This window comes from Mustela putorius, unplaced genomic scaffold, assembly GCF_011764305.1.
Source record: "Mustela putorius furo isolate JIRA1106 unplaced genomic scaffold, ASM1176430v1.1 tig00000135_pilon_pilon_pilon, whole genome shotgun sequence".
Lineage (NCBI taxonomy): Eukaryota > Metazoa > Chordata > Mammalia > Carnivora > Mustelidae > Mustela > Mustela putorius.
Window position 1 is genome coordinate 943,017 of NW_025421292.1, and position 71,899 is coordinate 1,014,915.

The 71,899-nt window shown below is 38.7% G+C and overlaps 3 protein-coding genes and 1 pseudogene across 4 annotated transcripts; 1 reads left to right on the forward strand and 3 right to left on the reverse strand.

The window, feature by feature from the left end:
* Positions 1 to 1,330: 1,330 nt before the first annotated feature.
* On the reverse strand, positions 1,331 to 10,504 carry LOC101670652 (butyrophilin-like protein 1). The gene is made up of 9 exons (XM_045074655.1): positions 10,386 to 10,504; positions 7,559 to 7,909; positions 6,483 to 6,764; positions 6,141 to 6,341; positions 5,598 to 5,618; positions 5,484 to 5,510; positions 5,272 to 5,298; positions 3,274 to 3,300; positions 1,331 to 2,613 (listed from the first exon to the last, which is right to left on the reverse strand). The coding sequence occupies exons 1-9, from the start codon at positions 10,465 to 10,467 to the stop codon at positions 2,090 to 2,092; spliced, it is 1,542 nt and encodes a 513-aa protein (XP_044930590.1). The 5' UTR covers positions 10,468 to 10,504; the 3' UTR covers positions 1,331 to 2,089.
* A 5,659-nt stretch (positions 10,505 to 16,163) lies between these two features.
* Positions 16,164 to 31,146, forward strand: LOC101670957 (butyrophilin subfamily 3 member A2-like). Of its 2 annotated transcripts, XM_045074657.1 has the most exons (10): positions 16,166 to 16,346; positions 17,032 to 17,160; positions 17,721 to 18,068; positions 26,603 to 26,884; positions 27,002 to 27,169; positions 27,490 to 27,510; positions 27,606 to 27,632; positions 28,439 to 28,465; positions 28,676 to 28,702; positions 30,152 to 31,146. In XM_045074657.1, exons 2-10 carry the CDS (start codon positions 17,082 to 17,084, stop codon positions 30,805 to 30,807), a joined length of 1,635 nt encoding a protein of 544 aa, XP_044930592.1. In that variant the 5' UTR covers positions 16,166 to 16,346; positions 17,032 to 17,081; the 3' UTR covers positions 30,808 to 31,146. The 2 variants fall into 2 exon arrangements, with proteins under 2 accessions (XP_044930591.1, XP_044930592.1); XM_045074656.1 differs by having other exon boundaries at positions 16,164 to 16,346; positions 26,603 to 27,169.
* Positions 31,147 to 33,406: 2,260 nt separating this feature from the next.
* LOC123390653 lies at positions 33,407 to 34,901 on the reverse strand (annotated as a pseudogene).
* A 3,768-nt stretch (positions 34,902 to 38,669) lies between these two features.
* Positions 38,670 to 56,096, reverse strand: LOC123390636 (butyrophilin-like protein 2). The gene is made up of 9 exons (XM_045074659.1): positions 56,018 to 56,096; positions 53,981 to 54,328; positions 52,105 to 52,386; positions 50,709 to 50,729; positions 42,887 to 43,234; positions 41,587 to 41,868; positions 40,830 to 40,925; positions 40,139 to 40,240; positions 38,670 to 39,746 (listed from the first exon to the last, which is right to left on the reverse strand). Exons 1-9 carry the CDS (start codon positions 56,094 to 56,096, stop codon positions 39,649 to 39,651), a joined length of 1,656 nt encoding a protein of 551 aa, XP_044930594.1. The 3' UTR covers positions 38,670 to 39,648.
* Between the last annotated feature and the right edge of the window lie 15,803 nt (positions 56,097 to 71,899).

Sequence of the window (71,899 nt, forward strand, 5' to 3'; positions counted from 1 at the left end):
TTTTATCTAACACGTTTTCATTTCCATGTAAAGAAGTTGAATTTGTGTCTTTCTTTTAAAAGTCTAGTGAACTTGGGGCACCTGAGTGGCTCAGTGGGTTAAAGCCTCTGCCTTCAGCTCAGGGGATGGTCCTGGGGTCCTAGGATCGAGTCCCACATCGGGCCCTCTACTCAGCAGGGAGCCTGCTTCCTCCACTCTCTCTGCCTGCCTCTCTGCTACTTGTGATCTGTCTCTCTGTCAAATAATGAAATAAAATCTTTAATAAAAAAAAAAGTCTAGTGAACTTTAGGAATATCTGGAATATAGTTACAACTTTTGCTTTAATACCTTTGTGTGTTAAATCTAACACCTATATCAGTTCCATGTTAATTTCAAGGTATTGATTTTTTGTTTATTATGAGTTGGATTTTCCTGCTTATTTCCAAGCCTGGTAATTTTTTTTTTTATATCACCTTTTTTTTTTTTAAGATTTTATTTATTTATTTGACAGACAAAGATCACAAGTAGACAGAAAGGCAGGCAGAGGGAGGATTAGAAGCAGACTCCCTGCTGAGCAGAGAGCCCCATGTGGAGCTCCATCCCAGGATCCTGAGATCATGACCTGAGCCGAAGGCAGAGGTTTTAACCCACTCAGCCACCCAGGCGCCCCAGCCTGGTATTTTTTATTAGATGTCAGACACTGTTCATTTTATCTGGTTGAGCTACACTCTGGCATGAAGTTAGAAACTTGTAAATAATTTGATCTTGCTTTTAAGATTTGCTCATCAATATTGGATCAGTTTTTAGCCTAGGTCTCATTATTCCCTGCCGTTGGGGAAAGATTCTTCTGGGTATTCTATCCTGTATCCACAGAATTTACCAGGTTTTTCAGTCTAGCTCATAGGAACATACTCTCTTCTTATTCCTGCTTAAACACTAAGTACTGTCTTCTGTTATCATCTCATTTGAATATAACAGATAGGTTTGATTAGATGCAGAAGAAGGGCCTTTCCTTACCTCTGCTGGTAGATATAATTCCCCAAAATATAAAATAGTCACTTCCCTTATTAATATCTTAAGCAAAGAAATAAAATGTCTCTCTCTTTTTTTAATTAGTTAAATACCTCAAAATGCTCTTACCTTTTGGTTTTCCCAGACCTTATCATGTTAACATCATCACATTTGTTAGAATTGGATTCTGACTGATACTTCTTTTTTAATTTCCTCAAATTATACTTGCATTTAAGATATAGATTAGCATGTATTAAATTATAATTTATTTATTTTAAAACATTTATTTATTTCTCAGAGAGACAGAGAGAAAGAAAGAGCACAAGCTGGGGGAGCAGCAGATAGAAGAAGCAGGCTCCCTGCTGAGTAAGGAGCTATGTAGGTCAGGATCCCAGGACCCTGGAGTCATGATCTGAGTCAAAGACAGACATTTAGCCAACTGAGCCACCCACGTGTCCCTCAACCTACAATTTAACTTTTCTTCCTCAACATTAGAAAATAGCACTATTTTGTTGCTTTTATTTAGCGTTACTATGAGAGAGGTGAAGAGGTTTATCTAATTTTTATTCCTCTGAATACTGCTTTAGCAGTGCCACTCAAAAGTGCTGGTCACTGAACTATATTACAGTTGGTTGGTGAACTATATTAACTGTTTCTTACAGGTTCTTTATGAGACGAATACAGAACTAGAGTATTATAAACATTTTAGAGCAAAGTGACAGAGTAATTTTAAGCATATTGAATCTAACAAGCTTATTACAGCTTGTAATTCTATCCATTTGTTTTTTGTTTGTTTGTTTGTTTGTTTTTGTTTTTGTTTTTGTTTTTACTTCATTTTCCCAGTAATTTTTCCTGGAAAATTATCAGTCTGTGGTATATTAGATATAAAACAAGAAACAGCATTTATAACAATAACAATTACAAACAAACAATTTTGTCTCTGCAATTAATAAACAGTGCTGGTCATGGGACCTCATGGAGCCTCAAGTCAAGAGGCCTCATAATCAGTGAACTTGAGGTCACACATCAGAACTGGCATTTTGGGGTTTATAGAGAATAGGCTATTGTCTTCACTGTGTAAGTTCTTCCACTAAGTCACTTAATATTGCTCATGTGGGGAGTGCTCCATGGATTTAGTGTTGAAGTAAGGATAGAGTGATCCAGTGAAGCTTTCCTGGGTAAAGGAGAAGATGTGGGTACCTTGAATCATGTCATAGAAAGAAATGTCTTTGTCTTCATAATCCAAAAAAATCACAATCTTTTGTGGATACTTTTCTATCTTGAGAACTTCTTTCAGGAAAATGCCTTGAGGGCCACAGATGAGAGCCCTGCATTTACATCCTTTCTTTTCTAAGACTCTGAATTTCTTTTTTTGTAGATCTGTGGATAATCCACTCTTGCCTATGAGCTTCTCATAAATGCCTAGGGTCCACTCATCAGTGTCCTTAATATCCACTTCCCAGTAATGTCTTCCTGAGGTGAAGCCTTGCTGATTTAGTGTGATAAGGTTGCAGTCCCATCTCTTATCACTAAGAGATAGATCCTGTGTTTCCTCTCTGAAGTTCTCTTTGCTCTCTAGGTCACAATTATTCCGATGGATTTCTTGATTTATCATCACATTGGCTGTGGGGAAAGAAAAAGGAAGGGAAGGGCCAACATTACATATTTTAGAAGGCTGTTGTGCAGGTGAAACCTTAGAGAAACAGAATCAAATAGTGAAAGAACACTTGTCCTCTGGATGTGTGTGTGTGCTGGGGAAGATGGAGCTATGAGGTGCTCTCACCGTGGGTTCAATGTTACTTATCTCACCTATGCTATTATCAGTGTCTTGGCAGAATGCAGGAGTGAGCTGTGACTTGCAGTGTTTACTTGACAATAGTGTTCTTTCTTAATTATATACAAATTAGAACTATGTTCTTTAATTAGTAATGGGCTCCATGTCAGCTGACCTCTTTACAAAGAGCAGCTAAGTTACTCTCATGATTTTGAGTACTTTTTACTCAGTTGGGGATTTCCTTCATAACCAAGTGTACCTCCCTTCCCCCAACCATAGGTGAGAAACCATGCCAATATATGGAGGTGTAAATACAACCAGAGTACCTAATCCTAGCATAATTCTCAGTCCAGGCCAAAATTAATGATCTTCATGTACTTCCCTCTCTTTACCAGAGTAGTGGTTCTTCTGTCTTTTCAAGTAGGAGATGATGTTAGGAGGGAAAAATGGGGTATCAAAGGGCAGGTTGGAAAGGGGTCCAAAGATTAAAAAAAAAAAAAGCCACTCACCAGGCTGGAACTTTTCCTTCCTCCAGTCTGAAAAAGAGCAATACAAACTGAGACTATGATGGAAACACAACCACAGAATGAAGAGGAGGGTCACACTTCCTTTCCTGGCGCGTTGCTGTTTCTTCTCAGCTCTCTTGAAACTACAAGACAGAGGGTGTACTTCCTCTGTGCTGCCTCAGATTAGAAATGATCCCCTCATTTGGCCCAGTGCTGAGGAAGTAAGTCTGGAGAACTCCTGGAGCATGATCTAGTGTTCTAGGCACCTATGCTTTTAAGACCTTTGTGGCACTCCTCATTGAGGATGAAAGCTATAAAGTGTCCTTTTATTTTACTTTATTATTTTATTTCAGGGGTTTTCCAGGCTATGGCCACTTAAGAGTAGAGTTTAAGCTTTGGACCAAGGCTTTTAAACTGACCTTTTTAAATGTTAATACTTGTAATCACATTTTTAGTATTTTCCTCCAGAGATAGACTCTTCATGAGGAATAGAACTACATCTGCCTCTGCCTTGGGCCACTTCTCTTATGGCAGGTCTTGTGATTGGATATACTTTTAGTGTCTTGGGGCACTAGGCAGATAAGAACTTATCCATAATTCGTGATGGTCTCTCACTTAGCTGCCCACTTCTAAGAAGGGTAGGACTCTATATATAGAATTGATGAATACATGAGTCAAGAGGGACTTCTGCAATCTCTTCATCTTATAGATAAGAAGGCTGAGTTCAAGAAAGCAAAAATGACTGAATTCCTCAGCTGTCATTGATAGAAGTGGAACAAGAACTTGTATGTCCTCATCCTTACTACACTTTGCTCTCTCCTCTAGAATCATGGGAACATTTTAAAGCAGCTCCTGAAGGAAAATCTTAGTAGAGGGGCACCTGCCTTTGGATCATATCATGATCTCAGGGTCTTGGGATTGAACTCTATGTAGGGAATCCCTGGTTAGTGGGATGTCTGCTTCTTCTCTCCCTCCTCCTTGCTCATCCTCTTTCTTTCTCTCTCTCTTTCTTTCACAAATAAATAAATAAAATCTTTGAAAAGAAGAGAAAATAACGAAAAGAGAAGAAGAGAAAGAAAGGAAAGAAAAAATAGAAAAGAAGGAAAAGAAAAAAAGTAAAGAAAAGAAAAAAGAAAACTCTTAGTAGAAACTGTTTATCTGACTTTAACCCTTGGGAGGAGCACCTTGACCCTGTCGTATCAAAATACTTATCAGTCTGTGTGTAGTTGCCTGGTTCTTAGCTTACTTCCTCCAGTGGATTTCAGGGTCAGAGACCATGGATTATGCCACCAACATCTAGCACAATATCAGGCATATAAAAATTGTACAACTACATATTTAAGGAAGTACGCAGCATGCTTTTGAGGTCTAACTCTGTATTACACATGCACTTACACAGTCTTAAACATATGTAGTACATGGACACAGATATTAGAAGATATAAAAGAGCCAGCTCCCTCTACCACCAGATAAACAAATTTTTACAATGATATTAAAGTATTTTGAAAGTCTGTTTTTCAAGCTTTTCAAACATAAACCTTGTTCCTGTGTATTGAACTTTATTTTGATTTTTTCATATAGGTAAAATAAATAAAATAATAATTAATATCTTCTTCTTTTGAACTTTATTCACTGTATGGAAATGCTGCTATCCTATAGGGTGTCCTTTATTCCTCCTAAATCCCACCAAAATTACTCTGATTTCTGTCTCTTCATTCTCTATAGTGGATGGGTTAAAAATTCGTGTTGAGTCCTACTCTAGCCACGTGGAATTCACCAGTCAATAGTTATTTTTTCTTTATACTTAGCTGACAAACAATTGAATATTTGACCTTCCAAATACAAAAAAAGCTGTAGATCGATACCAAATAAATCTTCACAACTTTCAGGTGTGTGTGTGTGTGTGTGTGTGTGTGTGTGTATGTATGTGTTTATGTCTCTACTTATTATACTTGGAATATTAGAGGCACATGGCAAGACCTAATCCAGAAAGTTACTTACCAGGATAAAGCCAGGCCTTCTTCCAATCTAAAACAGAAAAAATCCAGTTTATACAAGGCAAGATATCCAGAGCCTCACATTCTTCTCCCCGTCCCTTGTTTTTTTTTTCACAAGTCATTATTAAATCTTTCAGTCTTAACCTCTGAAAAGAGGAAGCTGAGAAAGTGTTGGACATCAAAACAATGAGGGGTATGGGAAACCCAGTCTCTTACCTCTAAGGTATAGTGCCTTTCGCTGTTCTGAAAGAAACAACATTCAGTGAGAGACCTACAACAGATGTGGAAAGGGGAGCAAATTCTACACAGGGCATAAGAAGTAAGACTCACCAAGCTCTGCCTTGAGGTTCTCTGAAGGAAGAGATATAAAATCCATCAAATTGGGTTTTAGCTGCTCTTGATTTCATGGAGTAGCTGAATGGATTCAATGTGGCCCACCATTAGGAGTCCCATAATTAAGTAGGTGGGAAGGACTAGCAAACATACATGTGGACTCTAAATGATAAGTGCTAGGAAAAGTTACATGGGAAATGTTATAGGGTCACTGAGGAAGAAGTGCCCATGCTTTGTGGGAATTCAAGCTTCCTTAGGTGTTTCAGAAGCTAATTCTGGAAGGAAGAATAGGAGGAGAAGATGGGGAAAGACATTTGCACAAGGAGAAACAACACCACAGTTTGGGTACAGACCACTGCCCACAACTCTCCAAGTTTCCCCCATGGTTTCTTCTTTTCCATAAGACTCCAGCTTTATGGAATTCTGGTACTCCATGTTTTCCTTGAGGTCCCCTTTGACAACTTTTATTTCCCTACCCACCTTATACAACCTGCACCCCCAGCTTCTCCATGAACCCTATTTGCCCTGGGGTCACAATACCTTTGGCCTTAAGTGCTCTTTCCTTTTCATTTTCCATCTGATATCTTTCACGAGATTCTCTTTGCTTTTTCTTTACTTCTCTTTCTTTGGCTTGATGTTTTTTCCAGCCAGTGTAGCTGATCCCAAGGAGAAAGAGCATCAGCACAGGGACTGTCCCAGCCAGGGCTGCCTTCCATGGGTCCATTCTGGGGAAGAAAGGCTCTGACACAGGCAAGTGAAGACATAGTAAGGACTAGCCTGGAGGCCATCCTGCCTTTTCTCCAAGGCTCCCTCAGCTCTCCTTCCTTCCTCCCTACCCTTACCACACACCCAACTCTGCTTTGGGTTTTGTGCCTCACTCACCAGGGAGGAAGATTGCAGATGCTTTCTCCTGTCCAGAGAGGGGATTCTGGATGGAACAGGTCACATTGCCCAGAGAGCTATCTGTGACCACAAGAGATGCTTCCACACAGAAGAGCCCATCTTCATCCTGGGTCTGAAACTCAGAGAGGGACTGTAGATTCACTCCCATCATGTCACTCCACTGCACCCTGGGTTTTGGGAACCAGCCATCTGCAGAGCACAACACTCGGATCCCACCATCCTCAGGTCCCATCATACGAACAAGAGGTGCAGAGCCCAACCCTAAAGAGAGAAGGCATGTTTTTTTTTTTTGTTTGTTTGTTTATTTATTTTTAATTTATTTTCAACATAACAGTATTCATTCTTTTTGCACCACACCCAGTGTTCCGTGCAATCCGTGCCCTCTATAATACCCACCACCTGGTACCCTGACCTCCCACCCCCCCGCCCCTTGAAAACCCTCAGATTGTTCTTCAGAGTCCATAGTGAGAGAAGGCATGTTTAAGGCCTGGAATCCTTTGGGGCTCAGGAGTCCCTGAGGCTGAAGGCCAAAATGCCCTCACTAGACTGATAAGTAAACTGAAGCTCAGAGGTCAATAAACCTCTCACAGTGAATGTTAGGGCAACCTGTGATTCGGTTTTGAAATCAGCTTGATGCCTTTGCACTATACTGAGACTAAGAGAGCTTGGAGTCATAGCAAGGAGAGAGAAAAAAGGGTACAACTGAAGTTAGAAAAAGGAGTTTAAGCCTTTAAGTTTAAGCCTTGTCTTTCTCTACTGAATGGATGAAAATGAATATCTGAGAATGTCAGTACCTGTCTGAATTAATACAGTCAATTAATTTTCTGGGGCCTTTTAGGATACAAAAATATATTCAGAAATATTGCCTTTTTTGATGTTTAAAAGTGAATAGAGCATATAGTCTTAGCATCACTGTATGCTTTAAGAAATTGACATTCTGCAAGGTAAATTAGCATATCAATATATGGAAGATCATAAGAAATGCCAGGTTAGGAAACCAGACATCCTTTTTCTCTTTGCTTCACACCAGGACACTTTGTGCCAGGTAAACATACCTATAACATGCAGCTCCACAATAGCCTCTTGGGAGCTCTGACCATCCATAAAATGACACCAGTACTGGCCATGATCAGAGGCACGAACATGTTGGATCAGCAGGGCCACACGTCCTTTGTTGATGGAGTCCCTCATGAACTCTGTCCTGCCACGGTATTCCAGCATTTGTTCCCCACCTTGTTCCTGTCCATTCTGGTACACAAACACAGCGGGGGAGAGTTGGTTTCGGTACCACCGAATGTGCATGTGGGCAGCACTCTGCTCAGGGGACAGCTGGCAGGGCAAAGTGGCATCTGCCCCTAGTAGAACCATGATGGGCTCAGCCGGTCCCTTCACCAAAAACCTGGACACTGCATGAAAACCAAAGACAGATTGGGGAAATGAGTGAGGGCGGATGAAACAAAAGACCCATCTGCATTTCTTTCTTATTTGCATTGTTTTATATGTCTTAAAATATATATCTCATAATAACTTCTTCAACTATATTCTCCAGAGGTAACAACTACTGATAGTTTGGCATTTGAAAGGACCGTTTTCTATGCATTTATTAATACTATTTATGTGTAAGTTATGTAAAACCTACAAAAACTAAATAAGAGATTTATTTAGAATTAAATGAGGCAAAGTAACTTATTTTTTTTTTAATATTTTATTTATTTATTTATTTATTTGACAGAGAGAAACCACAAGTAGATGGAGAGGCAGGCAGAGAGAGACAGAGGGAAGCAGGCTCCCCACTGAGCAGAGAGCGCGATGCGGGACTCGATCCCACCACCCGGAGATCATGACCTGAGCTGAAGGCAGCGGCTCAACCCACCGAGCCACCCAGGCGCCCCGAGACAAAGTAACTTATTAAGCAATTATCTCTTCTTTTGGCAGGAGAGGAGCAAAGTTACTTCTCTCCACACTCATCCCTTTCTCTCCCAACACACTACTCCTAAAAGAATAAGTAGCCATTTCTTTTTTTTTTTTTTTTTAAGATTTTATTTATTTATTTGACAGAGAGATCACAAGTAGGCAGAGAGGCAGGCAGAGAGAGAGAGAGAGAGAGGAGGAAGCAGGCTCCCTGCTGAGCAGAGAGCCCGACGTGGGACTCGATCCCAGGACCTTGAGATCATGACCTGAGCCGAAGGCAGCGGCTTAACCCACTGAGCCACCCAGGCGCCCCTAAGTAGCCATTTCTGATTAAAGATTTAGGTTCCTCTGTGTTGAGGGGTGAGGAAAAGGATTATCAGTGTTTTATATCAAAGTGAAATGTAGAATTTATAAGGTTAGGTCGCTTTTTAATTTTTTAAAAATAACTCCGAATGCTTAGAATCATAAGGAATAGTTTTTCATAAAAACTATTTTCTTGAGAGGATTTAGAAGCCAGTGGTTCCAGGGCTTAAGAACAGGGCAGTCTTTATCAGAGAAGATGGTTGGATTCCTGGGTCAGAGAAGGAGGAGGCTGCAAGCCAAAAATGGGGACTTGGCTTAGCTTTGCTAATCTCCTTTGTCAAGTCACTTAAAACATCTGTTTGCAACTTACTTTAGTATAGAAATCAATAACTAAAAGGTGACTGATGCCCCCGTGCAAAACTTGCACCGGCAGAGGCCAAAGATATTGTGGCTCTTTTGAATGGTCAGAGAATAAGGGCCCACAAATGTAGTGACCCTGGAGTGGGAAGAATTCAAAAAAAGCATGGCTGTGAAGGGGCCCAGGAGTGTTGCATACAAATGGCAAGGCCACGTGGGCTTAAAGGAAAATTTCCATGGCCAGACTGTCCCAGAGAATGTGGACCAGGCAGTCTTGGGCAAGGAGCATGACACTGGCCATTAGGCTGGATGAAGGCTGTGGTGTCCCTTCTTTTCTATTTCTGTGTAAAACCCAGAGTACTCAACAGATACGTGTTCTTAGTTAACTGATACATGGCTACTGGCTATACATGTTCTATGAGTCATTTAATTTAGGAAAGGGTATTTGACATTGCTTATATCTACAATGCTGTATAAAAGTTACTCTATTTCACATAAATGGAATCACTACATATCAATTTCCATTTTAGTACATATAATTTAGCTCTATTGTTTTTGACATTGCCTATACCATTGTGTTTAAGCTTTTCCTGTATCAGGGTAATATTTATATTGCTTCCAATTTATTATTACTATAAACAGTCCCACAATAAACATTTAGTACATTATACATATACACATGAGAGAGCTTTTCTTTATGATAAATTCTTGTGGAATTTCTGAGTCAACATGTGTAGAAATCAAACATTTTAGTACTCCCTGCCTAACTGACATCAAATTAAAGAGATTTTAATGAAAAATGTCATTATTATAATCTCATAGCTGGTTTCTCTCCAAACCTTGAGTCTGAAAACTTTATCCTGAGAGCCTTTTCTATTTTATGAAAGAAGGACTCAAGTGCCAGAGAGGGGGGAAAATGATTTGTCAAAGAACATAACCAGGGATTCCAAATTTGTTGTACTCATACTTAGGTTTTCTTGGCAATGTGAACATTATAAAGTATATTTTTACTGATACTGCTTCACTGAAATTAAGCAGGCTAAAATCACCCATAGTCAATAAAGATTTAGCTAAACATTACAGCTATAGTTTTATAAAATCTACCCAAAGCAGTAGGGGTGTGTATCAGTCACATTCTTAGCCAGAAAATTCCAGTATTCTGTTGGCACAAACACAGCTACAGTTTCCCCCAATATAACTGTCTTTGAGAGGAACTACAAGACAATTGATGAATGATCAAGTTTTTTCATCATCTGAGAAGAGCCGTTAAAAACAAGTGAATATATAAAGAGAAGGAGAGAGAACACTGACCTGCTGAGCACCATGTAGACACCTGGAGAAGGAGGAGAAGGAGGAAGAAACCAGCAGGAGAATAGTCTGTAGAAACCACCATCTTCAGAGCAGAAAGTGAAAGCACGAAATGTTCACTCTGACAAGGAAGTAGTCTGTAAGAGAAGGTGGTGAGAAAGACACCAGAGTGAAAACTTTGGGGGCGGGGGGGAGCCTCGTTCAAAGATTTACTTTTATATACAGTTTTTTGGCTGTGCTTCTTCACAGACTGCTACCAACTCCAACCCTCCCCCAATGGATTTTCCCTCTCTCTCTTCTTTCTGAAAACCATTTTCCCTGTAGAAAACCCTAAACCACTCTCTTGTGTCCTGTGGGCTTTCTTGAAATTGAAATCGAAAAGGAATTCCTTTTGAGAAGGAAGACAGACACAAAATTAGACACTCCTATTGGCCAATCTAACTTCTTCTTTCTTGCCTTCGTTCATTGATTCATTCATACATTTACTTATTTATTTTTACTATAAACACTCTTGTGGCTTAACTCCAGCAACTCCAGCTTAACTCCAGCAAGAGAAGAGAGTTTTCTCACTGTGTGACCCAGAGCTCAAACCCTTTTGTTTTTAGGACCCACAACTTCCACAGACACACCTCCACATCACCACACATTTCTCTCTCACCATCCAGATAGGGCCAGGAGGCTTCCTGGACCTCCTTATTTCCTCAGTTAAACTACAAGTCCCAGCTCCAGAAACATGGGTACCTGGTTGTTCTTGTGGTCAGAATCCAAAGGTGTGACTGCAGGAGCTGGGAATATAGGTTTCTAACCCATCCCTGGACTGTAAAAATATTCTTAGGAGGGGGGACAAACAGGGCTACCAAAAGACATCGACATGTGAATGCTTCTTCTAGAATGGGTCCAGTAAGAAAGTCACAGGTGGCCTGCAACTCTTGCAGTTACTGTGAAAGTGGAGGTAATAAAAGTCATCCTAGCGGACTTTGGGCTGGGTGCAGCTCTGGAAATATAGGAACCAGAGTGCACTTTGGTCAAAAATGCTTAGTGTAGCTTCTTCCTCCTACCTGCAAAGGGCTGAAATCACATTATTCAGAGAGGGAGAATCCTATTCTTGTGTGATATTCAAGGATGTTGGTCATCCCAATGTTTAACTTACAAAGTTAAATGATTTAGGGAAGAACAGAAGAACAAGAGATACAAGAGCTTTCTCCTACCACGCCCTAATTGGCTTTGGAAACTGTGCAGGAGAAAACAAGAGGTCAGAAATGGAGGGTTCTGTGCTATGAGAAGATTAGGGCTGTCTTTCCAAAATCTTAGGGCTCCTAAAAGTAAAATGGGAATAATAACACAACTGTATAGTCTTAAACATAGAATGTGCTCAAAAGGGATTTCTTTCCACTTCAGATTTTTTCCAAGTCCAAGACCTGTTTTTGCACGTTACACGAGGTTTACAGATAATTAAGGACACAAATAGCAATTGCATAAATATTAGCATATAAGTCACTAATAGTCTGGTCAAAGGGATACTAAAATCTTAAATAAATATTCTCTAGAAACAATGAGGTACATTTGACTTTTTAGAAATCATATTTATGAAAATATAATTTGCATACAATTGAATGTATGGTTTTGAAATGTACATTTCAATGAAGTTTACAAATGTTTATACTCATGTAACCACCACCTCCCTCAAAATATAGACCATGTCTGTTTGCCTCTTGAAAATTTCCCTCATCTTCATTTTCAGTCAACTCATTCCAGGAAAAACAAACAGTATTCTGACATAAATCACAATAGCTTAATCTTGCCTATTCTAAAACTTCAAAAACAGTAAAAATAAATTGTACAGTATGTGCACTTCTGTGTTTGGTTTCTTTGGATAAACAAAATGCTTTTTGAGATTCAACTGTGTTCTATTTGTCAGTAAATTTAAAATTTTTCATTGCTGCATAATATGACATTGTTTGAAAACAGTACATTCTGCAGTTCTCTTCATGGCTGCCTCCCCACCTTACTCATACCCTGCTGGCCCACTCAAGCCCTCTCCTGCCATGCTGGGCAGCCCTCACCACTGAGGCTCTTTTGTCTCACTTGGGCTCCGACATCCACCTAATAGTTTAGTCTGAAGTATTTGGGAATGAGAGTGGAACACTGAAAATAGTAATGTAAGTGTTAAAGTTACTATTTGGGGCGCCTGGGTGGCTCAGTGGGTTGGGCCGCTGCTTTCGGCTCAGGTCATGATCTCAGAGTCCTGGGATCGAGTCCCACATCAGGCTCCCTGCTCAGCAGGGAGCCTGCTTCCCTCTCTCTCTCTCTCTGCCTGCCTCTCCATCTACTTGTGATTTCTCTCTGTCAAATAAATAAATAAAATCTTTAAAAAAAAAAAAAGAAATTATAAAAAAAAAATAAATAAAGTTACTATTTGCCTCTTGTTTACTTTGAATTTTGTGAATATGCTTGTGTGTATATTCTATTCTAAAGTATAAAAAGATTAACATACATTCCAAAAGAGCTAGAAAAATAAATGTGAAAAATTCACATTAATATCTTAGATATTTTTCCCAATAATAGAGAATTGTTTGGGGAAAGTCAGTTAATCTGTGGAGAATATTTTAAGGGAATTACATCATAAAAGCATTCGTGTGTTTAAGGAGAAAAGTGAAGGGAGAGGGAAAAGGAGCTCTTTGATATTATTGACTTCAAAAAGCAGTTTTAAAATAGCATAAACAGTATTGTCTTATTTGCTTAAAATATGACAGGTTAAACTCTAAAATCTGAGTGATACAAATGCTGATTCTATTTTTTTTTATTTTTTTTTATTTTGCTTATCTCAAATTCTCAGATTTCTCTCACATGAAAATGTAAATAATATGAATATGAAGATTTTTTTAATGCAAATGTGAAGCACAATAAGAAGGATTCATTTGTAGGAAATTCAGGACTAAAGAAATAATTCACATTCTTGGGAGTGGAAAACTAACTTAAAATAATAACCAACTAGAAGGGTCAGATACCAGAGTAGACACCTCTACAGGTCAAAATATTGGTCTAGAGCGCTGGGTATTGCATCAAAGTGTTGAATCACAAAACTGTACACCTGAAGCTCCTACTGCACTGTATGTTAACTAAGTGAACTGTAAATAAAACTTAAAAAAATACATTGGGCTAGAAAAATGGGGTTACTGGATGCTTCCAGAATATGATACTTTAAATCAAAGAGATAACACTTAAGAAACATAAGTTTAATTAAGCATACTAGATCCAGAGCTTCAACAGTCATTTAACAGGTTTTCTGAACTGGGAAGCAGATTAGGGGCCAGAATCAGAAAAAGGACACTTCAGAAAGCATTAAATTAATGAAGAAAAAATTCCATTTACATATAAAATTTTTTAAAGTTTTAGAACTACATACAAACAAACAAAAAAGCCCAAAGTCTACAGTCCAGAAAACCCATTATGTAGAAAAGAAGAAGAATCAGCTTCCATCATACATCTGTCACTTTGGATTCAATACTACAAATATAGCCTTTACATTCCTGAGTAGAAATTAGAATAATCTGGGTACCCTCGGTGGCTCAGTGGGTTAAAGCCTCTGCCTTCGGCTCAGATCATGATCCCAGGGTCCTGGAATCAAGCCCTGCATCCAGCTATCTGCTCAGCAGAGAGCTTGCTTCCCTCTCCTTCTCTCTGCCTGTCTCTCTGCCTACTTGTGATCTCTCTCTGTCAAATAAATAAATAAAATCTTAAAAAAAAAAAAGAAATTAAAAAGAAAAAAGAAATTTTAAAAAAAGAAATCTAAATGATAAAATGAACATCTAAATGTAAGGACAAAAGGAAAAAATTTCTGGACCAAGAATCAGAAATTTCTGCCTCACAAAACTTGTCTTACGTAAAGAGTGAAGGTTGCAAGTTTTGAACACAGGGGCTTGGAGCAGGGAGAAGGTTCAGAGATACATTCCAAGTTCTGTTTATTCCACTTTGGGTAGACACTATTATTTAAGTTGGAGTAAGGGGAAGGGTCGGTTTGGTACATGTTGTCTGTTGAAGTTAGCTACCTAGGAATGGAGGAGCCATATGCTGTCTTTATCTGTGTTTCTCTTTTTCTGCTAGCCTCTCCCAATAGAGTAGGTGCCTCAAGGGAGACTGTGGTTTTCCTGCGGCAGTGACTTATTTCATAAACTTAAATTCAAGTATTATTCACATGCATGTCAAATCCCTGACTGCTTAGAAAATGTAAATCCAAATCTCTACTGAGATTAAATACTTGAACAAGTTTCAAAAAGAATACTTAAATAAGCAGATATTTTGGAGTTTGTTTATATAAGAACACCTGGGAAAGATCTGACACTCCCAGCGCAGTGGGGAAAGGGACTCCATAAGTGTCACACCGGGTCATTTCTAATAACTCATCTTAACTCCCTGCAGTGGATTTATATTAATAAAAAATAAAGAGAAATTAGTGGATCTCACAAAGTCATAAAGATTTGGTATAGCATAATCTATATAACTTAAAACCTCTATAACTTCATTTATATGTTCTATAACAGTTCTGTTCTCTTCTGACTATAACTACAAATTTCTTTTTTTGAGTTCCCAACTGATTTTGCTCTTTTAAAATCCAGCTGTATGTTATTAGCACCATGCAATACTTGAAAGTCCATGTTGTTAATGAATGTATCTATTTGAAAAGATATTTTTGTTTCTTTGAATGATTTCTCCCTGAATGTTTTTATTTTAAAATAATGGTGCAATATCTACAATTGTGTTAGAATATGTCTGGTTTGTAATAATTTACTTCTTATTTTGTTATGTATCTTATAAACCATATATAGATGTTCAATCTTAGATACAGAATTTCAAAAATGTAGATTCAAGTTTTAAAAATTTTTCCAATCTCTAGTTCAGAATTTCTTTCTGTGATTCTAAGCAAGAAACAATTGTTCTAGAATTCATGGAACTTGAAGGATCTTCAAAACTAAAATGAGTTAGGTAGGTAAGGGACAGAAATCTCATCCTTATCACTTCCATTATTTATAGCATTGAAGGAAGATCAAAGTCTCAGAGAATAATTTGGGGAATTTTACACTGTTTTTCTTTTATCTTGGTTAAGATGGATAAAATCTAGATATCAGTGGAGAAAATTTATGTCTGCAAGAAGATTCAGAGAGTGTGACTGTGCCCATGTCTTCTCAGTTTCCTGCCTAATGGAATGAGGGGTCCAACAGGAAGATGAAAATTCATCATCAGAGCAGATATATTGTGGTGAGTGAGCAAGACATTAAAATAAAAATATATAATATTTTAATAATAATAATATAATAAAAATTGCTAACAAGCTATACTTAAATTATAAGTTATTGACACTCTTCTAAGTGCTTTAAATACATTCGTCTACTCTTCACCCCAAACTTAAAATAGATACTATTATTGAACACACTGTCACATGAGGAAACTGAGGCATGTGGAGGTTGTATAACTCATTCAAAATGATAAACTGTAAATAGCCTCATCAGTTCGTCAAGTTCTAATACCTATGCTACTAACCTAGACAATATACTTCTTAGAAAGAAAGAAATCACTTGCTTTTGAACTCCTCTATACTTTTTAAGTATGTCCTCATTAGAATGACTTATTATAAGTGACAGGTCAAAGTTTGTTTTCTTTACCTTATTTTACTTTCGGTTTTGAGTGTGTCAGGGTGGCCAAAGGGAAGTGTACTGCTGAGGGATTCCATGCAGGGGCCATCTTTTTCTCAGTTGTCTGAACTCCCATAAAAAAAACCTGGCCCCATGATTTGTAAAGTCTGATATCTTCTTGGCATTTTGGAGAAACTCTCCTAGGAGAGACCTATGGTCAGCCAAGAACAGGTGACTGAGAGGAATGGCAGAGAGTATTTATTCCTGGTGCCTGTGGCCATGAGTCTGAGAAGTTTCCAGATGCCTTCATCTCTGTAAGAAGAACATAAAAAATGTGAGTGTTGTATTTTGTGGGTGATGGGCAAGAGAGAGAGAACTGAGAGCATTTGGGCGAGGATCCTAGGGGTTGGCAGAGGACAGGCCAAGTTACAAATGCTCCTCCATCATATAGGAATGTGGGGAGGGGGACGGGGTGGAATTCACTGAGGCCAAATTAATGTTTGTGCTAAACCCATCTCTTTCTGTGGTTGCTCATTGCCTCCTCTGTGTCTCTTTGTCCACCGGACAAGATGTTCTTGAGTTAGAAAAGAGATTAGAGATATTGTGGACAGATTTTTCACTGCAGAACATGGTTGTTAAGATGAAGACTGTTGGGGTGCCTGGGTGGCTCAGTGGGTTAAGCCTCTGCCTTTGGCTTGGGTCATGATCTCAGGGTACTGGGATCAAGCCCCACATCGGGCTCTCTGCTCAGTGGGGAGCCTTCTTCCCCCCCTCTCTCTGCCTGCTTGTGATCTCTCTCTCTGTCAAATAAATTAAATAATCTTTAAAAAAAAAAAAAAGACAAAGACTGTTTCCTTGGGGAAGAGAAACAAAAGTTCTTTTTTGTGAGTGTTAAAGTCTTCTCTGATGTTCTCTGAGAGACATACTACAGTTGTTTGAGAGTTTCTGGAGGTAATTTCTTAGAATCACTGTGAACTGCCTTAGTTACCTTATGGATTCCACTTTTGTCCTTAATTCAGTTACTTTCAGGACCTTACTGTGTGTCAAACTGTTGTCTGCTCTGAGAAAGATGGTGGGTTCCCTGGACTTCTCTGCACTAAGAGACCTCTTCTCTATCCTACTTCTCCAGGTGTCCATGTGGGGCTCAGGTAACAATATTTTTTTTTATTTTATATGCTTAGATTGTTTTATTATCTGAACAGAAGGATTAAATTACTCCATCACTACTCAATATATACCTGGATTAATTCTAAATCCTTTATTTCAATATAGTGATTTATCTGCCCATACATGAGGGCAATCAAATCATTATATGAATGAGAGAGAAGAATCAGGTGGAATTATTTCACTAATTATTTTTTCTAATTCATTCAGACCTCTCCTTCATGAAGAATTCATTTTCTGATGGCCAAGACCTAATTAAAAACTCTGGTTTCATGATTTCCCAGCACTCTTCCCTCCTTCTTCATAGAATTTATCACCATTGCAATTTTAAAAATCATTTGTTTAATAAGAGATTAGCCTGTTGACTGGGTAGAGATGCCCTTTGTCTTGTTCACTGCCATCTTCAGCCTGAATATATGCTGCAGAGAACTGATATGTGAATAGCAGAATGTCTATGGGATTCTACTAGGCCAGTAATGATGCTGTGTTCCAAAATGCCCCGGAAGGTCATTGATATTCTTTTCATGGTGGCTCTATTCCACAGATTCATTCTTGGTCATTGGCCCATCAGAGCCAATTGTTGCCATGCTGGGTACAGACACAGTTCTGCCCTGCCGTGTGTCCCCGGCCATGAATGTGGAGAGCATGGAGCTGAGGTGGTTCCGCTCCCAGTTCTCAGAGGCTGTGTATGTGTATAAGGATGGAATGGAGCAGGCGGGAGAACAGCTGGTAGATTTCAAAGGGAGAGCAGAGTTGGTGAAAGATTACATCACCGAGGGAAGAGTCGCTGTGAGAATCTATGGTCTCCGGATCTCAGACAATGGAATATACAAGTGTTTTTTTCAAAAAGGCAGTGACTATGAAGAAGCCACTTTGGAGCTGAAGGTGATCGGTGAGTAATTATCTGAGACTACAGATCACTCTACGGGAATCTAAGTGTTCCGCATTTGATTTTGGTTGGGGCGAGGGGGGCATGACGAACAGAACACAGACAAAAAGGCAGATATTCTTGGAGCTGGTCAACATCCTATGTTGGTTAAATGGATTTAACCTGAAGTTTTCTTAATCTTTTCATACATATAATGTGCTGTACTTTAAAATTTAATGACTTCCATAAATATCTACTATACATTTATTTCCCTGGTATGTATATTTTCACACATTTTGAAGGAAGGCATCATGACTACCAAAATGTACCATTACTGGCAGAGACCAGAAACCCAGCTGGCTGTTATGATGGACAGAGGTTCAGCTGGGAATGTCAGTGGCTGAGTCTTGAATGCAGTGTGGAGGAAGTGACTGTGGGGATTGTGACAGGGTGGACTGGTATTGCAGAGAATTAAACTTGTCATCACAGGATTGAGGCCAGAAATTAATCAATGTGCAGTGACTAAGTGAAGCAGGAGTAGCTTTTGAGGAATAAAAAGAGAGAGCTTAGTGTGAAAAGCTGAGATGGACTGAGGTTGGTCCACCGGATATTGAATTGACCACTGTAAATTGTATCATCATCAGTGCTGTTTCATTTTTAATTATAATAAAATTATAACTCATTGTATCAAACTCAAATAATTCAGAACAATATAAAATACAAAAATACAAATTGATAATCCTTCCTTTCCCTCCAATGTTCCTTTTTCTCCTCCTAAGTAACTGTTAATACCAGATTGTTCTATGTTCTTTATCTCTTTTTTATATATTTATATAAAGATATCAATAATTATATATAATAATAAAATAAAATACATAATATAATTTGTAATTATAATAACTTATATTTATATAGCAGAACTTAATCTCTGTTCCTAAACTAATCTTTAAGATGTTTACATTAACTCTTTGGGATGCCTGGGTGGCTCAGTTGGTTAAGCAGCTGCCTTCGGCTCAGGTCATGATCCCAGCGTCCTGGGATCGAGTCCCACATCGGGCTCCTTGCTCAGCGGGGAGCCTGCTTCTCCCTCTGCCTCTGCCTGCCATTCTGTCTGCCTGTGCTTGCTCTCCCTCTCTCTCTCTCTCTGATAAATAAATAAAATCTTTAAAAAAAAAAAGATGTTTACATTAACTCTTTTAAAAACAATATTGAAACTTTGAGCCCTTTGTCTTAGTTCTTACTGGAGCTTCTGTCCCTCTTTCCCTCGAGTAGTAATTACACAAAGGTCCTATGTGGCCCAAAGCATTCAGAGGAGAGTTCCAGTCTTGGGCCCTCCCTTGTTAGTGCTAGGATACTCATCATCTCAGGTTTTGTTACATCTCTCCCCTTGACTCCAGTTATTAAATCACAGATATTATTAAAGACCTTAAAAAATAAAGATTTTATTTATTTACTTAGAAAGAGAGGGCGGAGGGAAAAAGAGAATCTCAAGCAGACTCTCTGCTGAGGACAGAGCTCCATGCAGAACTCCTCATGGAGCTTGATCTCATGAACTGAGACCATGACCTAAGCTGAATCAAGAATTATATGCTTAACTGCCAGAGCCATTCAAGTGATCCTATTAAAGACTTTTGATGCAACACTATAAGAAGCATCTAAAGATCTCTCTTTGTTAGGTTTTGGGAAACGTCCCAATCACTCTATCAAGGTTTCCTTCATTGACATTGTTTTTCCCACCTTTATTACACAATTGCTCTCACTAATTTGTGTACTCAACAATGTAGCTAAAGAGTCTTATTCATGCAGTCCTACTTTAAGCCATATATTTCTGAAGCTGAAATATTACAATCAGAATCAGAGAGGGGAAAGTTTAGAGGAAAACTCAAGCAATAGTTAATTCAGCACAGCTAACAACACATTAAAATGTCAAGTAATTTTCTGCTCCATATACACAAATATATATATATTATATATATATGTCAAGTAATTTTCTGCTCCATATACACAAATATATATATAATATATATATATATATAATCTGCCATATATACTGTATACACATACACTTAGCCATTCCCTACCCCTATCCCCTCTGATAACCATCAGTTTGTTCCCCATAATTAAAACACTATTTCTCTCTCTCTCTCCTTTTTTTCCTACTTTGCTTCTTTGTTTTGTTTCATAAATTCCACATGTGAGTAAAATCATATGGTATTTTTCTTTCTCTCACTTATTTTGCTTAGCAATATACTCTCTAGGTCCACCCATGTCATTGTAAGTGGCAAGATTTCATTGTTTTTTTTTTTTTATGGCTGAATTATATTCCATTATATATATACCACTTCTTTACCCACGTATCAGTTGATGGATACTTGGGCTTCTTCAATAATTTGGTCTGCTATCATGGGGGCCTTGACTGGCTTACAGGTGCCCACGTGGTGAAGAGGGGCAGAATCCCAGGAGGGACAATATGGTCTGAGGATTCCCTAGGTCACAGGAAGAATGGATGGCACCAAGATCAAGATGCTGTGCTGTTCCCAGGCATAAGATCTGGGAATCCAGCGGAGAGCAGCAAATCCTGGTGCCAGATTTCTGCTATAAACTGCAAATCACCAGGCTGTTGTCTGACCACTTTCCTGGGATAGGCTGGCAAGCTTAGTGAAAACCTTCCCTAGAGAAACTACATTTGTCCCCATCTGACAGTCTCTGAAATTTAGAGTTTGCAAACTCTGAGGCACACCTGAGATAAGAAGGCTCAAACACAGGCAGGTGAGTCCAGGGTTCAGAGGGAAACTGAGGACACAAATAAGGTGATTGATTGTTCTTCTCTGAAGGTTCACTGAAAAGTAGGGGTCCAAACTTTCAGCTCTGAGGCTAGAGAGCAGGTTACAGCCATTTTTCTTTGCCCAACAGTGCTGAAAGACTTCAGGGGGCAAAATAGCACCACTAATTGGAGGCTGGAGCTGTGTACACCAAGCCCTACCTTCTTCCACCCTGAAGACACATTTCTACTAAAACAAGTTATTCTGAGACTCAACGCAGTTGGTCCATCCCCCAGAAGACCAGCACAAATAACTAGTCACACCAAGTTTATTGATCACAGACTGCTACAAAGTTTCAGCTCTAGGGGAAATAAGATCTAATTTCTGTTTCACTTTCATTCTTTGAAATTATTTTTATCACTTATTTTCTTACATTTTCCAATTTATTTTTTATTTTTTAAATTTTAATATATATATAGTTTACACTTATCTAATTTAATGTATTCTACATTATTATTATTATTATTATTATTTATTTATTTTGGAATCTAGATTCTTTTAGCAAGTAGACCAAAATACACCCAGGATCTAATTTTGTTTTTATTTGGTTTTCTTGTTTTTTATTTTTGTTTTTCTTGTTGTTGGTGGTGTGTGTGTGTGTGTGTGTTTTCTTTCTCTTTGATTTTTGTTTTTTGTTGTTGGTGTTCTTTTCTCTTTCTTCTTTTCTTTTCTGAACAAAATGATGAGAGAGAGGACTTCATCCCAAAAGAAAGAACATGTGGCAGAACTCCCAACCAGGGATTTAATTAATACAGATATAAGTAAGGTGTCTGAACTAGAATTTAAAACAATTATAAGGATACCAGCTGGGCTCAAAAAAACCATAGAAGAAACTATGTAAACAATACATCTGATAAATGGTTAGTATCCAAAATCTACAAAGAACTTATCAAACTCAACCCTCAAAAAACAGGGATCCAGTTAAGAAATGGGCAGAAGACATAGACACTTTTCCAAAGAAGACATCCAGAGGGCCAACAGACACATTGAAGGATGCTCAACATCACCCATTATCGGGGATATATAAAACAAAACCACAATGAGATACCATTTTAAACCTGTCAGGAGAGCTAACATTAACAACACAAGAAACAACAGGTGTTGGTGAGGATATGGAGAAAGGGGAGAGAGGATCTGAAGCAGGCTCCACTTCCAGTGCAGGGTTTGATCTCATGATCCTCAAGATCATGACCAGAGCCAAAATCAAGAGTTGGACACTTACCTCACTGAGCCACCCAGGCGCCCCTGCTCTAATCTTCATTATTGCCCTCCTTTTACTGTCTTTAGGCTTCAGTTGTTGTTCTTTTATCTAGTTCCTTAATGTGCATGGTTAGGTTGTTTATTTTAGATTTTTCTTGCTTCTCGAGGTAGGCCAGTATTGGTATACACTTACCTCTTAGTACAGCTTTTGCTGCAACCCACAGGTTTTAAACCACTGTGTTTCCATTTTCATTTGTTTCCATGTGTGTTTTTATTCTTTGATTTGATTTCTTGGTTGAACCATTCATTGGCTAGTAGCATGTTGTTTAACCTCCATGGATGTGTGTGTGTGTGTGTGTGTGTGTGTGTGTGTGTGTGAGAGAGAGAGAGAGAGAGAGAGATTTACTTCATGTTTCATAGCATTGTGATCAGAAAAATCGCCTTGAGGCCTGATCTGTGACCTAATATGTGATCTATTCTGAAGAATGTTCCATATGCACTTAAAAAGAATGTTTATTCTGTTGTTTTAGAATAGAATATTCTGAATATATCTGTAAAGTCCATCTGGATGTATATCGATCAAAGCCATTGTTTCCTTGCTGATTTTCTGTTTAAATGATCTGTCCCCTACTATTATTATATTATTATCAATTAGTTCCTTCATGTTGGTTATTGTCTTATATATTTGAGTGCTCCCATTTTGGGAGCATAGATATTTACAATTGTTAGACCTTCTGATTGGATTTTCCCTTTTAATATGATATAGTGCTCTTCTTTATCTCTTGTTATAGTCTTTATTTTAAAGTCTGGTTTGTCCCATGTAAATATTGCTACTCAGGCTTTCTTTTAACATCCAACTGCATGTTAAATGTGTCTCCATTCTGTCATTTTCACTTTATGGGATTGAAAGAACTAATGAAATTCAGCCATTCTTGTTTTCTAAGCTGATAGCTTTGGAGAAATGTTCTCCTTGTGTGTTGTCCTGTGTGCTCCCCCCTCTCCCTTGCCATTCTCCATAACTATGGCTCCCTTCCTATCATAGCACCCATAATCCCTTTCTCCCCTAAACCACATCTCCCACCTCCTACATTTTTCTATGTGGCTCTTCTCTCCCTTTAGTTATGGAGTTTGTTCCATACATCCTCAGGTCAATTTGGGGGACATTTAGGGTGATTTGATAGTTATATAGTGTGTTCATGGGATGAGGTGAGCCTATGGTCCTCCTGTTCCTCTGCTATCTTCTTTCCAATGGAAGTTTGTACCTCTTAATCTCCTTTACTTATTTCTTCCATCCCACACTCCCTTCCCCTCTGACAACTGCCAGTTTATTTCCTGTATTTATGAATTTGTTTTCGGTGTTTTGTTTGTTTGTTCATTTGTTTTGTTTTTAGATTTTACATATAAGTGAAATCATGTGATCATGATTTCTTGGTTATGATCATGATTATAGAAATTCAGAAGTATTACATATTCTGATCTGCCAACATTATCTATGTCTTTTTAGTTTTTTAGTGCTCTTAGATGTACACCTTTATACCAACATCAAAAAAATATTTCACCTTCCTTCCTCCTAATATCTTTTCTGTAAAATATATTGAAATATAACATACACAGAGAATTTGCTACCGATTTTAAATGCCACATAATGAATATTCACAAAGTGAATACACCTGAGAAATCAGCACTCAAATCAAGAAACAGAGCTTAATTAAAATCCAGGAAAATCCATTTTTTTTCTTTTTCAGTTATGATTTTCTCAGGAGTAATCACTATTACGATTTCTAATCTCACAGATTACTTTTTGTATGTTTATGAATTTCACATATGTGGATGGACTCTTTTGTCTGTTTTTATTTTGCTCGCTTTTTGTTTTTTGAGATTTTTCTATGTGGTTAAATGCATATGGCTGTAGTTCATTCCTATCTCTGATTTATTGCCTTGCTTTTTACATTTATATTTTTAATCTATATGAGTATTATTTTGGTATTAGAGTTTATAGAACGCTTAAAATATTTGTTCCTAATTCTATCACTTATTTCTATACTATTAGCAAATGATATAGAAAATCTGTACCAATTTACAAATGCCTATTTTCCATAAACTCATAACACCAGGGCAAATTATAAATACTTTGTGCTTATAATGACAATATCATAGTGTTTCTATTTCTAAACCTTATTCTCTGCCCAAATTTCTTAATTGTAATGTTTTTATTCATTTTTGCACGTGTTAGGCCTATCTTAAATTAATATTTCTTATTTTATTTTTCCAACAAGATATCTGTAGACTTACTTTATCCATCTTCTTTATGTATCACTTTAATAAGAAGAGTCCAAATCCTTTAGGTCTTGAAGGAAAGAGTGACAAACTCTTCTGAGCCTTGTTACTGTGATCCCACTCTATATCTCCTTTTTTTTCCTTTTTTTCAGTGTTTCAAGATTCATTGTTTATGCACCATACTCAGTGCTCCATGCAATATGTGCCCTCCTTAATACCCACCACTCTAGTATCTTCTAAGTAGAAAGCAAAGTTTTTCAGTTCCAAAACTAACCTCATATAAATCGTGTCGTTTTTTTTCAGTACCTTTTTAATATCTGTTCATTGGCTGATGTACATAAATCCAATCTTTAGAAGCACTTGATTGATTATATATCTACACTTATCTTCTGTTAGTTAAACTTTGCCTACCTAGTACAGCTGTTTCTATGCTCAGGAATGGGCATCCCTTTCTGTTCTCCTTTCTCTCTCTCTCTCTCTTTTTGAAGAATTATTTATTCATTTGTGAGAGAGAGAGAGACCACAAACACAGGCAGCAGTAGGCAGAGGAAAAATCAGGATCCCCATTGAGCAGAGTCTAATGTGGGACTTGATCCCAGGACCCTGGGATTATGATCTGAGTGAAGGCTGACACTGATTGAGCCACCCAGGTGTCCTGTTCCTCTTTCTTAACATAGGTATAGTTTTTGCTTATTTCAGCTTAGAGCTTCATTGGTTATATTCTTCTAGGAGACACAAGATCTATTTTTGTCTGTTAGTATTTTCTTCTTAGGCCTTGACTGTTGCATTTTGCTCATGACCAGTTTCTTTTTTTCCTCTTTGATGTCTTTTGTTTTCTATTTCCTCTTAACTTCTTTTTTTTTTTAAGCTTTTTATTTTAATTCAAGTGTAGTTAACATACATTGTTATATTAGTTTCAGGTGTACAATATTGTGATTCAATAATTCAGTGTGCATCATGGTAATCTTCATCTATTTCACCCCCTCCACCCCACCCCCCAACACACACAACCTCTGGTAACTATCAGTTTGTGCTCTATAGTTGAGTCTGTTTTGCTTATGACCAGTTTTACTCACTTCTATTAATTTCCTTTGTTCAGGACAGTTGACAGCTCCCTCAAACAATTCTGAAAATTGTCTTTCAGATTGCTTTCTGTTTTTTAGAAGTGTGGCCCTCCCAGGCAGGTCAGGATTTGGTAATAAAAATTATTAGCTGCATTATTTTTATCCAAAAAAGACAAGATCTCTGAGGTTTCTACTATATTTCCTATATCTGAGGAATCAGAGTAGGACTGAGCTAGGTGTAAGAGGATCCATACCATGAATATTAAATTTTAAAAGGATAAAATAATATATAGCCTTAGAAGCCAGGATAGCCATTATTCTCAAAGAGAAAATGGATTTTTCTAACATTCTGGTAATGTATTGTTTTAATATAAGTGACATGGATCCCCTAGTGGGCCCATGTGAAAAGTTAAAGAGGAGAGGTGGTAGAGAGAAAAGAAATAAATGAGAGTGGAAAAGTTAAAAAAAGTAAAAATAGATCAACTCCTTCATGGAATAAGGCAACCTTCATCTTTTAGATATTCTTCACTCAGGGGAAGAAAGAAAATTTGGAAACATTACAAAATGATATTGTTTAAAGAAGTCACTACAGAAGACTCAGTTTAATCAAAGATAGCCTTCCTTAAGACTTCAATAAGTGAAACAGATAGATATAGGATAGATATAGAAGTATTGGTGTTTTTCTTTTTCTTTTCTTTTCTTTTTAAGATTTTACTTATTTATGTGACAGACAGAGATCACAAGTAGGCAGAGAAGCATGTAGAGAGAGAGGAGGAAGCAGGATCCCTGCTGAGCAAAGAGCCCGATGAGGGGCTGGATCCCAGAATCCCGGGATCATGATCTGAGCCGAAGGCAGAGGCTTTAACCCACTGAGCCACCCAGGCAGCCCTGGTGTTTTTCTGAAAGAACTTAACATTTGTAAAATTTACTCTGCTCTTTTCCTTCTATGGCCAATTGCAAATATCCCTGGGTAGAGCAGATGTGGTGGGCATCAGTAGTCCTAGTATCAGCTTCAAATTTCTTGAGATTTAGCTACAATTACCCATTTTTTCATGAAGGAAGAAAAGAAACCCTACCCTCTCTTCCCACCAAGAATGATGGTGCTTCGTCCATGTCCCCACATTGATGTTATTGTGTAAAATTAAGGACTCTGGATCAAAGGTGTCTAGGTCTCAAATTACTTTCTTCTCTCCAGGCCTGGGTTCTGGTCCTCGTGTTTTTATGGTAGGTCCAGAAGATAAAGGAATAAGGCTGACATGCACAAGCAAGGGGTGGTTTCCCCAACCTGAGGTACAATGGACAGATGCAACAGGAGAGAAGATACCATCTCTTTCTGAGGATGAGAACCAAGACGATGATGGGTTGTTTCAAATAGAGGCATCTCTCATTGTGAAAGACAGTTCAAAGACAGAAGTGTCCTGTTCCATGAAGAACCCCTTCTTTGGACAAGAGCAGGTGGAAACCATTTCTATTCCAGGTCAGTGTTGCTCATTTGGGGGACAGGATAGTTGTGAGGAGGGGATATTTAGGAATTGGGATGGGATAGGATTGCTTGGTAATGTTCTTAATCAGGTTTTGGGGATTTCTGTATCAGAATCTTTCTTCCCTAGGACCTCTCCTTGGAAGGGAGCATTTGCTGGGACTTTCCTCTTACTTGGGATTTTCCTCAGTGCTGTTGTGTTTTTGGCCTGGAAAGAACGACAGGAGAAGAAAAGAGTACAGGAAGTTCAAAAGGAAAAAGAGAAAGAAAGTGAAGCCAAAGGTAAAACTGTGAATCAGGCTGGGTGGAATCTATGAACTTATGGGCTTCTAGCTGAGCATATGGATGGAATCTGTTGGAACAAACAGACATGAGTGCATTTAGTTAGAACCTCACAACCTCCAGTAAGACATGGAGAAAAATATAATAGAGTACAATGGAGAGAGAAAATTCACTGGTATTAACATGGAGTTAGAAGAATTGGTTATAGTAATTCTCAGGATGAATTTCTTGATCTAGGTATGTGGAAGTGCATTCAGGATCTGGGCTTAGGTAATATAGTCTAGAAAATAAACCTTAGACTTGTTTTCTTTCCTTTTTAGAGTTGCTTAAGAAAGAGCTTGGTAAGTGTTCCATTTTTCTTTGTTGTAATAGATGAAATAGAGTCCTTCCTCCATGCTATGTACTTTGCATCTCACAGGTTGTTGTTCCATTTCAGACAGAAGGAAGGAGTTATATCAACGGGGTGAGTAATATCAATGTTATAGTTGGACCAAGCATCTTGTCTATCCCTCTGTTCTGATCATCTCCTGTTCACCTTGTTAGTGAGGGAGGGCTTCTCCACCCTAAATAGGATAAGATATTTAGACACATGACACCCACCACTGGACATATGAGCTTGACAGCAGTTTATTAATCACCTATACTCACATCCTGGGGGGGGGGAGGACAACATAAGCCATGCAGGATCACATGTTGCACTTGGGAACAGAGTGAACCAGCAGGGGCTGAGGGAGGCAAGCTTTTTAGTAACCATAAGATGAGGTGCTACTGGTTTCTTTGGAAGTATGTGATTGGCTTTTTTGGAGTAATTCTGCAGGCTGATAGGGAGCTGACGGCCATTAGGTTGAGGACCAGGTGGGGTTCAGCTGGCTCAACTGATAGGAAAATTAGTTGAGTGTGGATTTTCTTCTACTGGGTGGAGGCATATCTGGTGAGAGCAGGGGTGCTTACAGGTATTTAGAGACCTTTGAAGCTCAAAGTCATCAGGCAGCACATGAAATTTTAGGCTTTACAGTACACTTCTCCTCTCCCAAAAAAGTCATAACCTCATATTTTATCACAATATGTTAGTGGGATGTGAGAAATATGAGAAATAAAAGAAGGCAAATACCCTAGAATTGTCATTGAAGTGATGAACACAGAAATATAGCACTATCATAAAACTTCATGTGGTTGATTTCATGCAAATTTCACATGGTTGCAGCAATTTAATACTCTGGAGTGAAGGTCTTGTGAATGGGAAAATCTAATTCCTTTGTTTTATTTCAGACTGGAGAAAAGCAAAATTGTATGCTGGTGAGTAACTCATGTTGTCTTGGGACTTCAGGTACCCCAAAATTTTCATGAGGCATTTCAAGGGCATTTTTCAGAGATGTGGTATATTCCAGAAATTTTATTTTGAATGTGGGAGTCCAAAAGAATAAAGGAATAAGGGTTAAGCATCCCACTGGTTGAGAAGACATGTTCTTTATGTATTTTCCCATATGATTTTTTTTTTCTTTTTAGACTGGAGAAAGGAACAATTCAAAGCAGGTGAGCGACTTTATTATTTTATCCCACATAATCTCTTACACAAATGAGAAACTCTTACATTTATATAAACTCCCAGTAAAACCTGGTTGGTGATTCATTTCATGATTTTCAGTTCAGTCTCAATCTCATGCTGAACTGTGAACAGGTTTCTTACTTTTCTGATATCATTCATTCATCCAGCATTAATTTATAGAACTATTTATTCAATGCCAAATAAATAAAGCAGATCTGATCTCTGACTTCATGGAGAAGTACATGTACAAATTGTGATGAAGTTTGTGAAGGAATAATAAATTTCCATGAGAAAAAATAATGGTATATTTAAGGAATTTCCCCAAGGAACTGATTTTTAATCTGAGACTTAAGTGATATGGTAGATTTATTAATGGGAATAACAGTGCAAGGGCAACTTGGTCAGAAGGATGTCTGTTACACTGGCCTGAGGCAGAGGAGCTTGTTGTATCTCAGTGTAAGTGGAAAACCATCTTAGAATCTTTCCAGAATTATTAGTTGATTATCAGTTTCTAGTGCATGCTGGTTTACTCTGAATATCCCTGCATCCACAAATATTTCCTAGTCAATTTAATTCTCCAAAAACTAAAGCACATTCTACTATCCCCACATACAAATTCTTATGAGAAAAAATTCTAACTGTTGAAGATATTTTATTTGAGAAGAAACAAATTACTGCAGGTATTAGTACTATTGCTGCTATTACTGCTGGTATTAGTGTTACTATAACTATTGGAAGCTTAAAGAATTTACCACGTGTTCATTATGGACAAGACACAGTTGTAAGTTCTCTACACATTATCTTGTTTATTTCTCACAACAGTCCTATGCTGAGGTATCATAATTGCATATATGATTATGAAGGTAAATTAAGGATGAGAGAAGCAAAGTAGCTTCAAAATCACACTTACTAAGGATAAATTAATTATAAAAATTCATAACTGTCTGATTACAAAGTCTACAATTTCAACCATTAGAAATCTAATAAAAATACATGAGAAGTAGGTGACTTAATAATTACATAATAAATTATATCAAATGAAAATGATACCAAAGAAGCTTAATGAAAGTAGATACACTGTGATTGAACTCTGACAGGGCTTTCTTATTATGTCAAGCATTAGAGAGCAGCTAGAGGGACCCCATCTTGAAATACCTGACTCTGGGTATCTTCAGACCAGGCAGACAGCCCTCTTGGTTAGATAGTCTCGACCCATCTGGAACAAATGGTTACTCAAGATCATCCAGCCTTGCCTTTCTATGATATATACACATATCTCCTGAGGAAGGACACAGAACAAACCATAAATTGTCTTACCTCCTCTTCTGTGGCTCTCCCTCTTATTTTCCTTCATTCTCTTTTCCCTGTATTTGCATTTTTCCTAAGGCCAATTGGTCTTCACTGTGGAATGACCTATTTCCCCTCTATACCTGCAGTTGCTGTTACTCTGGACTCAGAAAGACCTCCTGGCAGTCTCATCATATCTAATAATAAAAAACAAGTTTCTTTAAAGGGAAATGTTCCTCAGGACGGTGATGCCTCAGTATACCAAGGAAAAGAGGAATCTGAAGCTGTCTTAAGTGCTCTGGGCCAGAATTCCTTTGAAACAGGGAGATATTACTGGGAGGTAGAAGTCAATATTGGGACAGAAGCTGGACCTGAAACTAAATGGGCTGTGGGTGTTTGTTTAGATTCAGTAACAAGAGATGGATGGTTTGTAGAAAGTCCAGAGAAGGGTTTCTGGGTGTTAGCATACAAGGAAGGAGAATTCAAGGTTCCCATCGCCTCAGAGTCACTGTCACCGAGACAGCATCATCAAAGGATAGGAGTTTTCTTGGACCAGGAAGATGGAGATTTGTCATTTTACAACATGCTTGATGGGTCTCACATCTTTTCTTTTATTGGAATTACCTTACATCAGACCCTGCGTCCTTATTTTAGCCTTCAGGGTGCTGGCACATCTGTGACCATCTGCACAACTTCAGATGACACTGACAATTATCCTGATTCTTCTCCAAATATCTCTGTAACTCATTTAAGGAGTGGTGACATGGGTGTCCCCCAAGAAGCTAACCATCTATTACTTGCATAAGAAGTGAAGTATCAGCACCTCTGCTGCTCTTGCTCAGGCTTCTTATTGGTATGTTCTCCAAGAAAGCTGTCCTTGTGTGGAGAGTAAGTCAGCTTCACTACGTGTGATTTCAGCCCCTTTCAGAGAGGCAAAGGCAGAAAGAGAAATGGGACAACTGAAAAATATCTGGGGGAATTTCCTCTTGTGTTATTTTTGGGGAAATACAGTGTCTTTTTGAGCAGCAACAATTTGTCATAAGAAAATTCCCAAAAAATGCATGGCCTCTCCTCTGTTCTGGTACTGTGTATTGAAGTAAATATTTTTAAAACCACATTAAAAGAAAAATCTCTCTTCCTGTTATTTTTGTTATCAAATATGAAGGAGCGGTGGTGTTTGAAGGGAAGAATCAGTTGAGTGGATCCTTAATGCATATTACTACTATTGTAGATACACAAATTTGTTCAAGCCTTGTGAAAGTTAATAGTTTGGCTTGCCCTTTCTTCAGGTTCATGTCCACTGACCTTGAAACCTGGAGTTTGCCATGCAGTGGGGAGGACTGCTGTGGAGCTATAAACCATTTGAGCAGGAGCCCAACGTTTCTGTGATGAAAGACACACACACACACACACACACACACACACACACTTTTTTTTTTTTTAACAAATTCTCACTGGTTAGCAAGTCCTGAATTGTGTCATATGTGAATATGTGAATGAAAAAAGAATTGATGTTGTACTTTACGCTTTCAGAGAAAAATGTTCAAATAAGAATGAAGAAACATCTGGAGGCTTCATGGAGAAAGGCACTGCTAACACTGGCATATTTCTTTTTTTCCTGTTCTGATCATCTTCTTACCACTATTGAGGGATTCTTTGCCTTTAGTGCAACTAAGGCTTCAAAAGCTTATGTCTTCAGGATATAAAATATGAGTCTCTCCTGTTAAATGAGCCCCCTCTTCCTGGAGAGAGAAGAATCCACTTAGATTTTTCCACACTATTAACCAATTTTTAAACTGTTTAAGTCCCATTAACCACCTCTCTTGGAAGATATATCTTCTTAGCAAAATTTCACTGACACACTAAGAGGTAAGACGAGTATTGGAACCAGGAATAATGAAGCCAGAGCCCAGAATATTAACATTACTGACAGTAAAGAGAATACTTACATCAAAAGCAAGCAAAAATTAAGGGAGGAGAGAGATAAATGAATGGTAGACAAATGTTAATAGCTATAATCAAATGGACATGGATTTCTGGACATGAGAACCCTTTACATGGAGAAAACCACAAAATAGGAACAAAGGGGATTGGAACTATGATATAGAGCAGGAAGGATAATGGGTTCAGTTAGGGATATGTTACTTTTTTAAATACTCAGAGCAATCAGCATGAGATTTCCAAATGAGTTTTTAAATATCTTACCTAAAGAAACTAAATTCATATTTTGTTCTACAATGGGATTCCTCCCCCTGTCACTTCTCCACTCATTTTTTTTTTTTTAGAAAAGTCAGCATAAAGCATTTTTATTGTAATCATAAAACTCAAACCCTTATGTAGTGTGAGGTGGAGGAGGTAGGGTACACAGCAATAATTTTCTCTCATCAATTCACTATGCAGGACAGCAGAGGGGTGGGAGAGGGAGGAAAAGCTAAGAAACTGAGCTCAGCATGGGGAGCTGAACATCAAAACCAGGTGATGCTGAAGCTGTGATGGCCAGCATCATTTCTTCAAGACAATACCCTAGGGTTTGTCATGATTGCTGGACTTTTCATTGGGTGTCTATGAACAGCATGTTCAATTTAAGCTTTTGATTAAGTTCCTAAAACTTGGGAGGTGGAACTTGGATAGCTATGAGATTACAAAAGTCCTGAATATACATTAGAAAAACCTCAGGATGGAAAACAATAATAATAATAACAATAATAATAATAATTAATAATAATAAAACTAGGCCACAAAGAAGTCTTCAGCGATCACTGCTGGTCTGGGGACAGATATCTGTAGTGTCTGACATCTCAGTGAGAATAATCTGCTTTCAAAAGACAGAGTTTAAGGTGAGTCTGGGGCTGGGCAGTGGATGCAAAGGTTCTTCTTCTCCCCACATCAGTTTCAGGTAGGGCTTTTAATTTGACCCAAGGACATCTCTCAACTTGGAGAGTAATTCAGCCCTCAACAGAACCTCAAATCTGCTAAAGCTTTCAGTGCAACAGCAAAAATGTTTAATTTGTAATAGATGAAAATTTCATCCAAAAAAATAATAACAAAATTCCCTCCCACACTAATCAAACCATGGGGCACCTGGGTGGCTCAGTTGGTAAAGTGTCTGCCTTAGGTTCAGGTCATGATCTCAGGGTCCTGGGATCAAGCCCCATCCACATCAGGCTTCCTCCTAAGAGGGGAGTCTTCTTCTCCCTCTCTCTCTGCCCCTTCTCACTGCTTGTGCACTCTCTCTCTCAAGTAAATAAATAAAATCTTTAAAAATTTTTTTAAAACAAAGTTAACCCATTACTTGTGCTATTTATACCTTACTAATACTTAAGTATTAGATGGATTTGGATCTAGAAATCTAGATCCAAAAGACTGAAACTGAACCTTCACCCCAAAACAAAAACAAAATAAAATGAGTAACTTGAGATTTATGGCATATAATTTAAGGCAACACACATAGAAGGAGAGAAGGAAAGAGCAAAGCTGAGTTCCAGAACACATTCATGGGTCATGTTTATACGAAGAGTATAGTGGAAAGTCAGGAAAAGTGCCATAGGATTCACAAGTGCATCTGGACATACCAGATCCTTCCATGACACACCTAAGAATGGGGAGCTCAGGGAGGAGGCCATTCCTGTTATTCCAGTTTCAGAAGCTCTGAGTCAAAGAGGATAGTGGCATTTGGTGGGATGATGACTGGATGCCCAGTGACACCACACCAGAAATGTCTGGAGAGATAGTCAGTTTGGCTCTCTGATCCACATTCTTGTGGGCAACCCCTTCTTCTCAGCCTCAGGTCATCTCTTGCTGCCTAAGATAAACGTAAAGAGCTTGTTTCTGTCCCTGAGATAATCAAGTTTCTTTCCATCTTCATTTCAAGTATCCCCAGATAGTGCACCATGTAGGTCTGACCACACTTGGGGAAAGTGAATCCAACTCCAGGGAGATGGTCTCCCCTGCAATCCCATGACAGCTACTATGGCAAATGCTAGTCAGGCAGGCTGATCAACAGGTGACCTGGGGGCGGCTCTCTGGCTTTCAAACGTTGTTGTTGTGTTAAGTAATCTCAATGCCGAGTGTTGGCTTGGTCAGGACTCAGAGATCAAGAGCCGCATACTCCAACTGAGCCAGCAAGCTTCTGCTGCTCCTCCACTTATTTTAATGGATTTTGTCCTTTTAAACTTAGAGATTCAGGATCAAAGGCTAGAGGTGGGCAATGAAAGAAAATGTGAAGTGTGATGTTCTGTTGGAATCACAGTTGTAGAAATGTCAGGGATAATATCATACATCATATCTTCATCTTTAAGGTTGGGCAAATCCACAAGCAATGAAGGATCTCCAAGTAGCCCACAGTTCCTGACAAAGTAGTGACCTTGAATTCACCATCTGACACCATCAATTAAATATTTGTTGCCAGACTGTTCTGGCAATCCCATTATGAGTAGACTTTATGAGGGAATGATAAGACATTCAAAAATCAAAGAGACTTCACTAGAATAAAGAACTATCTTAAGGCAGGAATTATGCCTTACTAAGCATTTTATCTCTACAGCCCAGCAAAGTGTATTCTACAGATAAGATATTGAATAAACTATTTATGAATCTATTCCTCTATTTCATAATATTCCTAATATATGACACTTTTCTACTTTGTGAGGACACACAAAAAAAGGAAAAACATCACTGCCTTAATGGAACTTAAAGTCTACTGACAATAAGGAAAAAGTCCTGCAGAGGGGTTAAAAAATTTGGTTTCTGATTTCCTCTGGTCCTCTCCCTTAAACTGAGATCTGTCAAATCCATACATCTCTTCTGAGAATCGCCATGCTTTGCATGACTACAACCAGCTCCAATTACATCAGGAGTGACAGGGAACTGGATCTTTGATGGGGCAATCCAGTCACTCATCCATCAGCCAAAGCAACTGCATCAGTGATTGCAGTGTCTTAATCAAGCCACCAATCATTCTCTTTCCCCATGGTTTTTCAAACTGGCATTGGAGCTGAGAAAATAAATTAAGCCCCAATTTGTTCAGCTAAAGAAAAACATGTTTCTTAATACATCGTGAAAGAATTTGACTGTTAAAAAAAAACAAACCATTTTCATGAGCTCTTCCAAGGGAAAACCTATAAATTATATATTGGGCCTGCACAAGCAGATAAAAAAAACAAGCAAAAAATTAGATTGATCACGGCGGAAGAAAAAAAAGGAGGGGATAGTTAACCTTCAGAATTTATTAAATAAAATATTTTTAATTGCATTAAGTCAAAGTAGAGTAAAATAAAACATATTTTAAGGCAAAGCCAGCATATCTACTAATAAATTTGACTTCAAAATTATAAAAGGTATATTAAGAATCAAAAGTAGTAAAACATTTGTCAAACCCAACAGGATGTACAACACAAAAAATGAACCCTAATGTGGACCCCATATAGAGATTGTATTTGAAAATAACGCATCATTATTGGTTCATCTGTTGTAACAAATGTAATAAACCAATGCAAAGTGTTAATAGGAAATTATGGGGAGAGAGAGGAGGGACATGGGAATGCTCTGGATTTTTCACACAATTTTGCATGAATCTAACACAGCTCTTAAAAAAATTGTCAATTAAAAAAAAGAATGAAACATTGGTATATTCTATAACATGTATGAACCCTAAAAATACTATATTTAGTACAAAAAAAAAAAAGCCAGATACTAAAAACTCCATGTGTTTTGTGACATATGGAATGAAATATATTATATGAAATATCTAGCATAGGAAAATTTATAGAGACAGAAAATAGATTAGTGATTGCCAGGTGCTAGGGGGAAGGAAAAAAAATGAGTAGGGACTGATTAATAGTATGGAGTTTTCTTCCAGAGTAATAATCTAGAACTGCATGCTGATGATGTTTGGACAATACTGTGAAGGTATAAATACCACTTAATTGTATACTTTAAGATGGCTAAAATACCCATTTTTTTATTATTTTTTATAAACATATAATTTTATCCCCAGGGGTACAGGTCTGTGAATCACCAGGTTTACACACTTCACAGCACTCACCAAAGCACATACCCTCCCCAATGTCCATAATCCCACCTCCTTCTACCAACCCCCCTCCCCCCAGCAACCCTCAGTTTTTTTTGTGTGTGTGAGATTAAGAGTCACTTATGGTTTGTCTCCCTCCCAATCCCATCTTGTTTCATTTATTCTTCTCCTACCCACTTAAGCCCCCAGGTTGCATCACCACTTCCTCATATCAGGGAGATCATATGATAGTTGTCTTTCTCTGCTTGACTTATTTCGCTAAGCATGATACGCTCTAGTTCCATCCATGTTGTCACAAATGGCAAGATTTCATTTCTTTTGATGGCTGCATAGTATTCCATTGTGTATATATACCACATCTTCTTGATCCATTCATCTGTTGATGGACATCTAGGTTCTTTCCGTAGTTTGGCTATTGTGGACATTGCTGCTATAAACATTTGGGTGCACGTGCCCCTTTGGATCACTACGTTTGTATCTTTAGGGTAAATACCCAATAGTGCAATTGCTGGGTCATAGGGCAGTTCTATTTTCAACATTTTGAGGAACCTCCATGCTGTTTTCCAGAGTGGCTGCACCAGCTTGCATTCCCACCAACAGTGGAGGAGGGTTCCCCTTTCTCCGCATCCTCGCCAGCATCTGTCATTTCCTGACTTGTTGATTTTAGCCATTCTGACTGGTGTGAGGTGATATCTCATTGTGGTTTTGATTTGTATTTCCCTGATGCCGAGTGATATGGAGCACTTTTTCATGTGTCCGTTGGCCATCTGGATGTCTTCTTTGCAGAAATGTCTGTTCATGTCCTCTGCCCATTTCTTGATTGGATTATTTGTTCTTTGGGTGTTGAGTTTGCTATGTTCTTTATAGATTCTGGACACTAGTCCTTTATCTGATATGTCGTTTGCAAATATCTTCTCCCATTCTGTCAGTTGTCTTTTGATTTTGTTAACTGTTTCCTTTGCTGTGCAAAAGCTTTTGATCTTGATGAAATCCCAATAGTTCATTTTTGCCCTTGCTTCCCTTGCCTTTGGTGTTGTTCCTAGGAAGATGTTGCTGCGGCTGAGGTCGAAGAGGTTGCTGCCTGTGTTCTCCTCAAGGATTTTGATGGATTCCTTTCTCACATTGAGGTCCTTCATCCATTTTGAGTCTATTTTTGTGTGTGGTATAAGGAAATGGTCCAATTTCATTTTTCTGCATGTGGCTGTCCAATTTTCCCAGCACCATTTATTGAAGAGGCTGTCTTTTTTCCATTGGACATTCTTTCCTGCTTTGTCGAAGATTAGTTGACTGTTAAAATACCCATTTTTTAACTTGATTATCTGTTTTTTTGTTTTTTGGTTTTGGGGGGAGGGGTCGCTGGGAGGGTGTTGTTCATCATTAGTCATCAGGGAAATTCAAATCAAAACCACATTGTGATACCACCTTACACCACTTAGAATGGCAAAAATTAACAAGGCAAGAAACCACAAACGTTGGAGAGGATGTGGACAAAGTGAAACCCTCTTACACTGTTGGTGGGAATCCAAGTTGGTGCAGCCACTTTGGAAAACAGTGTGGAGATTCCTCAAAAAATTAAAAATAGAGCTACCCTATGACCCAGCAATTGCACTACTGGGTATTTACCCCCAAGATACAGATGCACTGAAAAGAAGGGCCACATGCACCCAAGGTTCATAACAGCAATGTCCACAATAGTCAAACTGTGGAAAGAGCCAAGATGCTCTTCAACAGATGAATGGATAAAGAGGAGGGCCATATATACAATGGAATATTAATTACTCAACCATCAGAAAGGATGAATACCCAAATTTGCATCAACATGGATTGGACTGGAGGAGATTATGCTGAGTGAAATAAGTAAAGCAGAGAAAATCAATTATCATATGGTTTCACTTACTTGTGGAACATAAGAAATAACATGGAGGACATTAGGAGAAGGAAAGGAAAAATAATTGGGATAAATCATGGGGAGACATGAACCGTGAGAAACTGTGGACTCTGAGAAACTGAGAGTTTTAGAGGGGAGTGGGGTGTGGGGGTGAGCATGGTGGTAGATATTAAGGAGGGCATATATTGCATGGAGCACTGGGTGTTATACATAAACAATGAATCTTGCAACACTACATAAAAAACTAATGATGTATGGTGACTAACATAACATAATTAAAAAAGCAATATAAATAAATAAATAAATGGCTATAATAATGAGTTTTATGCATTATGTTTAAAAATTTAAAAACTAAGTAAAATAAATATGTAAATACTAGTGGGAAAATAATACTTAGTTTCAAACATAAACATATGAGTCTTTAAAAAAGAAAAAATACTAGGAGCCAAAAGAGACACTCCAGGATGTGATATATGAGTGACTATGATGGCTGCTGTCCTAGAAAGTAGCAGATTGTCATTAGTAGGTATTCCTCATTCTCATTCAAAATACTTCAAGACCTTTTCCAAGTCTTTCTTTTCCCATATTCTTTCTTCTTCCACTTATAGTCTCTCTTAATTCATTATAGCTTTAAAATATTTTTTACCATATGTTGTACTTATTGCTTCTATTTATTTATTTTGTAATTATTGATTTTGTGTACTTTTTTGTTTTAAAAATAAAATTGACATCTTCATATACACAATATAAGTTATTTTTTCTCTTTTTTCCAGTTTTATTGTGAAACAATTGACATATATAATCACTATGTAAATTTAAGGTATACAGCATGTTGGTTCAATTTGTATATATTGTGAATTGATTACCACAATCAATTTAGTTAACATCTATCATTTCATATAGATACAATGTAAAGAAATTAATTTTCTACTGGGACCAGAATTTCTTTTTCTTTAAAATTTTTCATATGAGTGAAGTCAACACACAATTTTACATTAGTTTCAGGTGTGCAACATGGTGATTTGACAAGTCTATAGGTTATGTAGTGCTCACAAGAGTAACTACCATCTGTCACCATACAACATTATTACAATGTTATTGATTATATTCCCTATGCTGTACTTTTATTCTCGTGACTAATTCATTCCATAACATGAAGCCTTCACCCCTTCACCCATTTTGCCCATACCTCTACCCTATCCCTTCTGGCAACCATCAATTTGTTCTCTGTACTTATAGGTCTGATTCTGGTTTTTGTTTGTTTATTCATTTGTTTTGTTTTTAGTTTCCACATATAAATGAGATCATATGGTATTTGTCTTGGAATAGAATTTCTAAATTCTTTTCCACTCTAAATAGCCACTTTCTTAAAAAGGACTGGAATAGGAATTCCACATTTCATATGATATTCAAGATTATATCTCAGTGATCAGATTTCATCCTTCTATTCAGCTGCATTTTCTTTTACTCTTTAACTGTATTTCTTATTTCCTCAGCCCCACCTTCATAAAGAAACTTATAAATAAACTTCCTTGCATTTCCTTCTCTATGCCTAATTTCATTTCCCATTGGATTTTCTTTGGTCTCACATATCAGGGTGTGATCAGTGGCAGGATATCAGAGAACTTGGGATAAGAGTTCTTTGAAGGGATCAGCCTCCAGATCAAATTTGAAGCCAGAGTGACATTAAAGCATCTTGATTCTGTAGCTGAATGATAATGTGAGCCCCTTCAAGCAGCTGGGTAAAGAAGACTCAGAGTTGGAATATAATCTTTGTTTCCAGAATCCAAGGTTGTTTTTTTTTCCCTTGTAGGCGTTGTAAAATCTCCTGGGTGTAGGAAAGATATCAGGAGAACCCACATTAAAGAATGAAGAAGGCATAAATATTTTCAGAGAAGAAAAGTATAGATAGGACACTTGTTGGTCATATTATAACGAGAGGTGTCCGGAGGCTAGTCAAGGAAGATTTTGACCCTTTCTGGAGTCATCATTAGGGAAAGGAGGCTTGGAGGAAATGTAGTGGCCCAGTACTGGCTTCTATAGCAACTCATTGTCTGAACACATTCTCAGGTGACAGAGGGATGACTCCCTCCCTATATTGCTCTTGGCAATACCTGGGACAAGATCTATACTGTCTTGTCCCCAGCCTCCATTTCTCAGCACCATATCCCTCTTATGAGCCCCTCCTGGCCTGGTCCTTTGAGTAAGCTGTTGAATCACCATCAGATGTATTGCTGTACGAATGTTCATGGTTCACATGCTTATATCTCTCAGAAAGGATAAGTCCTGGGTGAGCTGTATTTGGATCCAATGTCACATTTGCTATAGAGAAAAAAATAAATTCTGATCATAACCAATTTGTGGAGCATTTTAAAATATAAATTCCATGATAACAACATCCAAACAGGCAAACCAAAGTTTTTGGTAACATAAGAAATTTGAAGTGAAGGGAGTTTATAGGGCACACAAAACAACCTATTGACACACAGAAGTCCTTCATCCACAGAGCAAGAATCATCAATAAGCAAGTCACCATATTTTTAAAGATCTTAGTGAAATGTTCATGCCAACAGAATCTCAATCAGGTCTCATTTCTCAGCTGAGAAAGCATGGATGGCTCTGCTACCTTTTTCTTTATCCCCTTTAAGTAGATAACTTGAGAATATTCACAGGAGGAACAAATTACTGTCTTTTAATCCTTTTGCTCCTCTTATCACTATAAATTCTGGTATCATTCAGCACAGATCCTCCATTACATGAATGTAAGCCATGGAATCTCATGTTTCATTAATGACTGAATGTTCACTGCATGCCTCCCCCATGTGACTGCTCAAAAAAGAAGCTATGGAAGGTGCACAGCAAGGCTCCCCCTACAAAGGATGCTCCATACCTGACTATTTACCTGACTTACCTTTTTTACCTCTCTTCCACTTGACCAGGACTACAGTTGCGACAAGAGGTAATACCAAAACAAGCACTATCTTCCATGAAAAACTCATCATGGGCTCTAAAATGGAAAACCCAGAATCCCATTAAATCATGAAACTGGGAAAATTCCAAGATCATTCTTTTTATCTGAGCAGCTCTTGAGTTAGAGAAGACAGTGAGAAGTGGATCTCTTAAGGAAGAAGCTGATCTGTTCCTCTCTACTCTGCAGAAATTGAGGGGAGACCCAAAGTTTATGCTAACTTTATTGTTTGCTCCTGTCAGAAACACACACACACACACACAAACACACACATTTCTTTCTTGTCTCTTTTCCAATTATATCACTGCCATCACTGAAATAACAAGGATAGGAAAAGGATAAAATTACCTAATCCACAGGCATGAAGATGGTATTAAGGAAAACTAGTTTTGAATCACAAAGAGAATCCACAATAAGGAAAAGAAAAAGTGATACTGGTTTCACATCAGAGGAAGAGAGTTTGTCCTTGCAGTGATGGTAGAGTCAAGTCTTAGAAGTTAGTGTATATGTAACAATATAACCTTAGGGCTTTAGTCAAGGGATGTCAGTAGGATCTCCACATGTCCTGAAGTGATAGCAGGTGATTTTATAAGAAAGAAGAAATAAAAATATAAAAATAATAGAGTGATAAAATAAATAAGTCTTGGTTTACCTTCATATGTATTTCCCAAAGTTGAGAGGAACACATGGAGTCACCAACCTGAGAGAGAAAAAGTTGCCTTTTTCTCCTCGTCAAGAAGGGGGTTGCGAATGGAACAAGTTATGTTCACAATAGAGTTGTTCATGACCAGTAGAGATGTCTCCACATGGAACAGTCCATGGCTGCCTTTAGTCAGAACCTCTGAAAATGATGGTATTATCTTTCCTTCCATGTCCTTCCATTGCGCATGGGGCTCTGGGTACCACCCTTCTGAACTGCATATCAGTTCTATTTCTCCATCCTTCTGTTCCTTTACAGTGATGAGTGGGGAAGACCCCAGACCTGGAGAATAGAGATCAAGGAACAAAACCTAGAGCATCTGCAAGTGGTTATATCATCAGTAACTTCACTGAGAGGAAAGATGGGAAAGCCTTGGCTGAAAGAACAATGTTTATAGTGGAATTATACTCCATCTAAGGATGAGAGAGACTAGCTGGAATGGCTTCTAGTTTTGTTATGTTAGGCTTATTTTTATTTTTTGTATTCCTAAAGTCATCCTCAATTAAAGTCACAGGAATGATAAATTTTAAATCCAATCTTTTCTCTTCTGTATCTGAAAACAAAATAGCTTTGACCAAGATATGAATCACATGGACAGGATTAAAGAAAGTGAGTAAAAGAATATCCTCAAATATCAGCATTATATAAACATGTTCATCCAGTGGCATAAAATAAGAGTCCATTTAATTTCTCAATATGTACCCCTGTGGATATTTTATGATTATGTTTATGAATTAAGACCCAAAATCAATGGGACAAACAAACCAATTATCCAAGATGTTGGCCTGTGCCTTCAATGGCATTTGCTGATCTTGAAAAATCAATTCTTACTCACAAATATAAACAGTGGTAAATTATGATGCAAGGAATGATTTTGTCTTTCTTCTTCCATCCTGCCAGTTCTGTTGATGCTTTTACTTTTTCTTTTATATGGATATAGTTTAGTCTTCACATAACTATACTTCCCAGTAACTGTACATTGTTCAGAATTTTAAGAGCACTCTATGAAACAATGAGCTTTGTGTATAGTTGTGGAATAAAATTCTCAAATTTTACTAAATGTGTGGTCATTTTACAAAGATCATGGGAAGTACACAGTTTTTACACCCAGAGAATTATATCTGGTCCATTTGAGTTTGTGAACTTTAAGTATGTACTACAGTTCTTATCCATCAGAGGGTTGAGTATAAATTTGACAAGTGAAAATCCAAAAATTTCAGGTCCCTGGGAAAATTTCCAAAAACTAGAATGTTAAAGCAGTAGGAACAGAGGTTGAATCCAAAACATCTGGAATCCTTACCTACTATCTTCAGATCCAAACTGGCCTCCTGATACACACCGTCTTTTTCAAAAAGGCACCGGTACTGCCCATTATCTGATGTTGTAGCATTGTATATCTGCAGTGTCAGTCTCCCTTCATCAATGGCGTCACTCACCAACAATGTCCTCCCTCTATATTCTGCCATCTGCTCTTCAGTCACATGTTCCCCATCCACATATGTGTAAACAGCAGGATAACGGCGTGATTGGACCCATCTCACCTCCATGCTCTGTGCATTAGTCTTGGGGGACAGGTAACAAGTTAATTGTATGTCTTCTCCCACTCTGACAAGAATGGGCTGGGACGGTCCAATCACTTTTAAGGAAGCTGTGAAATACAACAGACAAAACACAATGAAAGACAAAAAATGGAGCAAATAGTGTCATCAGTAGGAACATCTCCAGTGGGTTTAGAACCCATGGGCATCTCAGTGGAGTTGTGAGGCACAAGGTCATCCTTCAGAGAGGGGGAGGTTTGGTGGAATCAGGATAGTGCTTGTCCCTGGAAAAAAAGAACGATTAATGGAACCCACACCCGTCTCAACCTATTTTATTCAGATTGTAACTCAAAAAATAATTTTGTAATAAATACTCCTGGAATAAAAATATTTTATCACTCCATATCTGTATGACCTCCTTAAACTACTTCTCAATACGTGTATGCCTCAGTTTCTTAAATTGTGAAATAAATATATCACTATCAAAATCCTAAGATTGCTCTGACTGTGCACTGTGAGTGGAGGCATGCAGACTGTGAAACCTGAGGACACTGAAGCCAATCCCTTTGCCTTGATAATGATAAGGATAAAAATGAGTTTCAGGTGGATTTTTAGTAATTAAATGTGAAGAAAGCTTCCCCTGGTTTGATTTTTATAACACCTTATATGTCAGATCCAACCACCATATTTTAGTTCTGTGAGGTCCAACATATGTGGAACTCTAAACACCCACCAGGTTCAATATCCTGATTATTTTAAGAAACATTATAAGACCAAGAATTGGGGAGGTTGGCAAAATGCAAAACACACAAAAAAATGGATACACAAAAAGTCTAATTCTCCCATTGTGAAAAATTGGAGATTTTATCTGATGGCTTTCCTGGACCCAAGCTATGTTTCACAGCCAGTTCATCAGGCTCTAGCCATACCAGTTTTTCTCTGTTCTAAATTGAGAATCATCCTTTCCTATCGAATGGCAAAAATACTTTCACATAAGTTATGGTCATTTATAATAGAAATAAAGGCATAAATGTGTATATTGTTGGATGAGAGTCAATGATCAAAGGCAAAAATGTCCTCATTATGTAGTTAGCTACAATCTGCTAGGTATTTCTTTAGAAAGGAAACTTACCATCAATCAACATGATCCTAATTTTTAGATTAATATCTCCTATACTAGCTAAAATTTGACTCCCGATTACCTCTAGCATTTTGTTTGCTTTATCCTTCAATTTTACCTAAAATAATGTATCTGTTAAAATACGAAGACAAAAGTAGGAGTCAGTGCAATTGCCCCTCAGAACAATGTATTACTTAAAATATGAACCCCAGGAAATTTTACTAGTTACCAAGCGCATTTAAAAAAATGCCTTAAAAAAAACAAATACTGCAACAGGCCTCTGGGGGAGAGGACGATATATGGCCTTGAAGCTGAGCAGCTGGGGATGCCTGGCTTGCTCAGGGCAGAACGTTGCCTGCTTCATGGAAGCCAAGAAGCTGGGAACGCCTGGCCCGCTCAGAGCAGAACGCCACCTGCTTCGTTTTTCCCTTATCTCCCTTTTCTCCCCAGAGAGCACCTGTGGCTACTTAGATAAGTCCTTTGAATGAGCTTGTTCAACAATAAACTTTATACTACTTGTACAGACATATTCTGCCCTCCTTCTTGTTTATCTACATGACATATGACTAACATTTGACCTTCATCGACTCTACTGCTGGTTCCTGTTTCTATCTAATAAAAGCGAGACTGTGGAGTTGCTTGGTGCGGCAGTCTTTTCGACTGTTGTCCCCTGCTCCCAATCTCTTGCAGCTGACTTGTTTGTGCCTCATTCTTCTCCCGTTCGCCGACTGGAAGCGGCAAGTCAGAAAAAATAAACTAGGGATTTGTCTGCTGCTATTTCTTCTTCCATGTATTTTACAGTAAATTACTTAATAAAAAGACAATTTCCTTATCTCCATTACCCATATGAGTAGGTGCGTGATAGATATATGAAACCCCTGTTATTCCAGAATCCAAGTAAAAAATAAAGTTGAAAGTACAGGGAAAAAATCATGCAGCCCAATCTGTTAATAAGTGATATTCTTCTAGAATACAAGCTCCTTGAGAGAAGCTCTGCATAATCCCCTTTTTTTATATACTTTTATATACACTGTGTGCCTTCTACACAATTTGTGCCCACATTTATTGTTTTGTTATATTTTTGGTGTATTATATGTATGTCGCTAAAATGGCTTCTGAATATTCACCAAAAATTAAATCTTCTCTGGAGTGTGCAGTTTACTGAATAATACACCAATTCCTTAAAACATAATAATCCCATCATCATGTCATATAATCCTTTTTCAATCAGCATATTCAATTTAGTGGACTATCTCATTTCCTCAATATCTTATATTTTTATATTTTTTAATATAATATTAATTATATCATATCATATTCTCACTCTTAAAGTTTGACACTAAATCAAAGATTTAGTCTTTCAAACATACTCATTTTGAAGATGAGAAAAATAGAGACAATGATTTACAATGATTTACAAAAATCTCACATAAGTAATTAAGAACTTGCACTCTTAAGTCAGATGAGATGACAAATAATCACAACTTCTCAGTGGTTTCCTACAAACCACAAATGTCTACAAAATTGTTGCCAGCTATAAAATGAGGGTAAATCTATTAACTTTTATACATATTTTCATCATGTTTTACTGTGGGCCCAGAAGGTCAGCACAACTAGGAACAGCACAATCAGCACAATACAAGATTGTATTCTGTGCACTGGGTCTCCAATGGACATGTCAACATGGTTCGAATTACTCAGAGGAGTGTCTCATCACCTAAAGTCTTCCTGAAGATGATATTTGCTGTGGGTTTTTCATAGATGACTTCTATGCTATAATAAAAAGAAATAATCTCTGTAAAGCATTTAGCATCAGACTTGGCATATAATTAATATTTTTAAAAACTACTCATTCTTATTTTTTTTATTTTTCTGTTTATTTTTGCAACTTCAGAATGCTTTTTTAAATATAATTAACATATAATGTATTATTTGTGTAAACCATCAGTCTTACACAATTCACAGCACTCACCATAGCACATACCCTCTCCAGTGTCCATCACCCAGTCCTATCTCTTCTCCCTCTCCCAGAAGCCCTTAGTTTGTTTCCTGAGATTGAAAGTCTCTTATAGTTTGTCTCCCTCCACAGTCACATCTTGTTTCATTTTTCCCTCCCTTCCCCCATGAACCCCTGCCCTGCCTCTCAAATTCCTCATATCAGACAATCATATGATAGTTGTCTTTCTCTGATTGACTTATTTCACTTAGCTTAATACTCTCTAGTTTCTCACTGCGAATGGCAAGATTTGGGGTTTTTTGATGCCTGCATAGTATTCCATTATATGTGGTATATATATTCCATTAGATGTGGTATACATACCACATCTTCTTTATCCATTCATCTGTTGATGAACATTTAGGTTCTTTCCATAGTCTGGCTATTGTGCATATTGCTGCTGTAAACATTCAGAAGCATGAAAACTAGTCGTTAATTTTATAAGATTATTTGATGAGTGGGCACTTAAAGAGGGCACTTGTTGTGATGAGCTCTGGGTGTTGTATGTAAGTGAATCACTGAATTCTACTCCAGAAATCAATATTGTACTGTATGTTAACTAACTAAAATTTAAATTATTTTTTTAAAAAAGATTATTTGCCAGAATGGGAACTGGAATTCCAGGCCTTGGACTTCTACAGCAAGCTCAGTTTGCCAGCAGCCAACTGCAGTGTGTCCTTGTCTCTGAGTTCTAATTAATGAGGAAAATATAGAGGTAGCTGTGAAACTTCTGGTATCTCAATCAACAGCCCTCAAAGCTCCTAAGGGTGCAGACCTCTAAACGCCACCTAAGAGGGAGCCAGGCAGAGCTCCATATTTTCATCATGTTTTACTGTGGGCCCAGAAGGTCAGCACAACTAGGAACAAAACAATCAGCACAATACAAGATTGTATTCTGTGCACTGGGTCTCCAATGGACATGTCAACATGGTTCGAATTACTCAGAGGAGTATCTCATCACCTAAAGTCTTCCTGAAGATGATATTTGCTGTGGGTTTTTCATAGATGACTTCTATGCTATTGAGGTATGTACTCTCTATCCCTACACTGTGACGAAGGTTTTTTGTTGTTGTTATTTTTAAAAGATTTTATTTGTTTGTTTGAGAGAGACACACACAATGAGAATTGGAACACAAGCAGGGAGAGTAGGAAATGGGGAAGTAGGCTTCCTGCTAAGCATGGAGCCCAATGTAGGCCTTGATCCAGGACTCTGGGATCATCACCTGAGCCAAAGGCAAATGCTTAACAACTGAGCCACCCAGATGCCCCTGTGAAGAGTTTTAATCAAGAAAGGATGCTATATTTTGTCAAATGCTTTTTCTGCACCTACTGAGAGGATCATATAGTTCTTGTCCTTTCTTTTATTATGTAATGTATCACATTGATTAATTTACGGATGTCAAACCAACCTTGTAGCCCAGGAATAAATCTCACTTAGTTGTGGTCAATAATCCTTTTAATGTACTGTTAGATCCTATTGGCTAGGATTTTGGTGAGAATTTTTGCATCCACATTTATCAGGGATATTGGTCTGTAATTCTCCTTTTTGTTGGAGAACTTTTGTACAACAAAGGAAACAGTCAACAAAACCAAAAGACAGCCAACAAAATGAGAGAAGATATTTGCAAATGACATATCAGATAAAAGGCTGGTATCCAAAATCTACAAAGAACTTCTCAAACTCAACACCAAAAGAACAAATAATCCAGTCAAGAAATGGGCAGGTGTGAACAGACATTTCTGCAAAGAAGACATCTAAATGGCCAACAGACCCATGAAAAAGTGTTCAACATCACTCAGTTTCAGGAAAATATAAATCAAAACCACAATGAGATAGCACTCACACCAGTCAGAATGGCTAAAATTAACAAGCCAGGAAATGACAAGATATTGGCCAGGATCCAGAGAAAGGGGAACCCTCCTACACTGTTGATGGGAATGCAAATGGGTACGGCCACTCTGGAAAACAGTATGGATGCTCCTCAAAGAGTTGAAAATAGAGCTACTTTATGACCCAGCAATTGCCCTGCTAGGTATTTACCCCAAAGATAGAAATGTAGTGATCTGAATGGCACCTGCTCCCCAATGTTTACAGCAGCAAAGTCTACAATAGCCAAACTATGGAAAGAGCCCAAATGTCCATCAACAGATGAATGGATAAAGAAGATGTTGTAATGTACATACAATGGAATGTTATGCAGCCATCAAAAAATTTGAAATCTTGCAATTTTTAACAATGTGGGTGGAACTAGAGGGTATTATGCTAAGTGAAATAAGTCAATCAGGGAAAGACAATTATATGATCTCACTGACATGTGGAATTTGAGAAACAAGGCAGAAGATCATAGGGGAAGAGAGGGAAAAAATGAAACAAGATGAAACCCGAAACGTAGACAAACCATAAGAGACTCTTAATCTCAGGAAACAAAGTGAGGGTTGCTGAAATGGAGTGGGGTGCAAGATGGAGTGGCTGGGTGATGGACATTGAGGAGGGTATGTGTTGTGATGAGCACTGTGAATTGTGTAAGACTGATGAATCACAGACCTGTACCCTTGAAACAAATAATACATTGTATGTTAATAATTTTTAAAAGTAGGGGAAACATATTGCATGAAAAAACAAAACAAAAAATAAATGGATTTTAGAAGTAAAAAAATAATAATAAATAAATAAAAATTTAAAAATACAAAGTCTTCCCGAGGGACAGAGACATGTGTCAACCTGCCCAAAACACTGGCTTGACTTTCTGACATGTAACTAACAAGTTCTGCCAGTTAAGGTTGCAACTGCCCCTCAGAACAATGTATTACTTAAAATTAACCCCCAGGAAATTTTACTAGTTACCAAGCACATTTAGATACAGCCTTAAGAACAATAGATACTGCAACAGGCCTCTGGGGGAGAGGACAATATATGGCCTTGAAGCTGAGCAGCTGGCAACGCCCAGCCCACTCAGGGCTGAACACCACCTGCTTCGTTTTTCCCTTATCTCCTCTTTCTCCCCCAGAGAGCACCTGTGGCTACTTAGATAAGTCCTTTGAATGTGCTTGTTCAACTATAAACTTTATACTACTTGACAGACATATTCTGCCCTCCTTCTTGTCTATCTACATGACATATGACTAACGTTTGACCTTCATCGACTCTTCTGTTGGTTACTGTTTCTATCTAATAAAAGCGAGACTGTAGAGTTGCTTGAGGCAACAGTCTTTTTGACTGTTGTCCTCTGCTCCCAATCTCTTGCAGCTGACTTTTTTGTGCCTCATTCTTCTCCCGTTTGCAGACTGGAAGCGTCAAAGGTTTCTGTCTGATCATAAGCAGATGCTGCGCAGGCAGAAGGGAATCTGACTTGAAAGGTATGGTTTACAATGGTATAGGCCTCCTCAGTTTATGGATTTACCTTTGACCTTCCTGAGACTGTTCCCTTTATCTTTATGGCCTGATGGGGTTGAAAGTATCACACCAGACCCTGCCTAGACTAGACTAGATTGGGGTGTGTTTTCCACCCTGATTTTCCTCACAAATTCCTACACAGGCTGAAAAGTATGCTCAGTTTCACCTAATCTGCAATAGGCAAGTGTACACACACATTCCTGTAACCAGTGTCTTGAGAGTGAGAAGGATATTGATGGAAAATGAATGATGCAAGGTCATATGCACGTGGGCAGGGAGCAGGCTGGTTATCATGGGCTGGGAGAAGAGGTCACAGAAAAGAGGAAGATGAAGATGGTAAGGGAGTAAAGGAGAAACTCAAAGTGGCTCAAATATCAGTTGGTTACTTTTTAAACCATTTATCTATATCTTAGGTACAATAAAATAATACTACAGTTCAACCGTTAAGTTAAAAAAAAAAAAAAAAAAAAAGACCAAAGAAAGAAAGAAAGAAAGAAAAAGAGGAAAAACAGGAAAATGGCTGATCCACCCAGACAGTATCCCAGGCTACATCTGAGAAAAGTAATGGCTCCCGCCCAGTAGTGATGAGGTCAGGATCCACTGGCATGAGGAGAAAGTGCAGAAACCACAGCAAGGCCAGAGGGTTGAGATGGTGGGTGGTGACCTCCAGTTACCATGATACTGTCTTTATGCTGGAAAGATTTTAAAAGGGCCTCCAGAGACCCACCAGTTGTCCTATACCATCCCTTACACACAAAGGCAGCACTCTTTTTCTCCAGCCAGATAGAGCAGAGATTGTCTTCGCCCCTCACAGGCATCCATCTGAGGTTCAGTGGGATCCCTGTGAACACTTAAAGTCATAGGCTACACAGTGCAAATATGCCTGAAGGAAGCTGTGCTTTGCCAGTCCCCTCTAGTACTAAATGAACTTGAGACTTGGTAAGGTCATACCTCTGTTTCTCATCTGGATTACGAATTGTCATGTTAGCTCCCACTGGCTTTGTCCATAGATTACCAATTCCCTTTGGGGCAAGCAGTATCTCTTTTATACTAATGCATCCAATGTCTACTTACCTAGCTCACTCTGGAGTTTCTCTGGAAAAAGAAAAAGAAAAATATATTAAGGAATTTGACCTAAAGAAAATGAGAGAAAATATTTTAAAAGAAAAGAAAGCTCTATATGTTACTAAAAACTCAATTCATCACCAGGCTATGGGTACTAAGGAGGGCATGTATAGCATGAAGCACTGTGTGTTATACAGAAAAAATGAATCATGGAACACTATATCAAGAATTAATGATGTACTGTATGGTTACTGATATAATAAAATAAATAAACAAACAAATAAATAAATAAATCTCAACTCATAAAAAAGAAATTAAATACAGAAAAATATTCCTTCCTGTAGATCATCCAGTGATCCAACTGTTTTTCCTTTTGTTTGTACAACAGAAAGTCTCCCAGTTCTTTACCTCATGATAGCTTATTTATGCTGATATTTAACATCTTGTAAAAATTATATATATTCTTCCTATAAGTACATGGTAAGTATAAAAGTATATGGACATAGACAGTTATCCCCTATAATCCCAAACTGAGAGGTAAAACATATATAAAGCATTTATAATATGCATTCAGATATATATTACATAATATATATCCATATTATATAATATATACTCAGTTCCTTTTAACTTTCACATGTGACATTTACTTTAAATTCTTTCGTATATCAATTTATATGAATAAGAATACCTATATTCTTATATCTAAATATAGAAGGTGTCCCAAAAATCTTAGTGCAGTTTTAAGTTATTTAAAGTCATTATTCTTTCCATGACTGGAAATGTTTATAGATAGATAAGCACATAGGTAGGTGGGTAGATAGATGTAATCTTTATAAAATAGCCCTGATGGATTTTTTCAGCCATTAAAATAATTTAGAGATATCATTTTTCATCAATGCTATAATTTATAGTCACATTAGGTACTTAACACTCACTCCACTGTTGTATTGTGCCCTTTTTTATTATTGTTTTATTACTATTTATAAATGAGGCTATAGTTAAGATGCTACTATATAAATAGTTGTCTCCATCTCTGATTATCTTCACAATGCAGGTTGCTAGAAGCAACTGGCACAATGTGGTATAGGACAACATTTTAATTGAAAGACTATAGTTTTATTTTCTTTATCATGTGATGCATACTTGTGAGTAAAGAAAATTAGTACAGAAAGAATTGAAGGTGGAACTTGAAAATAACTGGAATACCATTAACAATAGCCATTTAATCAAAATATAGTATATATTTCCAGACATAAATAGTTTATATTTTTTAATACATAGGACTAAATTTTAGATATTTTCCTTAATAAAAAAATATTAGGTGCTATGGAACAGTCCTTTGAACCTTTCCTGTTAATCACATTGTGTATTAGCATATTGGTCCTAGAAGCAGAGCTCTGACCTGGAATGGAGATGACAGAGCTCTTCTCCTCATTGAGGATGGGATTGCGGATGAAGCAGGACACAGTTTGCACAGAATCGTTCCTAACCACAAGAGTCGTTTCCACATAGAACAGGCCATTGACATCTTGGATGAAATGCTCAGAGACAGCCAGGAACTTCTCTCCTGTGGTATCCGTCCAATAAACCTGGGGCTCTGGGAACCAGCCTTTTGCAGTGCACACAAGCTGGACTCCACTTTCCACAACTCCCCCAACGTGGATGTAAGGGACAGACCCCAGACCTGTGGAGGGAAGACACATCCCTAAGGCCTGGATCCCATGGAGGCACAAACCATAGACACCAAGATCCCAGTGACATTGCATGTAGGGAGAAAGCAGAAGTTTGTGGGTCCAAAGTCCTCTTCCCCTTCAAATTGGAGTTCATACACACTTTGCTTGTTCCTCATTCTGGATCTTTAAACTTTAGCATATGAGCAGTATTTTTCTTCAGATCCAGACAGGAGGAAAATAAGAGAAAGGGACATAGTGACATTTTGCTTATGTCACTAGTGCTGCCAACAAAGATGTGTTATAATTTATTCATTGAGCTTCCCCAGGCCACAAACTCTGTCTGACAATTTAGATGATATCTAGACTCTGATTAATTAAAAAGTTTAATATAAGCCAGAAATCATCTCCAGGAAATACTCTTCACATTTTTTCTGTTGGTGGTTATGACCTTGGGGGAGCAATTAGATAACCTGGGTATATAGAATGAAGAGCTCTGGTTTCTAAACATTCCCTACAGTCAATGGGAAAATGTTTTTGAGAAATCCTAGTTTTATGTAGTCATGAGATTCTTTCTTCAACCAACACTGCTCTCAAACCAAAACAAAGGGACTCTGTTTCCCATAGATGATAATTTTCTATCATTTGGTGGAGAAAGAGACTCACTCCCTTCACCTACAGCCTTAGAAAACGTGTGACTTATTTTCAAAGGTTCCTGATAATGAACAGCTGCCTTCCTCTCTCCATATCTCAGAAATACATAGGTTCTTTCATCCATCTTCGATTACCTATAACATAATAATAATAATCATAGTCATGGGTGTTAAGAAAAAATGATGTTAGGAAACAGCCTTAGTGTGTGTCAGAGATGGTGACAACTCCAGAGAACTATGTCCCTGAGAAGGTAAGTAGATTTGCTTGATTTTGTCTTTGGCATATGGGGGGAGTTATTCTTGCCAGGGGAATAGATGATAATTTACTTTTCAGATACATGTTTTTTCCCTAGGACAGATCCCCTTTTCTCAACTGTTCCTCACTTTGTCACTACAAAAGCATCAGGCAAAACCCTGCCATTCACAAATGCATCTGGAGTCCCCAAATCATTGAACACTAATATTTAATAATCTCCATAAAAGCACAGTTCTTATCCTCTTTCTTCCTAGCACTAGATTTCAAACTGGAGGCACTCCACAAAGAAACAAAATTTTCATATTTACTTATTGCATGTTGGAGGTTGGGTAGAGGACAATGCGTTCCACTGAGATATGGCTGCTGGGCAGTCTGCTAGATACAGCGATTGGCTTGTTGTATCACACCAGCCTGATACACCAGCCTCATTTGTGCCTCAGTGAAATTGCTAATGACCAGATGTCATGGATTGCAATTAGTGGTCACAAATAGTCAAAACTGGTTAAGTTAAATTTGAGAAGATTTTTTAAGTGAGCTTGCTTTGAAGACTTCAGGTTTACTTGCCTTCGGATGAGTCAGGACAGAGGACTGGCATTTAGGAACTGCCTTGAGGATTAGAAAGGAATTTTTCAACTGGCAATAGGCTTACCATGAATTAATATATTCTCCCTCCAAGACTGTCTATTCCAAAATATTCACCTGCTACTTGAAGCAGCAAGCTTGTTTCTCCACAGTAGTTATTCTCTTGGAAATGGCACCAGTATTGCCCATTATCAGATGGTTGGATGTTGTTTATCTTCAGAGTCACATTTCCCTCATGATTGCCATCCTTTATCCACTCTACCCGGCCTCTGTACTCCTCCATCTGCTTCTCGGTCATATCGGCTCCATCCCAGTGTGCAAACACAGGTGTGCTGGGCTCTGAGGAGTACCATATCACCTTCATGTGCATTGTGGTCCTCTTTGGGAGGAGCTGACAGGTTAGTAGGACATCTTCCCCAATCCTGGCTAGGATAGGGTATGCAGGACCAATCACTCTCCAAGTATCTACAAAACAGATTGAAAAAGAAGAACCAGGAAATGCCAATTAGAAGACTAATATACTTGTTTTGGGATGTCCAGCCTATCAAAATAGACGCACCTGGAGGAGGGAAAGCTTTATTTTCAATAATTTAGAGAAATCTGACATGATGGTTTGCACATTTGGTTGTTCAAAAAAGAATTCTGTGTACTGAAAATAAGATGCAGTTCAAAAATTTGAGGGTTAGTGCTAAATCTATCACCACTGTGCGATTTGTGGGGGGCAAACTCATTATTTTCAATGAGATTTGAGATTTGGAATCTCAAGTTCTTCATCTTTAAGATACTAAAGCCACCATCTGTGGGTTGTTTTTATTCTCAAATAAGTTAATGTGTAAGTTGATTTTTTACACTGGGAACTTTGTTAGCGATTTGTTTTGTATTTTATAATAATTCATTTTATAGTTAGTGATCCCATTTTAAATTGTTAGTGACTGATTTCATAATCATTTTTCCTAAAATTTAGGTAATAAATTAATTCATTAGATTTTTCAGCTTTTCGGGATTTCTCTGGTTCGAGGGAAGGAACGGGGATTATTTTTTAACTTTAAAATATTTTTGGTTTGGAGTACCCTCAATAACTGGAGCTTTGTATGCACAATGCACTTCTGTACAAGGACATTTTGTGGTAGATTAAGGGCAGTGGTGTGTCTAAAGAGTTTGAGACTTTTAATCAAATTTTGAATCACATCTGACCTCTTGTCATTATCTGCAGATCGAAGGGATATTTAATAATTCCACATGTTATTATGTTTAATAATCTCATAAGTCATATATATCACATTCTTCCTTATCCTAAAATGCTCTAGGGCCATTTGTATTTTCTCTGCCACATCCAATCATCCCAAGAAGGAAGGAACCTCAACTTGCTCACTTGCTGATGAATATCAAATAGACGCTAGTCAAAAGCTCACTGCAGAGCTTAAGTGGAGATCTGCTTGCATTCTTCATTTATGGAATCCAAATATAAAGTCATTCCATCTGGCTAACTTCTTTTACAGGTTAGGAAATTGCATTATACAGAGGTCAGGACAGCTGCACATCACATCACATAGTTTCTACAGCCCTTGGTTTGGAGCCTGAGCCTTCTGGCACCCTGTCTAATGTTTTTTGTTTTGTTTTGTTTTGTTTTCTACTTTTGCATGCTGAATTCTCCTCGGGACTCTGGAATTTCCCCCAACACTGAATTTTCATAATCCCTTTTAAAGGTACAATTCAGCCACTGAGATTCCCAAATCCATTTATTGGAAATCTTCTAATTTCTTAATTTCCAAATATTTTTATGATGTTTAATTTGTGGTAAGAAGCAGCCATTTTTCTTGCACCCAAAGTGCTGTCCTGTGTGGAAGCAGGAAAATGGATAAATAACTTAATGTGTTCCAGGTACTTCTTCCTGGGCAGCCTCATTTAATCTTAAAGCCTGTCCTAGACTTTAAGACATAGGTATGTTGTTATTATCATAAAGATGAGAAAACTATAAGGCAGAAGGCACTCAAGTAGCTTTTCAAAGGTAAGCCAGCTGGAAGTGGAGGACCCTTTCCAGAACACAGATGCATTGGTTCCTGGTCCCTCAGTCCTACTATTGTCCTAGTGCTGTTGATTTAGAATTCTGCTGGGACATTTAGGTGTACAGTAAAGGGAAGCAGGGCACCCTACCTGGCTCCCTTAGGGTGAGCAGTACAAAGAAGAAAGAGGCAACTGCACCAAACACACTATATCCTGGTAAATCCACCATTCTCCCTGCAGGCAATACAAAAGAAAAATATGAGTACACCCAACCGTACTGCAATGGAGCAAGTCGCTCTGTGGTTTCCAGCAGGTACATAGTTACAACAAGGAATCAACATCAACCCCTCCACAATCAAACAAGGAAATGGCCTTGGCTCAATTTCTCCACAGTTTCTCTGATCATTTCTGACCCCTCACCTCATGTGTTGTACTTCAAGCTATTTTTTTTTAGGCCTAAGGGAAGATTTCTAAATGAAATGAAAAGTCCTCTTGAGTTAAAGGAATAATATTCTTTTATTCTGAAAAATCTCTTAAGGTCCATTTATTCGGAGCCTGCAGAAATTTTATAGTAGGATTCAAATATTTTTTCTTGCCCGCCTCCCAGCCCCTCCTGCAAATTTCTTCATCACTACCTTCTCCTAAGTGTACAGGAAAGAGCAGGAAGTTTCTGCATCCTCACTCTTCAGCCAGGAAGCCATCGCGAGTGCCTTGGGAGAACCCAAAGCCCAGGGCACATCTTGGAAAGTGAATGGAAGAGTGGTGGAAATGGTGCTACAGGAAAAGATTACCAAGGAAACCACCCTAAATTGCCTTTCGTGCCATTTTGAAACACAAAGTGTTGAGTAAAAGAAATAGCCCAACTACAGAGATCCGCAAACCCAACATGCCATTATACCAGCACTATAAAAATGCTTCCAGGGGCACCTGGGTGACTCAGTGGGTTAAAGCCTCTGCCTTCAGCTCGGGTCATGATCCCAGGGTCCTGAGATCAAGCCCCGCATCTGGCTTTCTGCTTAGAAGGGAGCCTGCTTCCCTTCCTCTCTCTGCTTGCCTCTCTGCCTACTTGTGATCTCTGTCTATCAAATTAAAAAAAAAAAAAAAATGCTTCCACACAGCTAAAAAGTTTTAAAAACTACCAGAACAAAAATCGAATGCCAGCTTTAGTTTTGAAAACTGAAAAATTCAGAGTGAAAGATGCCCAAGACTCATTCCATCTAACATGTCCGGCTTCTTACTGCTTCACACCAACTAGAAGAACCTGTTTGGGAGCAATAATAAGCTGGCGATTGCTTCTTTTTCCCCAGAAACTAATACCAGTAAGATTCTATAGGACAGGGGGAAAGCAACAGTCACTGAAATACAGATTATAAACCAAATGGTTCAGGAGATGATTTATACTCCATTATAACTGCTTTTTAAAATGATGCATACGTTCATCTAAAATGCCCTAGGAAGATGATACAAACCCAGTCACAACACGTAGATATACATGAGACTCAAATATCAATATGAAAATGGGGCTGAGCATTAACAGAAAGCATCGACAATCCATAGTTCACCACTAGAGACATCAGTCACTTCCCTTCTGAACGAAGGAGGTTGCAGATGCCTCCTCTTGTGAAAAGCAGAAACATTTCGTTTGAACAAGTAAGAGCAAATAACAAGCGGTAAAACCCATGCCAAGCAGCATCCTTCAGTCCTGTGAACTAAAAGGACTCACATTTGCTATAAACAGTTTACAGATACGTGTTCCTTTAGGTCTTTCATTTTAAAGCAGAGGGAGAACCTTCAAATGCAACTAGAAAAAAAATTGCCCAAATTAATGAAGCTTTTGCAGAAAGTTGTGAAAATGCATCTTAACCTTCACTGGTGCTCAGAGAAATTCATGAGCCAGTATAAACAGGGGGTGTAACTGCCTTAGACTAGGGTTATGAAAGGGGAAAGGGAGAATCTTGCCCCTGGGGGGTATTTGGCAAAGTCTGCAGAAATTTTCTGTGGTCACAACTGGGGAAAGGGGACATCCGATGAGTTGCTACACATCCTACAATTCACAGGAGAGCCTCTAGAGCAAAGAATTATCCAGCTTAAAGTGTCATTAATGCCAAAGGAAAACACTACCATAGACCATCTGCTGTCAGTATGCTGAAAATGGTTGGCAGATTTTTACTAAATAAACAACTGAACTTACATTGCAAACTTGAAAACATTTTCATTATCAGGTTTTTGACCTGATAATTTTTACCATTTGTACCTACTATAGGCCTAGACTCTTCTGAAACTGCCATTGCTACTAAGTATAGTAAACTTTGGTATCAAGAGATGTGACCTCATATAGATATGCCCTATCGAATATTCAAAAACCCACGTTTCATTTAATCTTCTGGATAAAATGTACGCCTTAAGATGGGATGATAAATGAGGGATAAGTAGTGATTTGTGTTGAGGTATTAGGTGAATAACAATTCTGAATTCCAAGGTCTATGCATGCACTGTTAAAATTCACAGCAAAGAAAAATTACAAATTACTCATGGATGTAACTAGAGGGTATTATGCTTAGCAAAATAAGTCAATCAGAGAAAGACAATTATCATATGATCCCCCTGATATGAGGAAGTTGAGAGGTAACGTGGGAGCTTTGGGTGGGGGGCAGGAAAGGAATAAATGGAACAAGATGGGATCTGGAGGGAGACAAACTGTAAGAGAATCTTAATCTCACAAAACAAACTGAGGGTTGCTGGGGGGAGGGGGGTTGGGAGAGGGTGGTAGGTTTATGGACATTGGGGAGGGTATGTGTTGTGGTGAGTGCTGTGAAGTGTGTGAACCTGGCGATTCACAGACCTGTACCCCCGGGGCTAATAATACATTATATGTTAATTTAAAAAATTACAAATTACTACGTTTCACAGGTCATTAGAGGTGTTTTTTTTTTTCCAGTAAAAACCCTCGAATGTTAAATTCTCAAAATGCCAAGTGACCACGGTAATTAACTGGTGAGAACAAATTTATTCCTGTCACAAAGTTTGAAGTTGATAAATCTATATTAATTTTAAAAAAATAGATATAACTGATCATAGGTTAACACAATTTTATAGACAGAAAGCAACGTAAACTAAAAATTCTAGGAGACAAGGTAACTTTGTGTTTACTTCTGGGACCCCAAGAGTCTCACTCTGTTTTCTTGAACCTCTCCTGTCTCTCCTCTCTGACAGAGACATTCATCCATAACATTTTTTCAGCTGCATCATCACCACATGACAGACTAGCGAGGCCCAGAGACACAAGCACAACATCACGCATGACAAACGAGTAACGTGATCCTGCTGCTCTGCGCTGTAATCTAGGACTCTCACCCGGCCCATTGCACAGCAATACTATGAGGATCACATAAGCTATGGTAGACCTTGAAAAACATGGAGTGGGGTACGAGTATCAGAGACAAGTAGAAGGCATTATGGCAAGTGGCAGAGTTTCCCTGTGGATGCCGACTGTCTACATGCCCCACCTCCTCATCTTAGTCGCCTTCTCTAACTTCCCTGATCATCCTCCACCAAGGACTCGTCAAGCCACTCACGTGTCTCCTTTCTCCTTCAGCGTAAAACTGGGGGCTGCTGGGTCTTCTCCTCATTGGGTCTCAGGTATACCCTTCATCACGCAGCAGGAGTCCAAAGGCAGGTCAGAGTCCTGGGGTGTTGACTGGAGTGAGAACTGTGGGACAACCCAACAGTATGAGATAGCCCCCTGAGACCTCCAGCTTTGGGTGAAGGGAGATTGTGCTGCTTCACCCAAACTGAAGGGACAGCCTAGTCCTGGAGGCCGCCCCTAAACATGAGATTCCAGTCAGAATAGCACAGTCACCACCCACCAGCTGTAATCTTTAGAAAAGTGGAACTCCAAGAAGTGGACTTTGACTGGGCTTAGTTATGAGTAATCTTCAGGCTTGCAGACAGACTGGTGACATTAGCACTCCTCACCAACCTCAGAAAGCCAGGGCACTACTGCTGGGCTCCATTTGACAGCCAGTTTGTGCCATCTCCAGTCAGGTCCTCACAGAGCACCTGGTACTGGAGATCTGTCCTCACCCTTCTCTCCACCTCTTACACATCAAGGGTCCCCTCCATCTACTGTCAAGTTTGCATCTGAATGCTGTTTGCTTGCTCAGAGTTGGAAGCAAGATTGAAAAGCAAATGCCCCATCCCTGCTTTTACTAGTGAGAAAACAGAGGCCAGAGAAAAGGATTACCCTCCCAGCATCACGCACCCAGTCAAAGTCTCATATGTGCAAGTTAATTCTCTTTTTATCTTGGTTCTTTATCCCCCTTTGCTGACTTAGATATCAACTCTCAGATACTATGGAAATTTAAAATGCTTCTTAACAAACTGGGCACAAAAATTATAATGATTAAGGCTATAGGCACGTGTGTGTGTGTGTGTGTGTGTGTGTGTGTGTGTGTGTTCTTGTTTAGGTTAGATTTACCCTTAAAAAATCTCCTTAAGTCAATTTTCTTGAATCAGAGAGCACGTCCCCCTGGGGTTCTGCAGAGATACTCTCAGGGATTCAAGAGTTCTCCAGAATAATTTAAAATTTAATGTTAGGGGGCCTGGGAGTCTCTGTCAGTTAAGTGTCTGCTTTCAACTCAGGTCATGATCCCAGAGTCTTGGGATTGAGTCCAGAGTCAGGCTTCCTGCTCAGCAGGGAGTCTGCTTCTCTCTGCCCCTTTCCCCACTCTGGTTCTCTCTCTCTCTGTCTCTCTCAAATAAATAAATAAAATCTTAAAAAATAATAAAATAAAATTTAATTTACTTGTCCATTTCAATATAAAATATAAACATTTGTGATATTTTGATGTGATATGGCTTGAGCTGATTTTTTTCCTCTAAAGTGTCTTCCCTCCCCTGTTATGATAAGCCCATTATTGGGCACCTAACTTGAAATTGCTATTCTTGATGTAAGATTTTTTACCCTTTATCCTTCAGCGTAGACAAAGACCCTTCCCACTGTGGAGAAAGAGGACTTTGACTCTTTATACTTTCTCTCAATTAGGTAGATGGGAGAAGTGCCCCCACTTTACCTCTGGTTCCCAGAATGGCTGCAGTGCCACACACTGCCCTCTCCCATAATAACATGGAAGCAGCAAAGAAAAGGCACCCAAGGCAAGAAAACCTTATAAGGTTCAAATACGGAGGGAAAGTTTGCTAATTAGAACGCTGGTGTGGAATGATACGGCAAGAAGGGAGTGATGTTGTGAAAAGAATAGCCATCACCAGTGTGGGATGGACAATGACCACCAGGACACAAGATGTGACCAAGATGTATGGCATCGTGGTGGAAATACGAGGACAGCCGTCCATACCAACCCTGAATCATCTCTACCTCAGGACTTAGAAATAACCCTAGGCAGAGGGCTGCTTCTAAATTATTAATTGTTGTGAATGCCACTGAGCTTCCCCAGCAGTTACTAGCTTAATTCCTCTTCTGTAAGACATTACAGTGCTTGCTATAAAAATTGGAATCCATAATAGGAAACTACAGAATTATTTTTACACCTAAATTTGTAGTGTGAAAATATTCTACCCATTGCAGATATTCTGCATCACCTCAATTATAAAACATGTTGGGATTCCCCTGGGAGTCTTTAATACTTATTTTCGCATTTTGTTTGTGGTCAGTTACAGTAGTAGCAAATGTCCACTTAAGGAAGCTCCTTTCAATTTTTGTACATCTCTTCTCAAAAAGCCCTTACATCTACTTTCTCAAGGGTCTTCTACTTTGGAAATAAGAACTGTGTCCTGAATTATGCTATGAATTACAGACGTCCATTTATCTGTAGGGACATGTTGACATGTGGGGGCGGGGAAAGGCAGGAAACACTGAGGAAGACAAGGCAGAACAAGGATCTCAGAGAAGGCAGGGGGGAGAACAGAAGGGAAGGCAAGTCATGCATCTACATGGTCACCAGAGGGCAGCAGAGACATGCTCTCCATTCCACCTTCACAGGCTTTTCTTCAAGACCTATTCACTCAGACGTTTCCTCCTTCAAATGCTGCTGTCATGTGGGACCCACATTAATGACTTCCTCAGCCAGTATGACAAAAGGAACCCTGAGATTATGATGTCTGAGATTGTATATATTTATAATTTTGCTATAAATTTGGGTAAGTTTTATTTTGGATAAGTCTATTTCTGGGGCTTCAATTTCCTTAGCTTTAAGGTAAGAATAAGGATAATATGTGTGCTCCTCATATTAAAACATTTCTAAAAGGGTAGTGTGAGAATATAATCATGACACAAAATTCCTATTTAGGTATAGATTTCATTATTGGGAGTGGCATTGTGCAAAGAAGGGAGAATAAGACAACAGAGGAGTTAAGAAATGACAAGAAAACAGTAACACAAGAGAAGTACAGAGCCTTGTTAAAAATTTGGAGAAATTGGGACGCCTCGGTGGCTCAGTTGGTTAAGCAGCTGCCTTCGGCTCAGGTCATGATCCCAGCGTCCTGGGATCGAGCCCTGCATCAGGCTCCTTGCTCAGCTGGGAGCCTGCTTCTCCCTCTGCCTCTGCTGCCCCTCTGCGTGCCTGTGCGCTCGCTCAGTCTCTCTCTCTCTCTCTCTCTGACAAATAAATAAATAAATAAAATCTTTTTAAAAAAATTGGAGAAATTTAGGTGATGGCCTGATAGAAATCTTTTTTGAGAATTGTCAGTTCAATTCACCAGAAAGATAATAATTATTTATTTCCTGGAGTCCCATAACAATGGGTCTTATAACTATAGAGTTCTCTCAGGGAAAAGAAAGAAAAATGATCAACTCTCATAACCTGGTGATACAGCAATATGTCATTTCATAGTCTTCTTGGTTTGTTTTCTGACAGGAGGAGAGACAGCACTGGCAGAGCCCTGAGATCCCACCCAGATGCTGGGTTCCCTGAGGGAGCACTCAGGAGAACTGAGGGAGGGTGGCTGCTGGGAACTGGATGATGGCTTCTCTTCACAAGTACCACCACAGTTCAGTGCGCACTTTGGGGAGGGGATCATGCCCTTCTCTTTCTCCCTCCTCCACCACCCTTTATGCTTCGGAACAACAGACAAGAAAGCCTGACTCTCATTGTTGCTATTTAGAAGTCTGAGGCTTTGAAATACTGTTTAAAAATATTTCTTATATTTGTTCTTCTTGCAAGTGTATTTTTTTCTGACACAGGATAGAAGATAGTTGGCTTTGAGAAAGGGAATGATCCCCTCACTTTAAAGTAATATTTGAGGCTTAAATGGTGAGTTCAGGCTGCCCATTATAGGACCAGCAAGGACAGAGGTCAAATTAGGGTTAGGGTTGGGGTTAGGGTGCAGGGGAAAGCTGACTGAATCCAGTCAACAACCCTGACCTCTGGGATCTTACACCCCAGAGCACTGTATTCCAAGATATAAAGAGCCTGAAGATCAACTCAAGCCCTGCTGGGATAGAAACAAGTTCTTTTGTATCCATGACTATATTGGAGACCTTCTGCGGTATCTCTGGGCCATCAAGATGGGGGGTGATCTGAGAATAAACTCTTGGGAAAGAGCTATGAGTTCTCCTTGGTGTGTACATCTCCTCATCCTACCTACCTTACCCAGTGTCACCTTGGCCTCATCAGGGGACACAATGGACGTGGAACTGGGCTTCCCCTCCTAAGACCTCCAGGGCTTAAGACTGTGACAATGTTCCTTCAGATCAAAGGGAAGCACAGCATTGCCATCTGGCCAAAGAAGACAAAGAGTCAGTGACAAAGGGATATCCTATGGACTGAGGAGGTATTAAGAGAGGAATGAAGATTGTGATTTCTAAGTTCATGCCAGAAGAAAAGGTAACTGCAGTGTCCTCAAGGACACTCCTCCAGACTTAGCTTTCTTAGCAAAATCTCCCCACATTATAGATTTGTTACTAGAAGTCAGTAGAATTCTTTCTAAATTTTTTATTTAAATTCAGTTTAATTAACATATAGTGTATTATTAGTTTCAGAGGTAAAATTTAGTGATTCATCAGTTGCATATGACACCCAGTGATCATCACATCACATGTTCTCCTTAACGCCCAGTTACCATCTTCCACTCACCTGCCCTCTGGCAACCTTCAATTTGTTTCCTAGGGTTAAGAGTCTCTTATGGTCTGTCTCCCTCTCTGACTTCATCTTTTTTATTTCCCCTTCCCTTCCCCTATGTTCATCTGCTTCATTTCTGAAATTCCACATATGAGTGAAATCACATGGTATTTGTCTTTCTCTGACTGACTTATTTCACTTAGCATAATACCCTCTAGTCCCATCCATGTTGCTGTAAATGGCAAAGTTTCATTCTTTATGATGGCTGAGTAATATTCTACTCTGTGTGTGTGTGTGTGTGTGTATCACATCTTCTTAATCCATTCATCTGTCAATGAACATATTTTATGATGATGTTGAGACCTATTCCCTTTATCCTTACATGCTGGAGGATTTTTATTTAAAAAGGATTCCAGATTTTGTCACATGCTTGTTCTGCATCTATTGAGAGGATTATATGGTTCTTGTCTTTTCTTTTGTTAATGTGGTGTATCACACTGATTGATTTGCAAATGTTGAATTATTGCTACAACCCAGGAATAAATCCCACTTGACTGTCATGGATCATCGTGTTTTTGTTTTGTTTTGTTTTGTTTTGTTTTAGATTTTTTAACTTATTTTACAGAGAGTACAAATGGGGATCAGCAGGCAGAAGGAGAGGGAGAAGCAGGTTCTCCACTGAGCAGGGATCTTGATGCAGGGCTCATTCTCTGGACTATGGGATCATGACCTGAGCCAAAGACAGATGCTTAACTCACTGAGCCACACAAGTGCCACAATAATCCCGCTAATGTACAATTGGATCCTATTGGCTAGTATCTTACTAGAATTTTGGCACCCATGTTCATCAGGGATATTGGTCTGTACTTCTCCTTTTAAGTGGGGTCTTTGGTTTTGGAATCAAGGTAATGCTGGCTTCATAGAAACAGTTTGGAAATTTTCCTTCTATTTTTATTTTTTGGAAAAGTTTCAGAAGACTAGGTATTAATTCTTCTTTAAATGTTTGGTAAAATTCCCCTAGGAAGCCAACCAGACCTAAACTCTTATTTGTTGGGAGATTTTTGATTACTGATTCAATTTCTTTTCTGGTTATGGGTCTGTTAAGCTTTTCTATTTCTCCATGTTTCAGTTTTGATAGTTTATATGTCTCTAAGAATGCATCCATTTCTTCCAGATTGCCTAAGTTTGTTGGCATATAACACTCATAATATTCTCTTAATAATTCTATTTTGTCAGTGTTGGTTGTGATCTCTCCTCTTTCATTCATGATTGCATTTATCTGGGTTATTTCTTTTTGACAAGTCTGGGTAAGTATTTATCAATTTTATTCTTTCAAAGAATCAGCTCCTACTTTCACTGATCTGTTCTGTTTTTGTTTTTTTGTTTTTTAATTTCTACGGTCACTGACTTCTGCTCTAGTCTTTACTATTTCTCTTCTTCTGCTGGGATTAGGCTTTATTTGCTGTTCTCTTCCCAGCTCCTTCAGGTGTACATTTAGCTTGTATATTTGAGAACCTTCTTGTTTCTTGAGAAAGGCCTGTATAGCTATATACATCCTTACTAGGACGGCCTTTGCTGCATCCAAAGGTTTTGAAATGTCATGTTTTCATTTTCATTTGAGAAGTCAGTAGAATTTCTCAAAAAGGCAATAGAACTTCTGCATAGTGGTACTTGAAAGACCCAGACATTTAGGGATGGGGGGACTGAGGTATATCCTTGTTCTGACAGACTTACAGTCTGAAAAAAAGAAGAGGTACTGTCCCATCCATCACTGCTCAGAATCCAAAACATCTCTGAAAAACCAATTCCTCTCAAATTTAAAAAATTTTATATACTTTTAAGTTAAAATTTTACTTCTAATTTTACTTTTATAAAAAAGTGGCAGAAGTTTTAAAAAAAAAATCACTAATACCAACCATGATTTTTTGAAAATGGCAAAATTAAAATAAATGGATTCCACTGTGGGTTTTAGTCTGTAGGAGTCAGGTCCTGAGAAGAGCTACAAGTATGGATGAAACTCGCACCAGTCAACTACCAGACCAGCACAGATGCCTCACTTGGAGGATTAGGAAAATCATGAATGTGTGTTAATGCCTTTCCACCCTTTCCTGCACCCAGAAAATGCATCCCCAGAGATAACAAGGCATGTCCTCCACTGGAAAGAGGAGAACCTTCTGAAGACTGAGAGAAAGAGGGCTAAGAAAAGCACATCAACCTACCAAATCCCTCTAACGTGCACCCACTTGCCCTGCCAAACTTCTAGGTTTCCACACTCCACCCTCTACGCCACGTTCTAGCGGGCTATTGCAGTTCCTCATATGACCAGTAGATGGCGAGCTTGCCAAGAACATGCACTAGGTTTCAAGTAGGCACAATGACTTCAAAGTGATGGAGAGGAACCAAGTTATGTCCTAAAATGTCCCAGATCTTCACTTCCATACTCTTCTTTTCATATATTGTGAGGAATGAGGCAAGTATAGGAGAATTGCTGCTGTCCAATATGCTTCAGTCTCAGCAGAATTGGCAACCTGGAGATGAGGATGAGGATCAGGAAGAAACATCTAGATTAGCAGAGATTAACAATGGACAGAAATCCAAGAATGGCTGGAGAAATTAAGCAGCTCTCCACAGTAATATATATTTTGCTCCAGTGCCCAGTCAGACTTTCTGGAACCAGTTCTAGCTTCTGACTTCTGTTGCCGCTTTGGCTGCTCCAATCACCAGTAGCTGCACAGCCCGGCCCAAAGTCTTCTATTTGAAGACCTCTCTGCTTCCCCTCCCTTCCTTTATTGGTTACTTTAACAGCTGCACTATGCTGCATTGTGGGGCTACATTTGCTCAGCCAGTCACTCGTAATGGGCATCCGGACTGTTTTTAGTCTTTTCCTGTTACGCATAATTTTGCATTAATAGCTCCACGTACACCTTGGGCAGCTTTCACTGTGGGACTGAGAAGCAATAAAACAAAATGAGGAAGAAGTATTGCAGAAACTTTCATCAAGAAAATACTGGAGCCCCCTCAAACCCTAGCATGCACCCTAGCACATTGGAGACAATCTTAGAGCCATTTTTTTATGGATTTATAGACTGACTTTCTGCACCAGTATTGCTCCAACTTGCCAAAGCCCTTCACCTTAATGTTGCTGAGCATGTGGGTATTGCCACGTTCCTTCTCCTATTTTCAAGGGTGAGAGATGCTTCTAGAACTTGAATACTATCCAAAGAACAGGATTCTCTCTCAGGGAAACTCACCATAAAGTACCAAATTCTTCACAAAAGAATAAAAAAAGGAATATATGTCTGAGTCTCCTACCTCTTCTCCAGTGTCTCTTGCATTGTGGTACTGGATCTCTGGTAAGGATGGGGGCCACTGGCAACCTTATCACCTACCCTCCATCCTCATTTCACCACCAGTCACTGCACATTCATCCTGGTTGACACCTTATGTTTACACCTTATGTTTACACTAGGTGGGAGCCAGCATAAAGCAGACACTCTGACTCTGTGCAGTTTGACTAAGGACCTAATTTTCACCATCGGCTTTCCCTTTTAGTCTCCAGACACAGATACAAAGCTCTGCATAAAAGCAGGTATGGGTTTCCAGCTGCTGGCCGTGACCATCCATTGCTTTGCTGTCTCATCCATTGTAAAACATGGTGTTGTAGCTGGATGTATTGACTTATTTTACCACACATGACATCAGTCTCACAGAAGTCTGACAGAAAGTCTGCCTAAATGAGACAGGAAAGGAGTGTCTGGTACGCATGGGGACAGTGTCATCATCCGGTGCCTAATTGTTCAATGATGCACTAGTTGTTTAACAAGTACACTTCTGCATGATCCATTGTCACATGGTGCGAGCAGAAATAAATGGAGCACGTCTCCGCCATTCATGTGAGGTCACCATCAGGGACTCCTGATGCTACTGAAGATCCTCTCAAGACTAGACCTTCTGAATGATGGACAAGATGTGCCCAAAGGGATTAGATATTAACCCTTCTCTCACTTTTTCATAGAAGACTCACTGCTCACTGTATCCTTACCTCTTTCCCCAGAATCTCAGGAATAGCCACAGAGCCCAAGTGAAAATCAAGCCATGTAAGACGTGGGGGTCCCTTTGCCAATGTCTTGCTAACTGAAGTCCAGAGGGCCCTTTAGGGAAACTCATAGCTTTGTACTGGGATAAGAGGCTGCAGGAGCACATCTCCCTGGCACTGGGCATCAAAACATTACAGACAGGATAGCACCAGAGGAGTAGGTGCTATGAGCACTTACAGAGTAAAGATAATCAGTGTTTCTTCAATCCACATATATTCAAAACTTAAATTACCCACCCAATCAGGAGCAAAACAAAGTAGTAGGATTTCTTGATTCCAAAAGCAACATTCATAGGCAGTAGGAGTGACTTTCAGCAAAGAAATAAAATTTATAAGACAGTTTAAAGACTAGAAATATCACCCTAAGGCAATTACATGTATTTTTAACAACTAATTCTCTCTTTCTTTATCTCTCTCTCTCTTTTTTTTCAGTGTTTTCTGTAATAGAGATTGGGATAAGTCAGAAGAAATACAAGTATTAAATGACACATGGAAGTTAAACCCATCGATTGGTTGGACTTAATTATGAACATACGGGGGAACTAGCCACCCCCAAATTTACTGCCACTTTGATGAATCACCAAATAGTGATGATATGGAGACTTGGCTTTGGTTACAATATTACTATGGGAAAATGAGGAAGAAGTGATCAAAGTAAGAGTATACATTAGTATACTCTTTATTTGTGTAAATGTGGAAACAGACACTTTATGGAGCCTTTTAATGACACTGAAAATCTAGATAGTGATACCAGAAGCCATTTGGAAGGCATGACAGAGCCAATCCAGTCTCGGAGAGCCCAGGGGAAGTTTAGAGCTGGAGACATAGACTTGGGTGTCTTCAAGAGACACACAGATGTCACAGCACTTGCAACCCTCTACTAAAGGGGAGCAAGGAACTTTCTTATACTACTGGCCTCAAATGTTATTGACTTTCCTTTGCTAGTATCTGAAGGGAGGCTGAAATCACTGAAGATGGCAGGATGGGGATTTACAGCTTAAACAAAAGCAATTCCCTGTCCAAAGTCATGTCCCTCCAGCTGACAAGACCATCATAGCTCTGGGGCCCCCGGGCTCCAGGCCATGAACCCCTATATCTTAGATCCTGAGTGTAGTTCCCTGCACATATGGATACTCTGAGAGGTGACCTGCTTCTGGAACTGAGACCTGTCCAGTAAGCATCTCTTAGGCTTAAGTCTAAGAACAAATACTAGAAAAAAAAGTTTCCATTAGGAATAGATGTGACAGAAAATGACATTGTCTGTTGAGGCAGTAAATAGAGGTTGGTAAACCCTGCACTAAATCAGGGATTTTTGCTCTAGAAATATGGGAGTAACGTGGTCATTTCTGAGACCTCCTTTAATCGAAACATGTGTAACTTGTTTAAAATCAGCTCTTTTTGCCCATTTAGCTGAAGTTTTCTGTTTGTTTCATACCTACTGCATGTCTCCACCACTTCCCCTCTGCTACTTGTTCCTTCTGCTACTAAAGCTATTTAAGGATGGTCTCTCTTCCATTGGCCTAAGAGCTTTACTTCTCAGTCTGTACTATCCATCATTGGGCCATTTCAATTCTCTGGCCAGGATAAAGATGGGGTAGGAAAGAGGATTCTGTGGGGATCCCCAAATGTGACCCAGATGGTGGTCTGTGCCCATGGTTGGTGCCATCCCCAGGCTGCCATGCATGAATCCATGACAAGAGTCATCAGGTAGATTTGAGCCCTGCCTAGGAAGTGAGCTGTATAAACTTTCCTTGTCTGTAGAAAAATTTCCATTCCATGTTGACAAACAAATTTGTGTGGTTGAGTTTTAATTATCATTAACAAAAATTCATCCTGTGTGAATTATGTCATACACAATGTTTTCCACCTGCTATTTATTTGTAGGTAATGAATTAAAGAGATGGAGATTTTTAGGGAAAGCAGGTTATGGAATAAAGAGATCACCGGTCTCTGGGGGAATATTTACTTTTTATAGCAAGTTGTTCTGGATTTAGGCTGGATGCTTCCCATTTCTTTCCACACTGAATCGATGGGTGATTGCAGCTCTTTCAGTACTGTGTTCTCTGACTAGTTTCTAAGCATCACGTACATTTCCCCTGCCTTCTGAAATGGTCATCTAAACAAGACCTTTAATTAAACAAATGAAGCAATTACAGAAAAGAATGTGTAGAGTAAAAGAAAGAAGAAAAGTAGAGAGAAGGGAAGGAAGGAAGGAAGGAAGGGAAAGAGGGAGAAGAGAGGGAGGAAGGGGTGAGGGAGGGAAGAAAGGAAGAAAGAAAGGGGGGGGGAAGGGGGAAGGGAAGGGGAAATGAGGAAGGGAGGAAAAGTAAAAGGAATCAAAAGGAGAAAGAAAGGGAATGGGGAATAAAATAAAACAATTCTCACATTTAATGATTTTCAAAAAATTCTTATAATGGTGCCTATTTTCATACATAATATGAAATTATACCAATTCCTTGCAAACTCCTACTCCTATGACATCAGAAATATCATTCATATCTGCTCGTCAGATGAATGTGTCCTCTACCCTTTACTGTCTGATCATCTGCCATCTTCAACATCCTAGCTATCCTATCCAGGGTGGATTGTGCAGTATGACCCTATTGTAATAAAGAATCCAAGGACACAAACCCCTACCAAATTTGTTGGAGATCATGGTTATGCAGACTTATTGACCCAGACGATGGTCCAGTGCCAGCCATGAAGCTAAGGCCACTGGGTTTGCCTCACTATTTAGGTTAAAAGTCCGGTTAATTAAACCAAATTCGTTGGAATATTTGTAGAAGATTGAAATTATAGTTCCAGGACCCACTAGTGGAACTGTGTGGATCTCAGAGAGAAAAATAAGCACCTAGGGCAGGCCAGCCACATTAGAAAGTGAACTTTATATAAGAACCTTGGAATTTAGCAGCTGCTCTCAGCAGAGGTGGGTCAGGCCCCTAGGGATCCTTAGAGAAAGAAGTAAAGGGGCTCTTGCTCCAGAGGAGATATGCCTCGTCCCCATTCAGTATCCACACTGCTCACCCGGAAGGAGGCCCCCACAAAGAACTCAAGTGCAAGCAAAACCAAGGAACTCACCATATGTCATTCCTCAGTCCCAAGGACTACAGTTAATCTGCCTCCTTCTCTCTACCTTTTGGAGTCTCCTTTTGCTTGTCTTTAGCTGTACTTAATAAAAAGAATAGGTAGAAATGTATCTACTCCGTCTTGTCCTAATACCAGAAATCTCTCACCATAAAATTTTGACATCTTTCATTTTTTCTCCAACCATAAGTAAATTTAGTTGTTCAGAAAATGTTGGTAAAGTCATACTTTTGCCATTAAAAAATGGTACACAACCCATCAACATGAGGCATAAACACAGTACCACATACCAAGGGATAAATAAATATGCTAAAAAAAAATTCCCCCAAACTCTCTAGAGTGCCAGGCTGATGTATCACACACAGACTAGATGAGCTGAGTTGTTGAACATCACAATGCAAGACAGTTTAGAACAGACCTAAATAAACTTTTTAGGGCTGGAATGAACTAAGCACCAACCTGGGGAAGAAAAAAGGTAATATTAGAAACAGTCCAACCTCCATGAGATAACGCACTTCACAAAAGCAAAAGACATCCAGCAAGCAGCTACCATTTTCAGAAAAATAGCGCAGTGACTTGCAATGCTAACAGAGAAACTAGTGATAAAGAAGCGGCATCCTACTATTAAAATGGCCACAGAAAAGAAGAGTAGATCCATAGTTTTACTCCCAGTCATTTCTTTTTTTTTTTTTAAGAATTTATTTATTCATTTGACAGAGATCACAAGTAGGCAGAGGGGCAGGCAGAGACTGATGTGGGGCTTGATCCCAAGACCCT

Excerpts from the sequence above, each read along its gene's own strand:
- LOC101670957 (XM_045074656.1), top strand. The coding sequence starts at position 17,082 with ATGGTGGGTTCCCTGGACTTCTCTGCACTAAGAGACCTCTTCTCTATC. Across the intron at positions 18,069-26,602 it reads TTTGGAGCTGAAGGTGATCG|GCCTGGGTTCTGGTCCTCGT; the intron begins GTGAGTAATTAT and ends TCTTCTCTCCAG. Across the intron at positions 28,703-30,151 it reads AAAGGAACAATTCAAAGCAG|TTGCTGTTACTCTGGACTCA; the intron begins GTGAGCGACTTT and ends CTATACCTGCAG.
- LOC123390636 (XM_045074659.1), bottom strand. The coding sequence starts at position 56,096 with ATGGTGGATTTACCAGGATATAGTGTGTTTGGTGCAGTTGCCTCTTTC. Across the intron at positions 54,329-56,017 it reads GCTCACCCTAAGGGAGCCAG|ATACTTGGAGAGTGATTGGT; the intron begins GTAGGGTGCCCT and ends TCTGTTTTGTAG. Across the intron at positions 50,730-52,104 it reads CTCTGTCATCTCCATTCCAG|AGAAACTCCAGAGTGAGCTA; the intron begins GTCAGAGCTCTG and ends TTCTTTTTCCAG.
- LOC101670652 (XM_045074655.1), bottom strand. The coding sequence starts at position 10,467 with ATGGTGGTTTCTACAGACTATTCTCCTGCTGGTTTCTTCCTCCTTCTC. Across the intron at positions 5,511-5,597 it reads GAACCTCAAGGCAGAGCTTG|AACAGCGAAAGGCACTATAC; the intron begins GTGAGTCTTACT and ends TGTTTCTTTCAG. Across the intron at positions 3,301-5,271 it reads GAAGGCCTGGCTTTATCCTG|ACTGGAGGAAGGAAAAGTTC; the intron begins GTAAGTAACTTT and ends GCTCTTTTTCAG.